Source organism: Ambystoma mexicanum, chromosome 4p, assembly GCF_040938575.1.
Source record: "Ambystoma mexicanum isolate Mex_15411 chromosome 4p, UKY_AmexF1_1, whole genome shotgun sequence".
NCBI classification, from domain to species: domain Eukaryota; kingdom Metazoa; phylum Chordata; class Amphibia; order Caudata; family Ambystomatidae; genus Ambystoma; species Ambystoma mexicanum.
The window spans coordinates 1,255,230,024-1,255,302,112 of record NC_090927.1 but is presented as its reverse complement, the minus strand read 5'-3'; positions in this window follow the sequence as shown (position 1 = coordinate 1,255,302,112).

Here is a 72,089-nt window from a genome sequence, read left to right as displayed (position 1 = left end):
GCTGTTCTTGTTGTGCATAAGGTCAGACCTGTGCCGTTAGCGATCAAAAAGGATGTAAAAGAAGAACTGGAAAAAATGGAACCACAAGGAGTTATTGAACGAGTTGAATCTTTTGAATGGGTGTCACCATTAGTTATAGTGAATAATCCCAATGGAAAACTCAGGTTGTGCATTGACCTCAGGTCCTTAAATAAATGTATAATTCCAGCTAGACATCCTCTGCCAAATATAACGGAAATGCTAGGGACTGTAAGAGATGGCAAGATAATGAGTACTTTAGACGTCAAATCAGCATACCATCAAATTATGTTACATCCCAAATCAAAAAAATGTTACAGCTTTTATTACTACTGAAGGTTTGTTCCAATGTAGAAGGATGCCTTTTGGTTTAATTTCTGCAGCAGCTTTATTTCAGCGTGTGATGTACAATTTATTCCATCATATGCAGGGTGTTCTTTGCTTTCAAGATGATGTTCTAGTCTATGGGAAAGATCTAAAAGAACATGATAGTAGAATGTGTAAGGTTTTAGACATTTTTCAAGATGCTGGTTAACCCTTAGTAAGGAGAAATGTAAATTCAATAGATCGAATATACAGTATTTAGGACATGAAATTTCTGACACAAGCATAAAACCCAAGGAAGAATTGGTAAACATCATTTTAAATTTCCCCAGTCCAGATACCAAAGATAAGGTTCTATCATTTTTGGGGATGGCAGAATATTACGCAAAATGTATTCCGGATTTGGCTAGTAAACGTTTTCATATGAGGAAGTTGCCAAAAAAAGAATGTGAAATTTGATTGGGATAGTGAGTGTGAAGATGAATTTAATAAGATAAAGAAAGATCTCAACTGTGCGCCTACTTTGAAGTCTTTCAATCACAACAAGAAGAGCATTCTTACCACTGATGCAAGCAATCATGGGTTGGGTGCTCTGTTATCCCAAACTGAAGGGGGGATTGAATACCCTATTGCTTTTGTTTCAAGTTTACTCAAAGTGGCAGAATATAATTACTCAACTATTGAAAAAGAGTTGTTAGCAGTGAAATGGTCTATTGAGAAGTTCAGTTCATTGCTGTTGTTGTGAGAATGGATCACAAACCCCTAAGGGAAATTTTGACTACCAAGGGTGTGGATAAGGTGTCAGCAAGAATCAGAAAATGGGTTGCAAATTTGCAGGAATACAATTGGGATATGGAGTTTGTTCCTGGAGTCAAGAACAAATGTGCTGACTATTTATCGAGGTTGACAAACTTTGAAGATAATGATGAAGATGATAATGATGATGAGGAAATATTGAATTTAAATCAGGGAGTGGTGTCTGAGAATGAATGGGCAAAGGCTATGTAGTTGGATGAAGTGTATTGAAGTGGGAGTACAAAGTAATGAAATCAGGAAAGGTGTTTTACCTGAGGCTGTTAGACAAGTATATGATGAGTTATATTTCAACAACAATTTAGTTTTGAGGGGTGACAAGTTATATCCCCCCACTGGAGTAAGGTGCAAGATTTTAGAAATAGCACATGAGGGACATCAAGGGATGACAAAGACAAAACAACTTGTCAGGCAGGATTATTGGTGGCCTGGCATGGATTTGGAAATAGAAAGATTAATTAGAGAATGTTGTAACTGTGATGATTCCGCCAAAGGATACATTGCAAGATAGGAGCCCATGACAGTTATGTTTATACCAAGCATACCCTGGGAAAGAGTAGGTTTAGATATTGTGGGACCAGTAAGATGTAATGGTGTGTTAAGATATTTTATGGTATTGATTGACATGTTGTCTAGATGGGTGGAAGTCAAATGGGTACAGAACATTTGCTCTAGAGATATTATTCTATTTTCGGATGACAGTTTCACGAGGGAAGGCTATCCCACCACCATCATCACTGACAATGGTGTGCAGCTGGTGTCACAGGAAATGATAAGTTGTCTGGGGGACAATGGAGTGGAACACAAAACTAGCTCTATATATCATCCCCAAACAAATGGAATTGTGGAAAGGTTCAATAAAGTCATTAAGAATTATATTAGAGGTGCTTTGGAGAATAAAGTAGACTGGGAAAAGGCTGTTGAAGATACCATTATAGCACACAGATTCACCCCATATACCACTACTTGTATTTCCCCATTTGAGATGCTCAGAAGAAGAAACCCCAACACAAGAGTGTGTCCATCCTGGTTGGGTAGAGCTTGCAGAAAGGAGATTGACTTCAAGCAGCTTGAGGAAAAGATTATGCTTAGACAGTTAATCAACAAAATGTGTTATGACATAAGGAAGGCGGTGAAAGAATGTGATATAAAAGTTGGTGATCGGGTAAGAATAAAACTACCTTCTACTACTACAAGTGATTGTGCAAAATGGTCAGCGGCCACACAGCTGGTGGAGAGGTTTCATGGTACTGTAAAAGTGTCTGATGGAAGAGTATGGAATGTGAATAGAGTATGTTGATGTTCAAAAGACAGACTCACAACTGCCAAAGCAGATAAAGGCAATAAGGAGGGTGCAATAGAGCAAGATGTGGGGTCAAGAGACAAAGTGGACAATGGAAGTGATCTAGGTAGGTACACCAAACGTGTTTGTAAGAGACCATCATATTTGAAGGATTATGTAAACTGAGCACTGTTATAGTTCAGCAGACCTTAGTTAAGGCTATAGTTCTCATAGTAATGTTCACATATGTTCATGTCATATAGTGTTTTTTATTGCAGTAAATATTATGTGTTTTTGTATAAAGAAGGGAGGTGTGTAACATCCTTACATATGTAATGTTCCATTTATTTCTACCCATTGTAGGAGTGGATGGAATATGGTCTTAGAATACAGAATACGGAACTTGGAGAGAAAGATGCAACTTTAGAATGTGTTAAGTCAGTTACTGCTGTGTAGTGTACTGAGCCAGTGGGCCTTTGATGGTACTTAAATAAATCTACTTTAAAATCAATTTCTGCTGTTGGCCAATACTTCAAGTACCAACAGCAAACCCAGACACGTGTTTCCGTCTGGCTGGGCCTTATCAGTGAGGTGGAGCTGTGCCTCTCTAAGAACAGTGAGCAAGGGGTCCACGTCTGGATTACCCTAGTAACTTAGGGTGAGACCCAAAGTTACTTTTTAGTATGCCAAACAGGGGGTTCTGGTAGTCTCTCTACCGGCCTCAGTCGCAGGGAGTCTCAGCCAGATTTTTTAGCTCACTATCCCTTTCACAGAAGAGAAATATCCACAACATATCAGTCTTTGTCCTGTCCAAGAGCAGTCCAGCTCAAAATTCTAGGTAATTCTCTTCTGGAACAAGAGTACCAACAGCAACCCCAGACATGTGTTTTGGCTTGGCTGGGCCTCATCAGTGAGGTGAAGCTGTGCCTCTCTAAGAACAGTGAGCAAGGGGCCCATGTCTGGATTACCTTAGTAATTTAGGGTGAGACACAAAGTTACTTTTCAATATGCAAAACAGGGGGTTCAGGGAGTTTCTCTACCAGCCTCAGTCGCGGGGAGTCTCAACTAGATTCTTTAGCTCACTATCTCTTTCACAGAAGATAAATATCCACAACATATCAGTTTTTGTCTGTCCAACAGCAGTCCAGCACCGAAATGCTAGGCAATTCTCTTCTGAACAAGACAACCAACAGCCACCCCAGACACGGGCCTCATCAGTGAGGTGGTGCTGTGCCTCTCTAAGAACAGTGAGCACGGGGTCCACATCTGGATTACCCTAGTAATTTATGGTGAGACCCAAAGTTACTTTTTAATATGCATAACACATGGTTCTGAGATTCTCTATACCGGTTCTGGGATTCTCTATACCAGCCTCAGTCACAGGGGAGTCTCAGCCAGATTTGTTAGCTCACTATCCCTTTCACAGAAAAAAATATCCACAACATATCAGTCTTTGTCCTGTCCAAGGGCAGTCCAGCACAGAAATACTTGGCAATTCTCTTCTGAACAAGAGTACCAACAGCCACCCCAGACACATGTTTCAGCCTGGCTGGGCCTCATCAGTGCGATGGAGCTGCGCCTCTCTAAGAACAGTGAGCAAGGGGTCCACGTCTGGATTACCCTTGTAATTTAGGGGGAGAACCAAAGTTACTTTGTAATATGCAAAACAGGTGGTTCTGGGAGTCCCTCTACCGGCCTCAGTCGCGGGGGAGTCTCAACCTGATTTTTTAGCTCATTGTCCCTTTCACAGAAGAGAAATATCCACAACATATCAGTCTTTTCCCTGTCCAAGGACCGAAATGCTAGGCAATTCTCTTCTGAACAAGAGTACTAACAGCAACCCCAGACGCATGTAATATTTGACACATTTCTGGATTTGTGTGAACCATAATTAAACACTAACATCAGTGATTTAGCTTTTTATATTGCGAAAGAAACCTTGGACAACCTCATATCATAATTTTCAATAAGGACAAGTATAATTAAAAATATAATATTCAGAGGATAGTTGGGGTTGTTATCACTGTCAAATGAAGTGACCCTCTCTACAAGTCACATAATGTATTTGGTGGAGACATTAAGCTATGATAGCTGTAGTTCATGTTTGGGGAAGTGAATAGATGAGTAGTGCCACTCCAGAGCTGCTGCCAACTATTACCGAATATGGGTTCAACTGACCACAAATTCTACTGTTTTAGGCTGTTTTTTTCCATTAAACAACCAAAGTAACAAATCATTGGTTGTTCAAAGAGGTCCACATTGATTTTAAAAATCTATATGAAGTTCAGATTATGATGCCCTCATGCAGGTAAAGTCACCTATCAGCACTGGCCGTCTAGAAAGGATTGAACTAGGGACAGATTTGAAACTATTGATGTCATTCTCGAGTCTCAAACAGTTCCCATAGGCCAACTGTATTCTGCCTGAATTTAGGAGCCAGGTAAAAAATGTTATAGGAGTTGTGCTAGGGATATTTCTCTTAGGCCTTATTTCTAGTGCCAAGATATATCAACCTAATTGGCTTAGAAAGCATTTCGTCTGAGTTAGCCTGACTTTCAAAGAGGTTTTATAGCTGAGCAGTAGGGGACCTCTTCGGAAGATGAGGATGGTTTCAATGTACAGTAAGTGGTGCTGATAAACAAACAATAAGAGGAACTTTGCATAATGTATTTGTAGCAATATCATTGTGCAAACTAATAACTGCCCAATTGTACAGGTATGTAAGAGTACATTTTCATAATGATAGAAAAAAATAGAAACATGTAACCATGAAGGTTTATGTAATGTTCCAAATGGTCCACAAAGTTCTACATGATTTTAATGGGGCTTACAGGCACCTAGAATGATTGCAACCCCAAAACTTAGCTGTAAGTGTCTGGACCACTAGAGGTCAATGGCCTACTGTCACTCAAGAGAGGTAAATTCAAGGGGCCTCATCACGACTTGGGCGGTAACCCTTAAAATCAGCGGTAATGCTCTTAGCGCCGATTTTAAGGGTCCTTCGGATCATCACTCCAAATACCGCCGGCGCCATTACAGCCGGCGCAAGGACAGCCGGCTGTACAAGCGCCGGCCATAACAGCGCCAGGAACCATTAGTGCTAAAACATCAGCAATCACAAGTCTGGCATAAGCGCTATTAGCGCCAGAAAAGCGGCGGATAATCTGCCGAAAATACCTCCAGCAAAAAGCTGGAGGTAACAGAACACAGGCCACAGCAATAAGGGCCCAGGTGGAACCAATGCAAATCAGAGGCCTACAAAGGACCCACCCATGCACAACACTCCCTCCCCAACACCATTACACCAGCAGGAGCAGGGAGCAGACAGCAATGAGTGCCCAGGTGGAACCAATGCAAATCAGAGGCCTACAAAGGACCCACCCATGCACAACACACCCTCCCCAACACCATTACACCAGCAAGAGCAGGGAGGAGACAGCAATGAGGGCCCAGGTGGAACCAATGCAAATCAGAGGCCTACAAAGGACCCACACATGCACAACACACCCTCCCTAACACCATTACACCAACAGGAGCAGGGAGGAGACAGCAATGAGGGCCCAGGTGGAACCAATGCAAATCAGAGGCCTACAAAGGACCCACCCATGCACAACACACCCACCCCAACACCACGCTGCCATTTGGAGCCGGGAGCCTTGATGTCGACTTCTACCTGCTGTGCCTGGAGCTACAGAGGCCAGTCAACCAGGCCAGGGCCTTGGGAGTGCAGGGGGCAGTGGGGATGAGGAGAAGGAGGAGCAGGACAGCACCAGCAAGGCGGCCAGCCATCCCCAGGGTCAGGCCAACACCTGATGGTCAGTTGTGATGGAATATCGGCTGGACAGGGCAACCATCACCCAGTTGCTGGACACAATCCAGGGTGACATATGCAGCCGCATAGCCACCAGCACGGCAGTACCTCCCCTAGTGAAGCTCGTGTCTGTGCTTCAATTTCTTGGGACTGGCAGCTACCAACATACCGTTGCCATGATGCATGGAATGGCCCAGTCCACATTCAGTGCCATGCTGGGACAGGTGCTTGATGCACTGTTGAATCATGTGAACTAACACATTGCATTGCCAGCCACACAGGCACAGGTGCACCAGCTTAAGGGTCAATTCTATGCCATTGCCCAAATCCCGAATGTAATAGCAGCCCTGGACTGCACACATTTGGCACTTGTACCACCCCAGGCACATGTGGCTGCCTACAGAAACCGTAAACAGTACCATTCCCTCAACGTGCAGATGACATGTGGTCCTGACCTCACCTTTAGCCACTGCTGTGCCCGCTACCCAGGATCCACCCACGACTCCATGGTCCTACACAACAGTACCCTGCCAGCGTACATGGAAAGGCACCGAGGCCAAAACACATGGCTACTGGGTGAGTACAAATGTATACCACAAAGCATGTCAATCCACAACTGATGGTGCCTGTCACAGAATCCATCATTCCCAATGATGTATGCACCAGAAAAAGTTGGGAAAATTGTACTGACATGTGCCATGCTGCACAACATCTGTTGTCGCAGAAATGTGCCACTGCCCCCTGATGCTCATGTGCAGCCACCTGAGGATGGTAGTGAGGGCAATGAAGTGCCAGAACGTGTTGCACATGCACAAAGGGTTGGGCTGAGGGAGGGGAGGTTGGCCAGACAGGGATTTATTGATGGATTCTTTTAGAAATGGGTAACGGGTAAATTGTAAATATGTCACTTCAACATTAAATTGCATTTGTAACAATCACTACTGTCCATGCATTGTGATTTTTGTAACGTGATTTATTTTCCGTCCAACGAACCCCCGTCCCCCAGTAAACACCCAGCACACAATCCCCCCTCCCCCCAGTGAACACCCAGCACACAATACTCCCTCCCCCCAGTGAACACCCAGCACACAATCCCCCCTCCCCCCAGTGAACACCCAACAATCATTCTCCCCCCAGTGAACACCCAACAATCCCCCCTCCCCCCAGTGTACAACCCCCAACTGTGCAGTTGCATCATCAGGCCAACAACAATGATGCCATGCACCACTAGGATGGCGCGGGCGCTTCCCTCTCCCAGGCCCCTCCGGTGTGCGTGCCCTCAGGTGGTGCATGGACCGGCGCCTCACAGATGGCTCTAGTGAACCCTCTGTGGGTGTGGTGGAAGTAGAGGGTACAGAAGCGCTGGCCATCATGTGCTGACACATGAGGTTATTGGCCTCGCGTTGCTGTTCTGCAAGTGCTGACACTGCCTCTGTAAACTCGCAGACTCGTTGCCCAAAGCCTGTCAGGGCAGCGGTGCATTATTGTACGACTTGCCGTGTATGCGCATTGTCCCCAGTGACAAAGGGCTCCCCTGGTGCATCACGTGGTGGACCGGGAATTGGGTGCTGTCGGGGGGGGCTGCATGACGAGAAGCCACCAGCCTGGACTGGGCTGCCTGGCTCAGATTGCTGGTCCTCTGACCTCCCATAGGACGGTGTGTTCACATCTGGCTGCGGTGTGCTGCAGCGACGCACAGGCACATGGCGAGTCCCTGACTGCTGTCTACCTGGGCTTGGGCTTCCCTGGGGTGTTGACACCCCTTCTCCATCACTGCTACTGTGAGAGTGTAGTGCGGCGGCATGATGCCCACGTGGAGGCGTTGCTCCCACGTCGGGCTCCAATTCAGACCTCTCTCTCTCGGCATCGGGGCTGTGGATGGTGGCTTGGGGTGAGCTGCCGGTCGCCTCCCTGCGGCCATGTGGCTGCTGCTGCTGTCTGGCGGGGCTGCATTGGGGTGAGGTGGGTGTTCCCTTGGGTGCAGCGTCTTTGTGGGGTGCTGGTAGAGGCACGGTGCTGTGGGTGCGTTGTCGGTGTGGCCTCATCCCCATCATCACCGGGCTGTTGGGATCGACGTGTGCCTGTGGGGTGCATAGAGGGTGGTTTGAGTACAATGCTACATACATTTGTATGATGCAGGTCATGCCAACAAGTGTGATTGAAAACAGTACCAATGACGCACTCAACTTGCATTCTGTTCAGTCACCATGTGGTGCTTGTTGTGGATGTGCATGGAGGTACACTGCATGGGAACGCGTGGTTGGGGTGGACTGCACTCAGGATTTTGTGGTTGTGTTGATGCACAGTACCACTCTACATAGCTGTCCTATGGCTATGGGAGTCTATCCCCTGCCCCTGTCATTCATGCACTGCACGTACGGGGTCGTCTAGGCAGCACTACCGTTCTAGGGATGTGGGCCTCACTTACGGGTGTATGCAGTGCCTCAGACACTCATTCAGGTGCATGTATTTGGGGATGGGACTCACCTGCCTTTGGGTCGATGCCAGTCCCTGCCTCCGCTCCACCAATGCCCTCGATGGTTCCGACGTCGATCCGGCCCGTCAATTTCTCCTCCCATGGTGTGAGGTCGGGTGGGGGCGGTGGTGGCCCTGCTTGCGCTCCTGTGCTGGGACAGGATGCCTCGCACTCGCACGTGCAGGTCATTCAGCCGATTGCGGCAGTCCTCCCCATCCCGGGGCACGCGCCCCACGGCACTGAACCTTTGGGCGACATATTTGGCCTCTACGATGGGCACTGGTTTTCCGCTGCTGCAGCTCATTATGGTATGTCAGTGCCTCCTCCACAAGTACCTCAAGCTCCTGGTCACTGAACTTGGGTTTCCTGACCCTGTCCAGTGCAGACTTGCCCCTAGTGCGCTCTTGACTCATTGTCCAGCCTTGGATTGCGTGGATGGCTTCCAGTAGCTGTGATATCCGACGGATTGTGATTTCCAAGATGGCCGCCGCTTTATCTCCTGTTCCGGCGGTGGCGCATTTCCCACGCGCTATAAGCGCGACGTGGCGGTAGCGCACGGAGCGCCGGATTTAAGGGTGCGCGCTAATCGCGCTAACGCCAGGGACCGGGGCGCATGCACTATGACTCGTGATCTGGCGGATTATCCGCTGGGTGCCTTGGCGTTAGCGCTATTTAGGTCCGGCGGATAATCCGCCACATTTACCGCCCAAGTAGTGATGAGGCCCAAGGTCTGCACATATCAAACCATGAGATGGAAGAGCCCAAAAGAAGACTCAGAGAAGGATGGTAAGAGCTGTAAAAGAGATTCCATTCTCAAGTACCACTCATCAGCAAACCATTTCGGAGATTGAGAAATTAATTCTGACATCAGTAGCCTGAGAGGTTAAGGTTTCTGCTTGGTTTGGCAAGGTGTACAAGGTAGGATCATGTACCCAAAGGAACAAACAAAAACCGCAGGTGAGCATTGGAACTCCCACAAATAGATTCAGTCAATGAAAACACCTTGGAGTACAGGGAAGTAATTTCACCAAAATGCCAGGGATAGCAGAAGTGACATCACATGACCCTTGACTGCTGATGGCATCACAGGAAGTGATGTCATTTGACCCCCACATGGCATCACAGGAAGTGATGGCACACGACCTTCAAATGTGTCTAACACCCGTGTTTCCAGGCGCTCTCGTTTCAGCCATCATTTCAGCCATCTTCACTCACCCCTAAACCTCTCACATCCACTTGCACTACATTCTCCACACAGGAACGCACCCACCCAGAACATTCATTCACACACTATCACATTCCTACTTATTCATCCATCACTCACTGACCCATACACCTTCTCTCGTGCCCACTCACGCTGCATGCTCCACACAGACACGTATCCATCCATCCGGGAGGATAGCTCAGCGGCAGCGTGCGCGTCTTGGAAGCAAGACGACACGAAGCAACAACAGGTTCCATCCCCGGGTCCGCGCTTAGAAACCTCTGGGTGTGTAAGCGCGTTATAAATACGTAACTAAGACAAAACAAACAACACAATTACACAACTAAGAAAAACAAACAATTCCTGTAACAGCGCCTCGATGCCTGTGGGCTGTGTGAGCGCTTTATAAATGTTAAATAAATAAATATTGAAACACACTATCACATAGATACTCATTCCCGCCAGTCACTCCCTCATATACCTTCTCTTACATCCACTCTCACTGCATTCTCTACATAGGCACACACCCACCCACCCAGAACATTCAAACATGCACACTATCACATTTATTCTCATTAACCCACCACTCACTGACCCATAGCGCATACATACAACTGACACGAACTTCACACATGCAAAATACACATCACATTTTAAAAATAAATAAAAGTCTCCTTACCTGTTTTTCCAGCTTTGGTCAGTCACTCCAGGCCACCCTCGACTTCTCTGTGCTGCTCACAAACAGGAACCAGGAAGCTGGGAGAGTTTCCTGGTTCCTGTATATGAGCCGCGAGTAAGCCGGAGGAGAAGTGGGTTGGAGCTGAACGTGGCATGTGGCACGTGCCACATGTCTTGGTCAGCTCCAAACACTACTGAGTGCTTCCTTTTCCAGCTGCAAGCCCTGGCCCAGCGTTCACCCTGATGGGTGAGGACTGAGCCGGGGCACCCAGACCTGGTGCCACCGTTACTCCGGTGCCCAGGAGCTTCTGTTTTTTTAAATTAAAAAATAATAATAATTATAATAAAGCGTTAGCAAGGGAGACTGCAGCGGTAATAGTAAGCAAGACACAGGGGTCGTGACTGCGACCCCCAAATGACGTCCGTGTTGGAGTACCATAGTTTCTATTATTGCTCAGAGTAGTCCCTGGACGAGCATCCTCAGAGGTTTAGCTTCTTCCATAGCTGGGCTAGGTCAGCAATGAACATCCCAGCATCCAGAAAAGACAAAGTAGTGCTGCAGTGCAGCTGAAGAAGATATGATGCAGCAGTTTTAGCCAGAGATTGTACAATTGTGACCCAAGTCAGAGGTCATCAGTCACGTCTGAAATTAAGTACAGTGGGACAAAGCACTGGACGTCTCCACAATAGGAGGATATTATCAGATACCTTCTACACATTATAATTATAAAATAAGAGGTTTGGCATTCATAGCGCCAACTCCAAGCAGACCCATGTTACATAATTCCTCCACCGACTCAAATGTACAAGAAGGTAATGCAAACTGTTTGACTGAGATAGCTCTAAAGTCAATGGGCCTCATTACGACTCAGGCGGTAAGGGTTTTAGGGCGGCGTAAACAGCGCCAACCCTTACCGCCTGATTCCGAGGTCCCTTAGCGCCATGGAGGTTTTAACACCTGCTTTTAGCAGGTGTTAAAATCCATGGCGCTAAGGGACCTTGATGTTAATTACGCCACCGTAATTTACGGTGGCGTAATTAACGCCTTCCCCACTCCCATTATGCCCTATGGGGCAAAATGGGAATGGGGAAGGGAAAATGGGAAAATGGGGATTTACCGCCCCGCCAAGGTTGGAATGGGGCGGTAAATCCGCCAACCACCATGGCGTAAACGTAGTTTACGCCATGGTGGTAAAGTCACGGCCCAGGCGGTAACTTACCGCCTGGGTCGTAATGAGGCCCAATGAATGCTGCCATTCACTCGCTAGCCAGACTATTTGAAACCTTGAACACCAAATCGGACAAACACTCACACCAGCTAGACCAAATTGTAGCTTGGCAGCAAGCAATGTTTAAAAAAGTGGACCCTAAGGGTGTTCCCTCTAATCCTTCTCTTGTTCAGTGCTCGATGAGTATGCAAACTGATATATATCCAAATGAAAGATCTGATTCCAAATCCCTTGAACATCGGATTCCATTTATTCTGGAGCCCATTATTGATTTAGTCTGCAGTGGTGCTAAAGTATCTAATCATCGCAATGAAGGAGGAAACATGAGTGGAACTGTGAAAAAAATAAACTATGCTCTTTTTGGGGGGAATAGCACAAATGCACCTGAATTGCCTTCCAAAAGTAAGCAAAACAAAGCTAACCCAGTCAAAAAGTCTAAAAATAAAACAAACGATAAACCAATATCTTCATCACAAACAAAACTCTTTGTCAAAAATTTGACGCATCCTAGGACAGCTGCTATCATAGTGTCCAAATCAATCACAAAAAAATATATGCTACAAACTCAGAGTAAGAAAAACCAGACGCTTCTAGACAAAAATAAGCAAATTGAATCTTACAGTCCTCTTAATGAGCTGGTAGAAGCCGCAACAAACCATTCGGAGAAACAAATTAATAATAATATTGGTAATCCCGCTCACCAGCCCAGTAAGTCTGAGTTAGAAAATCAAAATCTAACTGCTCGTCGTAAAGAAATTCGACATGCAATAGATGAATATATGTCTACTCTTCCTCCGCAGAAAAGCTTACAAACAGCAGCAATTGAGGAGAGGGTGCAAAAGGTAGATGTCAAGCTCCTCACTGCTAACACTTAATTGAACGCTGTAAAGCCTGTAGAAGCACACTCTAGGGAGGTCTGTGCCAATGTACATCCTGAAACTGAACAAGCTGCTTCAAATCATCACTGTCAAACATCCTCAGATAGTGAAATAAAGAACTTAATACAATCACTATTATTACAAATTCTAAAAGAAAAAGTACTTAAAATTGACACAGACACCAGAACTAGTCCAACTGGCAAGTCGATGCAAGTCCCACTTGATCAAGCTAAACAAGCTAAAATTGTGACTCGTCCAACAAAACGTCCTGCTCTTCACTCATTAACTTTAATTTGTCGCCCTCCCCCAGTCATTCAATACAATCTGAAGCGAGCATCAGTATTATTAATATTCAGTGAGATACCTGCGTCAGACGACATAGGTACCATCGACATAGAACAATTCGAATTTACTGATGCCTCAAACAGATCGGCAGTATCCTTATAGCTAAATTCCAGAGTAGTTGTCAATACTATCTGGGCGGTTAAATCAGAACTTTTTGACTTAGGTTTTGTACTTTTATCCGGGCCCAGCTCATCTGATCCGATTGATAATAACATGTCGACTAAACCGCCCATTAAATGGCAACATCAAAACAAATATCCTGTAATCAAGCATGTAACTGTAACCAACAATCTGCCCAATGTTAGCTATTCTTAGATGATCCCCAAAGGCTGTCGTTAATTAGCTGGAACTCAAGAGGATTTAAGCATCTAATGAATACAAGAGTTCTAACCTGCAATTGTACGATATTATCATGTTGCAAGAAACTTGGTTAATGACCCTTCCATTCTGGGATAAATATGACATCTTCTTGAATCCAGTTATTAAGGGAAGTGCTGGGAGACCTGTCTCTGGGCTATTAATTGCCATTAAGTAAAGTTCCTTTGCAAACTCACAATTATGGTACTCACCAAATCCTTTTGTTCAAATGCTCAAACTTTTCAGGGACAATGTACTGTATGTGCTTATTAATGTATACAGCAATCCTTAGGGATATCTGATGATGAGTTTGTGGAAAGCATGAATGAGGCACTGGACTTAATTCTCTATGAAAAACAAACCACCACATTAATAATAGCTGGCGATTTAAATTTGCATTGCTTAGAACCAGTGAAACAAAAAAACCAGAATAGATTATAGAAGTGGACAAATCTTGTAAAATCTAGAAATCTCTTCATGCTGAACGGATCCTGTTCGACAGATGTCCCGCCAAATCCAACCTGGCATAGAGGATTTAGCACTGGGATTATGGATTATATTTATGTGAACAAATAACTGCTGAATTTAATTAATTACTTTCAAGTACATCATTTTGTTACGAGTGATCACAATCAATTGAGTGCTGCCTGGGCAACCAAATCTGATAAGATAAGAAAGAATGAACATACTAATGGTCTTGTCACCATTAATACTGCCCGAAACAGACTAATTTGGACAGAAGGGTCCCTTAGAGCATTCAGAGATTGCTATGGCCCGCAGATGAATCATAAAGGAAAAAGTTTTCAGAATTCCTCAATACTATATCCTTAATTAATGCAATTGTTTCAACCAGATTCCATCAGGCATAGAACAAAACAAGTGCTGCATTTACATACCTACAATCATGATATCAGAACCATGAAAACACAAACTCGATTTGAAAAAAGAGAAACTCTCAAATTGTCTAAAGCTAAACAAATGATAGTTCTTACTCATATCAAAACTAGATATAAGAACTGGTTGACGGGAATGAAAGGCAAACTATACCAAAATGACGGGAGTCATATGCTAAAAATATTGTCCTCCAAAAATTCTGCTGAATCCTGGAGAATAACCAATCAGGCAACTGCTGGACACCAAATAGCAGGTCAATCAAATGCTGTAAAAGAGGAGTTGTGGACTAAATATTATTCCACCATATACTCTAAACCTACCTCCACCATGACCCCTCCCTCTATTGAGAGAGTTGATGAGATTCATTTAGATTTTGATAGATATGATATCCTACATTTCATTCACAAAGCCACTAGATCAAGGGCTCCTGGACCGGACGAATTATCAAATTTGAGAATGAAGCAATTTCCCAAGTTATGGGCCAATATATTGAAAATCATGTTCAGAAATATACTTTTTAGAAACAAAATTCCAATCTCCTGGAAACATTCGATCACCATTCCAGTTTATAAAAAGGGTGATCGAGCAAATCCCGGCGAGCTACAGACCAATTTCCTTGATAGATGCTCCTAGCAAGATATTCTGTTGCATAGTTCTAAGAGAACTGAATGAGTGGTCTAAATTAAATCTTAAGAGAGACCCCTTTCAGTCAGGCTTTGTACAGGGGCTCTCGACCCTACCTAACATGATTGCCATAAATTTGTTAAAATCACAATATTTCTCCCGAAAACAACCTCTTTATTTTGCCTTCATTGATTTCCGAATGGCTTTCGATTCTATACATCGAACCTTATTATTTGATAAGTTAAAATCGTTTGGCTGTCCATCGTCCATATTGACCCTGATAATACAATTACACTCTGGCACAACAATGCAAGTACGTCTATCAATGGAAGGTCTTCTAACAGCAACATTTAACACCTATTCCGGACTCAAACAGGGTTGTATTATTGTAACGCTCACCTGGTTCCCACGGGGGCGCTGGTCTAGTCTGGATTGCTGTGGCCTCTTCTAGCGTGATGCGCAGGACCCGGAACACCGGTTGGACAGGACCTCCAAATCGTGCTTGCCTGGCCCGTAGGGATATCCTTCTGCAGATGAGAAAGGGGATTAACAGTCTGCAGAATAGTGTGCTTCCCCCTACCCCCTTCGTTCCTCTCTAACTTCCTCCAAACCCCGGTTTAAGCTCACCTTATGGTTTGGAAGGACGAACTCTCCATCCTGCTTCTGGTGCAGGGGCACGTGTTCGTCCAGTTACTTCACTGGTATTCAGAATGGCACTGGCAAAATCCACTTGACTTTCCTGAGCGATGCGCCGTAAGTATGAAAGTTCTAACCTGTGATTTGTCCTTTATTTCAGGTGCAGAATGAAGGCGATGCGTCGAGGGGTTAAACTGCCGAGGTGAGTAGTGATGAGGGCGATCCCTCTAAATGTCCTTATCATTCCCCAGAAATGTCTCTTGTCCTTTCCCCATAGGGGCCGGGGTACGGTACCTGCCAACGGGGCGGCGCCGACCCGAAATGTGGAAGAAAAGCCGGTAAGTATTATGGCTGTTAATCAGGCTTTCCTTCTGTGTTCCTTCTGCTCACCTTTTGTTTCTTCCTCTCTCCCCTAGGTGCAGAGATGTGGCGTCTGATGCTGACAGCCGCGATGGAGCCGGGAGATGTCTCGAGGACAGGTGAGTAAAGCGTGGCGCTGCAGCGAGCAACGCAATGCTTTTAAATGGAAGTCTTTCTTCAAGGATGCTGGCGAGAAGATTCCGGATGCAGGTGAGAAGTTTGAAATAGTCCTTGGTTTTCACCTTTCTCTTCTCTTCCTTCCTTGCAGGTCTTCCAGGTTCGAGGCGGGCGTGGCTGGAGTCCAGGAGCAGGAGCAGACACGGTGATCGTTAAGCTGCAGGAAGCAGAACAACGCAAAGCTTGAGCTGATGTCTGGGCGTGGCTTAAATAGCCTCCAAAGAAGTCCCAGGTATGTATCCTTCCCCAACTAGGTATGTATCCTTCCCTGGCCACGCCCGAGTGAAAAAATAATCCCTATGAAAAAATAGTCCCTTTCAGGTCTCAGGGAGGCCTGAAGCGTGCAGCATGGTCTGCATCAGGTAAGTGCACAAAACACCTCCCTTTATGAGCCTGGCGCCTATGGCGCCAGGACTGATGTCCAACATGAGCTTGGCGCCAAAGGCGCCAGGACTGAGTCCAAAGAGCCCTTATACGGGGCCGCTGGGCTTTTACCCGAGGGCATGATGCCTGCTTCCGGGGGTGCTGGGCCTGCCCTGGTGCTCCGGGGGTAGGCATCATGACAATTATGGCGTCCATTCTGTTCAACCTTTTTGTTTTAGATATGGGAGCTTCCTTTTCAGATATTGGGCCTCATTACGACCCAGGCGGTAAGTTACCGCCTGGGTCGTACCTTTACCACCATGGCGTAAACTATGTTTACGCCATGGTGGTTGGCGGACTTACCGCCCCATTCCGAGGTCGGCGGGGCGGTAAGTCCCCAATCCCCATTTACCCTTCCCCATTCCCATTTTTGCCCCATAGGGCATAATGGGAGTGGGGAAGGCGTTAATTACGCCACCGTAAATTACGGTGGCGAAATTAACAACATGGTCCCTTAGCGCCATGGATTTTAACACCTGCTAAAAGCAGGTGTTAAATCTGCCATGGCGCTAAGGGACCTCGGAATCAGGCGGTAAGGGTCGGCGCTGTTTACGCTGCCGTAAACCCCTTACCGCCTGGGTCGTAATGAGGCTCATTGTTTCTGATGCCCCAAAGCTCAGCAACCAGCGTCTGGCTTGGTTGCTTTACGCTGATGACCTCGTGCTGATGTCTCAGACTCCACGGGGACTTCAAAACCTTTTATCAGCGTTATTGACCTATGTCACTAAGAATAACTTGGTTGTGAATCTGGAAAAATCTCAGATCGTGGTTTGTAAGAACTCAAGGAAAATTGAGAAATTCGAGTTGCAAAATTGGACCCTCCATGATAAAACTTTGAAAATTGTAAAAGAATATAAATATCTGGGAATTACAATCCAGAATACAATTACAAACTCTATATTCTTTATTAATATACAATCCAAATTGACATCTCTAATCTCCCAGGCAAAAATCTTGATCAATAAATTTAGGAAATGTACATATAAACTCGTACTTCTGTTTTATGAACAGAAAGTAATTCCCATATTAACATATGGCATTGAAACAATGACATGCTCCACAGATAGTGTATGGAATAAATTGGAAGCATGATTCTGGAGAAAGGTGCTACACCTCCCTGATAGCACCCCAATGTCAATTTTAAGATTTGAACTGGGTCTAGTTTCTTTGGCTGGTCGAGTCATGTGGAGATTGTGTACCTTCTTTAGAAAATGTCTTTTGGGTCTTGAAATGAGTAACATGCTTAGTGTGGTGGCTTGGCAATTAACTTCATCCAAACTTAACTTTCCTACTAAATGGTGCAATACTGTTTTGAATGCGCTGACTGAGGCGGACATCTCAATTACGCTTCTACTAGAAAATCAAACACGCGCTAAGGTCAAATTTTACTATTGGGATTGGATGAAAAACAGAGAATCCTGCCTAAGTACAAAGACTTTGAGACACATAGCTTTGGACACAAAAGGCTTCGTCACATGTCCACCTATTTACTGAAGTGCCCCTCATCAATAATAAGGAGGAAATATCTACGCTTTAGACAAAACTGGTGGCCCACTAGAGACATTCTTGTGAGGAGGAAAACTACATCTTCCGACATGAACTTCTGTCGGTTTTGTATGAATCGTTCAGAAAAAGAAACATTACTACATGTCATTGGGGGTCACTACGACCCAGGCGTTAACCATGGCGCCATTAGCGCCATGGTTGACGCCGGTATTTTAACGATTGCGCCATGGTGGATGGCGGAATTACCGCCCCATTCCAATGTTGGCAGGGCGGTAATTCCCCATTCACCATTGGCCCTTCCCCATTCCCATTTTTGCCCCCATAGGGCTCAATGGGAATGGGGAAGGCGGTAATTACGGTACCGCAAATTGCAGTACTGTAATTACCTCCAAGGTCCCTTTGCGGGTCCAATCCTTAACGGCTGGTCAAGACCAGTCGTTAAGGTAGGGACCCGCAAAGGGACCTCGTAATTAGGCAGTAAGGGGTTAACGGCGCCGCAACCTTTTATGGCGCCGTTAACCCCTTACCGCCTGGGTCGTAATGAGGCCCATAGTCTCATGCCCTCAATTGGATGTACAACGAAGGAAACATCTATCCAATAAGTTAAATCTGCATTACCCCGCAGAAGAAAGAGATATATGGCTCCAACTTTTTCAAAGTACCAAATTTACTGTAAGGAAGTCAATAGTACAATTCCTTGATGAAATATTTCCTGAAGAAAATGGAGTAATTATCTAAACCAGAATTTGTTTTTATAGCATACATAATGTAAAGTTTTGTTTTTACTAATGAAAGAGTTATGAAATCTCATGCTACAATATGTAACGTAATAGCTATGTAAGTTTTAATGTAAATTGAATGCAAAAAATGTTAATATGTTTGTATTTGAAAAGTTGATTTATCAGCTAAACCAAATAAAAAAAATTAAAAAAAGATACCTTCTACACATTATAATTATAAAATAAGAGGTTTGGCACCAGCACAATTAATGTTGGGATGTCTGGAGAATGTGGTGCTCCGATTGCAGATTCAAGAAGAACATATAAATCCTAGTTGTTCGAATGGCACAAAAAACCTTCAAAAGGACAGATCTAGGTTGTCCCGCTGGTTCAAGGTTAAGGAGCATGTCTCAAGGTTTGTTCAGGCCACAGAACACGCAGAGTTTCACTGTCAGAACTCATAGAATCCACGAGATGCTGCTGGAGCTATTTTGTCATTTTCTTTGGGCATGTCATTGTTCCTGGTGCTCCCGAAAGAAATGCTAGAAAATTGATAAAATATTAATGCAGAGTTCAGCTTATTGTCCTAAACCCGGTGTCAGGTTCAAACGTAACCCCCACTCACTAAATGTATGCACCATTCAAGGTGTTGGCAGCCAGCAGGTAAATGTTGGCCACCATATACAAAGATTCACCAAAATGTTTCTAGGAAAACCCAGGGCATGTGGATTCCGGAGGCATTCCAGAGCTCCCCAGCTACAGGCATGTCCATTCAAGACCTTAGGTGAGCTCTGGGTTGGAGTCCAAGTCAGAAATAACCCTACATGGTCATCCCCATTAACACCTAGAGGAATTGGCATCTGACAAGAGTGTAGAAGCCCTCTTTGTATTAAATAATAAAATAATAAAGTTACTGCTAACCAGATCCACCGCTCAGCAAATTCTGTGCCAAAAGCACAGTACACTTCTGTGCATGGCTGCATCCGTATTGTAATCTGCAGTGCCTGCTCTCCGGTAGCATAGAGCAGATTCAGAGGTCACAGGTGCCCTCTTGACAGCTGCAGTGACAGCCAAGTCACTTCAGACCAGGGGCTGTATTTAAAATATGCATTGCTGTTCCCAAACTACATAATTATAAAATAATCACCATCCTGGTGGCGGTTATGATCTTTAAACATAAGCCATACCTGAGTTACGGTTTAATGGATTGTACTTCTCTTAATTATTAAAGCCCTTAGCCTCGCACCAGGGTGCTGCATACCAAAGGGCCTTTGCTGCTATGAGTCTGAGAAGGGGGTGCAGTTAGTGTAGACAGACGAAGCGCTATGCAGTTGGGGAAGGGTTGCACCATCTTGTTTCTCTCTGTACCTCTATGTTCATCTTGTCCCCTCCACTTACTTTAGCACAAAACACTTTGTGTATGATGCAAGTAGGCAAGAATGTCTTGCCACAACACCAGGGACTGAACTTCTTCAATTACATGTGGACATTTGGATATAACACAGGGGGCCTCCCACTCCTTCTTTGATACACTTTTGGGCCATTCAGGACATGGGAAAGAATTCATCTGGGCTTTTTTGGAATGGGTTGACCTTTACAAAGCCCCCAGCCATTGAGGTGAGGAGGAAGGGGTACTTCAGGGCATAGGCAAGTTCTGCTCTCTATCCGCTTCCTGGGCATATTGGGGGTGACTAATGCTGAGGAACAGCCCTGCCACCCTGCTGCAAACATCCCTATGCTGGGAGAACAGAGACTGAAAGGACTCACCTTGTACATTTGTCATGCAGTGTGGTTTACAGACTCTTGAGAGCCAGGGAAGGCAGCATCCCTGTCCAGTACTTCCTTTGGTACTCATTCAACTTAGAACCACTGTGCTTGCATCATCAATTCGGATCAACACTGTATCCACCAAGCAGAGTCTTGTCACCTGTCTGGCTCAAGCAGCAGCACACTGTGCACTCGACTTCAAATCGCTGAAGCAGACACATCAAACCACCAAGACTTTGCATTGCAGCTTGACTTGGGGTGCTCGATCATTGCGTCACTTATCGAACCTCACCAGTGTAATCATCATCTCATGCTTGATCATCGAAACGCTCCTGGTGATCCCTTCAACTGCGCTGCTCGTCATTGCTTCAAAACCACATACAGCAACAGCTCAAACCTGACTCAATGCCAATTCACAGCCTGGATTTACACGACTCAATGCTTCCTGTCCAGATTCAACTGATTGAAGCACAGCTTGATGATGTCTAACTGCCAAGAGTTGGAATAGGGTACTTTTGAGAGGCCATGTCCCCCTGGTCCATATTTGGGACCCTACAGTCTAGCTAAGTCGCTTTAGCACGTTTTTCATCCAAGAACATATCCTTTTAAACTCCTACGGTTTAGGATCTCTTTTTCCAAACTCCTCCACTAGTCGGGTGCTGTACTACTCAATGAGACGTTTCCTAACAATATTTGCTCCAATTATTAGAAACTTCATTGGATATTCTTTTAATTTCCCAGATGAGCAGTGATTTCAGTGCCATTGTGACATTTAGTGATTTGGCCCCATTGAAAGAAGTCCTTAGTTCATCCTATCAAAAGGCTCAACACAATTCCACCACAGCACGCCAGTCGCTAAGGGACCTGCACAGGTTGGCACTGAATGCTTGAACTACCTTGTGAGATATGGATGTTCAATTTAGAGATAAGTTTAAGACCATTTTATTATGACTTGCTGTTCATGCTGTGATTGAAATTGATTGCTTCATGTGTACCTGGATGTTGAATGAATATATTTCTTGTTCCTCGCCTTTGGAGTATATGATAATGTCCCGCCACTGTTAAAGAGCTTTTGTCAAAGTATTTTTCATCGTGGGACTTTTCATCGCCGACCCTTCCATCGCCAACATTTTTATTTTTAGCAGTGTCTACACACTACCCTATAATGCCTAGTGGAACGACCTGCGAGCAATCTCACAACTGCACACAGTGCTTTTCGGAGTCTCTACTCTTCTATATTCATTAATGTTACAATGATAGACTCCACACCATGCATCCGCTTGCATGTTATCCGCATCTACCTTAGCCTAGCTAGTTGCTAAAATGCCTCAAGGGCACATCATGTACACCCTACCTCTAACACTACTACTACTACTAGTGTCAGGTCTCCTTGGGGCCACCAACAGGCATCCTCCACCACCACGTCCCGCTAATGAGTACCTCCTGGCCTTAAATACGATCTTGACCAAAGTCCTGCCCTCTAGGATCAAAGCCACCTCCTTCCTGCACTCACTGAATCTCGATATACCCAGCGCCTCAATCAAGCCTACCACATTTTTGCCGAGACTATATTTTAAAAAGGCACAAATAAGACTGCAGCCTCCAACATCACAGTCTTAAACCCACCTACAGACAAATGTACTCCTATAGCAGTAACACTTACTAACCGCCCATGCCTACTCAAGGACAGAAACTACAGACTGTTCTAGACCCCATCACCCAACCAGCCACTTCCCAAAAACTATCTGAAAACCCACTCTAACCACTAAGAAAAACCCTGTGATGGGACTCCCAGCCTCAAACATAAACCCAACTAGACAAAATGAGAACCCTAAACAGCCAAACACTATTACCACTACCCCTAACGAGGCCAAATCCATCATCTTGGGAGCTCTAATAAATGCTAGGTCTTTTATAGCTCTTGCAACTGACATAGCAGACATCATCCCAGACAATAACTTGGACTTCTTAGCAGTAACAGAATCCTGACGCAGCGGGCCCCTCACTTCTACTAGCGATACAAGATAACTACTCTATCATCAGAGTGGACAGACCAGACTCCAGAGGAGGGGGCATTGCCATCATCTTTAAAAATGCCTTAGATATGAGAATAGTCAATACTTCCTCACTCTCCTCATGCAAACTATGCACAGCCAAGCTGCAAACATTGCATAAAAGCAACATCACAATTCACTTAATTTATCGACCCCCAGGACCCTTAGGCTCTTTCGAGGAAGATTTGATGACCCTACTTTCAGACAACATCAAAACTGCCTCCCAAATTCTAATACTAGGGGATTTCAACGTAGGCATCATTGACCCTAACGACATCCATGCATTATCAATAGCCGACACCCTGACTGAGCAAGGATTCAGCCAAAAAATTACCCATCCCACCCATGAGAAAGGGAGGACCCTTGATTGGGTAGTAGACCTAAACTGTAATATCACAATGAATAATATCCACCCTCAACCATGGACTGACCACCACCTGGTCTCGTTCGAGTTCAGCATCACTAAACCACTGAAAAATACTAGTCCCATAGTACCGCCATGCCCAACTAGAAATAAACGAAATATCACGGCGGAGGCCATTATGCCTCTGGTAATCCCAACCTTAAACTCTCTCCCAAACACTATGGACCCCAACCTATTGGTAGATACTTACAACTCTACTATGATTAAAGCATTAGACATAGTTTCACCCCTCAAAATGCGCAAAAGTAAACCAAGAGCCCACTTAAACTCCTGGTTTACCCCTGAGTTAAAAAATCTACGCACTGAAAAAAGAAAACTTGAATCACTATGGAAACATACCCCCACCTTAGAGAACAAAACCAACCTGGCCACCCTCTCCGCTAAATACAAAGAAGAGATTATCTGCACCAAACGTGATACCTACAATAACAGAATCAATCAAGCGGGGTCCAGTACTCTTCATGCCTTAAAGATAAACTCTGGTGTACGAACATTCAGAATGCTCTCCCCAATAAAATTGCCACCCTGCAGACTAAAATGGCAGACAAACGTTGTAACCTAACCAAACTAGCCTCTACTCAGCCATTGCATGAGCCTCTCAGCCAACAACACCTAGGCTATGAATTTTCCAAAATAACTGTACCAGAAGTATAAAAAATGATAACCTCTCTGAAACCTTCAAAATGCCAAGGTGATAGATGCCCAGCACATATCATCAAAGATGCCGCCAGAGACTTGGCCCCCTTTATAACCAAACTAATTAATGTCCCATTCTCAATGGGCATTGTACTCAGTAACCTGAAGAAATCATGGGTACTCCCACTACTCAAAAAACAATCCCTAGACCCATTTATACCTACAAATGTTAAAGATTCTGGATAGGGCAACATACCTGCAAATCCAAGAACACTTAGAAACAAATCAGCTTCTGGGAACCCGACAATCTGGCTTTAGACCCCAACACAGGACTGAAATGGCCCTCATTGACCTCAAAAGCCAGATTGACGGACTCAAAGACAAAGGAAAGACGGCAATCCTGCTCCTCCTGGACCTAAAAGCAGCCTTTGATTTGGTTAACCATAGAGTACTCTGCGATCACCTTGCCACTGCAACCCACTTTTCCCAGTCAGCAATCACCTGGATTCAGTCATTCCTAAACAATAGGACCATGCAAGTTTTCTCACCGTCTGCATCAGCTGAACCCATACCGATCACGTGCGGAGTTCCTCAGGGCTCGTGTGTATCCCCGACACTATATAATATCTTTACAAAGCCAGTGTTTGATGAACTAGACCATCTAGGTGTCACCTACACAAATTACGCAGATGACACTCAGATCCTCCTTCCTCTAACAGGTACCTACGACTCAGAGGCACGGCTTGTAAACAAAATCTACCAAGTCATTCAGGCATGGATGACCACTCATGGCCTCTGCCTGAATGACAACAACACAGAACTCCTACTGGTGGGTTCTCCAGCCAACATAAACAAAATGAGTATGAGGTATGCCTCCTGTAACATAGATGGGAATAGCGTCCCAGTGGCCAAATATGTAAAAACACTAGGCTTCTATCTGAACCCCACCTCCAACCTAAACAAACAAGTCAACATGACTGCCTCAGCTACTGCTTACACGGGCAAGCTAATATGGGCCTGTAGACCACTGCTCTCAACAGAAAGCTGCCTCACCTGGCTAGAGCACTTATATTGTCTAATGTGGACTATTGCAACCGCCTATACTTGGGTGCTCGCAAATCTGTGCTCAACAAATTACAAATATTGCAGAATAATGCACTCCGAGCCGCATTAAATATACTTGGAAGAGAGCACATCTTAGCAACAAGAAAACAGTTCAAATGGCTCTCTATAAAGGAGAAGATTGAGCTGAAAACACCGTGTCTCACCTTTAAAGCATTGAACCACACTGCCACACCTTACCTCACAGAAGAATTCACTATCAGATCATCAACACAGGTCACCAGGTCGTCCAACATCTCAGCCTAGAGGTCCCAAGGTACAAATCAAAAAGAGAAGGAGGGAGCAGCTTCCCTGTCATGGCGGCCCAGCTGTGGAATACCCTCCCACTTGCACTCAAGACCACCCAACTGTTCACCAACTTCCGGAGAAATGTCATCTCCTGGCTACTTAATAAGGAATAACTGAGCCCAATCGATTAAGAGTCTGACCTCATTACACCAACTTAAGTAAACCCTCCCCTCCACTTGCACATATTGGCTCATTCAGCAATCCCTGCCTGCTTCTTCTGCATGTTCACCCTATGAATATGTTCTGTATGTTCATGAAGTGATTTTGAAACTGCTATTGTTAGTGTGCATCTTTCTAGGTCGACACTATCATTGTGAGCTATTGCAAATACTGTTGTGCATTACTGCGATTAGGCACACTTGACAGGAACTACAGTTCCCAGTGTGCCCACTTGTCACCTTAAGGAAACGTCAGGCACTTCATTGCTGGTGCTTCCGCGACGAAGCCGGTCTACGCCGGTCCACGGCGTCCCACAGCACACGGCACAAAACTCTGCCAGATTTACTTCTAGCAACCTAGGCACCTAAAATACAGGTATGGTGTTCATTAAACTCTGCCAATTGATGAACCAGGCCACCAAATGACAGCAACTAGGACTAGTCCAGGACTACATAAGCTCTAGACTAGATCCCCTTGATACTGGCTCAGTACCGTGCGACCGCACACCTCCAACATCAGTTCACCAGGCAAAGCAAACCTCAGAAACCACCGAACCAAAAGCCCCAGAATCTCCAAAACTCGAGATTGCCTTACTCAAAACCAGGTCACTACCCAAGCACGCTCAGGAGATCCATGATTACATCATAGATGATAAACTGGACATCTTATGTCTGACCGAGACATGGTTACAAGACCCAATAGGTCCAACCATAGATATTGCAGTGCCACCCAATTACAACATAACATACATTACTGCAATAACAGAGAAAATGGAAAAGGTGGAGGAGTGGCAATAATTGCCAGACAAAACCTCAAATTTTTTGCTGCACCAATACAGTGTACGGGCTGCGAGATTATACATCTCAAACTAACACCTACCAATAATAACTGCTTGAACATAATAGTTATCTACAGGCCACCGTCTCTAACTTCAGAATTCAATGACGAAGTTGTTACCATCCTTAATAACCTCACATCACCTAATACAGAAACTATTTTACTTGGCGACATCAACAGATGGAGGGGTAACCATAAAGATCCTGAGGCCATCAGCTTAGATGAAGAACTAGAGAACTGTGCCTATACAATAGCTAATAAAGGACCCACGGCGACCACAGGGAACCAACTTGACTGGATAATCACAAACACATCCAACATCACACTATTAGGCACCTACCCATGTATCTGGACAGATCATCACAAAATTGAAGCCCTACTCACCCTGAAACAAGAAAGGACCAAAACAATCAACCCACCCAAAACTGTACTTGATAGGAACCTGAAATAAATTACTAGCATTATGCTATCAGAAGGAGTAAATAAAATCATGTCAAACACCATTGATGATGACACATGCGAAAAAAATCATCCTTGCCTACAACCAACACCTAAAAAGCATGCTAGACCTTCACGCCCCTTTAAAAAACAAAAAAGTCAGGGACAAATTAAACCACCAAAAATGGTTCAATTCGGAAGCCATTGAACTAAAAAGGAGAACCGAAACATAGAAAGGAAATGGTTAAAAGACCCCTCAGAAATAAATAAAACAAATTGGAAAAACGCTGATTGTAGATACAAAACTAAACTCATAGAAATCAAGAAAAACCATTACAATGAACTCATAAGCAAGGCATCCAACTCTACAGGCAAGCTTTTCCAGATCCTTAAAGTGACCGATAAACCCAAAGCACTCAACCCGCCATTCCAACCCAATGAATCAATAATTACAATCAAGCCTGAACCCACTATTCCTAAATTTCATTTCACACCAATAACACTTGATGAAATGAAGAAAACACTCTCCAATACAAGATGCACCTCATGCACAGAGAACGTGTTACCACCAAAGCTCATACTTGAAAACCTCGACATATTCTCTCCCTTCTTTAGAAGAATGGTAAATGTGTCATTCAGGGATCAGACAGTACCCTTCCTAATCAAAATAGTCACAGTTACACCACTACCCAAAAAACCAGACCTAGACCAACAGGACCCCGCAAACCTTAGACCAATAACTAACTGCAACTTTTTGTTGAAAATATTGGATAAGGTTGCTACTGAACAACTCCAGAACTACGTGGATACAAACAACCTTCTGCACCCCCCAACAATCAGGTTTCAGAACAGCCCACAGTACTAAATCGGCACTGCTAGATCTGCAAAACGAGATGTTAGGCATATTGGACAGGAACAAATCGGGTCTACTGATTTTGTTAGACCACTCGGCAGCTTTCGATCTGCTGGATCACATGAAGCTCCGAGAGGCCTTAGAAACCTCAGGAAATTGCTCACAAGAAGCAACAGAATGGATATCATCATTCTTACAAGACAGACAATCTAGGGTAGTCTGGGGAAACCAGGCCTCTAAAACCAAACCAGTAGACTGTGGAGTTCCACATGGAGCCAGCTTCTCGCCCCTGTTGTTCAACCTACATATGCGCTGCCTTTGCACTATGTTGACACAACTAGGCATATTCTTCACTAACTTCTCTGACGATACCCAACTGGTTTTCGAACTAAGCGGCGACTACAAACAAGATAGTAAAAAATTGACATCCATTTATAATATCATCGAAGGATGGATGAAGGAAAACTGGATGTGCTTAAATGGTACCAAAACGGAACTCATGATTTTTGGATCAGCACATGCCAGAAAAAAGCTTAATCCATCATATTCCACCTTCAGTATTAAAAACACCCAAATACCAATATCAGAAAAGTGAAAACAATAGGGCCCTCATTACGAGTTCGGCCAGTAGCCATGCCGCCGAAATCGCATCCGTGTCCGGGTCCTCGAAATGAGGACTTACCAGGCCATTCCGAGTTCGGATGGCCCGGTAATTCCTCCCTCAAGGACCCGGACACGGTCCTTCCCCATTCCCATTTCAGCCCCCATAGGGCTGAATGGGAATGGGAGAGGGAGCAAACAACGGGCCATAACGAGATGGCCCGTTGTTTGCTCCCTCTTCCCCTCGCGGGACCCGGTAAGCACGCCTGGTTTTCCCAGGCGTGCTTAACGTGTCCCGCGAGGGGACCTCGTAATGTGGCGGAACGGGTTGAACGGCGCCGTCACCTTTTACGGCGTCGTTTAACCCGTTCCGCCAGGGTCGTAATGAGGCCCTAGGAGTCTACTTACAGGCCTCACTAGGAGCTGAGGCCCATACAAACTACTTGAAAAGAAATTGTCAGTACTACCAAAAACTACTTTAAAAAATCAGACCCCTACTCAATAAGAAAAATAGCGCCACCATAGCCAGAGCTTCAATACTCTCCAGACTTGACTATGGCAACTGCCTACTCTTAGGAGCAAGTAGCAGATGCCTGAAGAAATGTCAAGTGATACAAAACAACGCCATCAGAGCCATCACTGGAAAATCAAGAAGAGAGCACATTATGAGCGACGGGATAGATCTACACTGGCTAGAAGTTGAGGAGAGAATCACATTTAAGTCCCTCACCATGGTCCATCGATGCTTATATGGCAAAGCCCCAGATTATCTAAAGAAACAGTTCAACTGGCATGATCCAATTAGAAACCTAAGATCATCTAATAAAGGCCTTCTCCAAGCTACTCCAGCTAAAAAACAGAATGGTCTTCGCAAGGCCTTTCCGGGCAGTAGTATTCTCAAATGGAACAAACTACCTGCGACACTGAAACTAGAATCTAACTATATACAATTCAGAAAGAAACTAAAGACCCTGCTATTCAAATAAACCCGACCAGCCCTCTAAACTAGCCTTAGAACTGACTGCTCTATGTTCTTTGTTTGTCTCGTTCTATGTCCGTTTGTGTCCTGTCTCATTGGAATGTGCTCTGATGCCTGCAGGCTTTAGCGCTATATAAATAAATAAATAAATAAATAAATAAATAAATAAATGAATGTAACTTCACCTATGTAATTGTATACTGACCACACTGTATCAGTAACGTGACTATACAACCTATTTCTGTAACTGTATTTTGATTACACTGTCTATAACAACCTACCTGTAACCACAAGCGTCCAAACACCTCTGGGTCAGGTGCGCTATAGAAATCAAATCAACAAACAAACAAACAAAACAAAACAAACACTGGTTGGCACTGTATTGCTTTGTGGTAAAGCACTCCCTACCTGGCTGGGAAACTCTCAATTTCTGGAGCCCAGCTGAAGGTCCCATGCCTCAATGAGCATCCTGTCTGCTCCTAATCACTGAGCACCGGTAAGGCCCTCCTTGTCCCATCCTAACACTTCCCTCAGACCATGCTTTATTGTAGCCTCTATGGCTTGTACAGAGCTCTGTTGCTTTCCAGCTAGGTGTGTACTATGGAAAACCCGACCTGTAGGACTTCACACCAAACCTGGTTAAACTCCAATCCCCTCTGTGCTGGACTTTCTCTTCCCTCCACCTGTTGTTGAGAAGTAGTGGCGCCTCCTGCCATGCAACAGTTTGGCCTTGGGAGGCTGGCACAGGGACGCTGTAGTAGCACTCAGTGAAACCATCTTGAACCCTTTATGCAGCATGCCAAGTGGAAATGGGCTCCTCTTCATAATATGTTCCCAAAAGCCCCCTGTTTTCTCATGGCTCATATTTAAGGAGATCTCTGGGTCTGAAAAAACAGATCCGCCAGTGCCCTACCATGTCTCTCATCAGCATATCCACCCCCGAAATTGCAGCCCATGCCAGAGCTCTCAGAGAACCCATCTTACTCCGAGACCAGTTGGCTCCACCCTCTCACTGCCCTTTATTATATTTCTCAAATCTTTGTTATTTTCTAAACCCACAGGGTGTATTCCTAATGCTAGGAACATGATAAATATACCCACGATAAATAAACAAAACCCTTATTTCTTCCATGTGTGTTTATTGTGGCCTCCACTCTTAGTACGCATTTAAATTGCGAGATTGCTCAGATCTCCTTGATCTATCCTTACCTGCTCTGCTGATATGTAGGCAAATTAACTGGTATTTGGGGGTAAGAATAAGTCATTCAACTGAGTAACAAAAGTACTCTTATTCCTTCGTCTGCCTTCTTCATATCAACGACCCATTGTCCGGTCTATTGTATTTCTGTGTGTACATCATCCAAGTAGAACAAATAAAAGAAACACAGGAGGCGGAGTGGGCATGTTGGTTGTGGGCTCTGGGCACAGTGGCATGTGGATGTACATATTCCTGGGCCTCCTCTGTTATTATTGCCACATGTGCCACCAGTCATGGAGATTAGAAATCAATGTTTAGGAGTCGAGCAGCCCTGAAAGCCTGCTTAATATACATGCTCAGGTGAAGTAGACTCCACGATAAGGTGTGCATTATTTTGTAGGCTCTCCTTGTACCACCTGGGAATGGATCAGCAGCTTTTGAGACGCTGCCTGCTGGTTGGAAGCCACTTGTGTGCCAACGTGACTATAACATACCCTGCAGGATGAAAACAGATACAAAGGTGAATACTCATATATATATTCACTTCTCTCTTCTTTCTTTTATTATTAATCTTGTCATGGCCATTTATATTCACCTACAATAAATGCCAACCTGCCAGACACCTGTTTGTTAATGTCACCCCTTTGCAGGACAACTTCCCTCTACCCTTCTATCGACTCCCCAAATTCCCATCCTCCATCCCACACACATTCCTCACCTCTTTGATCTTCACATCCCTGGCCCCTTTGCCTCCCCTCTCAACCTCAACCAGCCCATCCTGTACAACTTCTAAACCCCACATATCCACGCTCTCGCTCGGCAACTCACAGGACTCCCTCCCCACTGCCCTACCACGACAAGCCTTATCTGCCACGTCATCAACCCTCCCTCACCTCCCCATCCATAAATCCCTCCCTCGTCCACCTCATCCGTCCTCACCCACACAATCCTGCATCCTTTATATGTGCATGGACCATGACTACACACGCCTCACCTACCCATACTTACTTCTAAACAGCCAGCGGTCCTGCAGCAAGCGCCTCACCATGATCGATTGTATTATAAACATTGTGTATATTTATATGTATTTATAACATAACGTTCCTGCACCCAGAGTATCTGCACCATGCCTGTCTGACGAGACTGCAGTCGACTGGCAACAGTCATACACTTTTAAAGTTTTAGAACAGGATCCGCTATGTGTGGTATATGCTGAACTATGGTTCAATCTTAGTGTGCTCAGATTTATATGTATATCTTTGTAAAGTTCAAAGCGCCTTCATTAGTGTGCATGTGATAGCTCATTGACTTCTAACAACATCAATCCGTCAGTCAGCCATCAGGTGTTTGGCAAAGGTAACATTTTCTTCCGGTTAACTAAAAGTATGCATTTATTCACATGTGTATTCTTATCTGTATTTATTAACTGTGGATAGCAGGTGTTTCTCCCAGAAACATTTTCAAAGTGATCAACAGTTAAAGAGGCAATGCTCAGTGAGATGCCATAGATTCGGGAAGCGGAGAGGGTGAAGGGAAGTGAAGGGCCTGGTACATTAACAGGGGACAGAACAGACTATGCAGGCAGTATTCTGAGGGGACGGGCTATGCACAGGTTACAGTGCACCACAGCGTTAGGTTCCCATTGGTCAGAGAAGGGAAGTAATGTGGGAGTAGACAGAGGATGCTGCTTCTTGACGGAGCAGGTGAAGCTTTAGTCGAGATTTGAAGGAGTGGTTAATAGACGTGTTTTACTCTTAGGATGTAATGGTGTTCCAGTGATGCACGGCCGCAAGGGAGAAGGGTATCAAATGGCAGGCATACCTTATTTCGAGCATGCTCCCAAGTACCTTAGTGCACCGATGCATGCTATTCAAGTGACTACCAATTGTTTCTGCAATGTGATGTAGTGTCACAGTGTAGTGTGATGCAATGTGACACATTTTGACATAGTAAGATGCTGTGTGATTTGATGTTGCACAATGTGGCTCACTGTGGCACAATGTAATGAAGTGTGGCTCAAAGAGATAGACTGCCTTGCAATGTGATGCACGTTCAGCTAGGCAAGGCTATGTGTGATATAAGTCACCTTTACATGCAAATACTGTTCAAGCGATTTGGAGCAAATTGGCAGGAGTCTTCCTCCCTACTGCCCACCGACATCTCATAAGCACCACACCAGCAACTGACATGGGCAACCACACACAATATCCCAACTGCGGCATTGCCATACTGACAGGTACCAGAAAGGCCATGGGCCAATAAGCATGTTGATATTGTGTGCTGTTCTACATGCAATGTTATATTAATGCCTACATGAGTCTGCAACATCTTGTATACAGTATTGGACTACAGTGCTCCATTTCTATACAGGAATCTCTGTTTGTAGTGAATCTTAAACTAAAGGTGACTATTAGGTAGTTCAAATGTGCAGGTATTTCTCAATATAGTACAGTCGGATTACGTTAATTAGTATGATTGTCATAGTGTGTTGCCATTGATCACTTTGCTACTGACTGCCATTGAACAACTTTAATGTATGAGAAAGCCAACACATGGCTTCCGAATTGGATACTTTGCTTCCTGAGAACTTTAAAATTAGGCATTTATGGACATTATAATGTATGTGAAGATGCCAAATGACGGCCTTACGTTATTTTAAACATGCACTTTAGCGGAACTATTCACGCGGTGCAAGTGGCTAACTACCCTGTAGCATTCATTTGTTTCTGCAATGTGCTGCACTGTAAAGAAGTGCAACAGAAAGTGATACAGTGTGATGCAGTGTGATGCATTGGGCCTAATTCCGAGTTTGGAGGTAGCCGTGGCGCTATTTGCCCACACGTCCTTTATGGTTCCCGCTAAGGGACCTCGGAATTGGGCGGAAAGGGATTACCGGCACCGGTCTCCTTAATCGTGCCCGGTATCCCTTACCGGCCAACTCAGAATGACCCCCGTTGTCACTGAAAGCGGTGCAATGTGATGCACTATGGAACCATTTAATAAAGTGTGACTGAATGCGATACATTGGTCTGCAGTGTGATGCAGTGTTTTGCAATGTTGTGCAATATGAGTTGCAAACTCAGAGGCGGCCCTGTCGCTGCACCCGTGACTGGGGGCAAGGAGGTGGGTGTGATTAGTACAAGGCGGTACCCTTTCTTTCAATGTTACATTTTGACAAGTGGCCCATTCCCCATTCCTGGTCTTAGCCTCAACCCTTTTCGCCCGCCCACCCCTTTGATATCAAGTTGATATAAAGTGATAAGACCCCCAAACATTTTTTTTAAAATCAATTTTATTAACCAAAACAATTAATTGTATATACATTTCATAAGAATGCCAATAATTGTATATACATTGGATAAGACCCCCGATAATGTTGCTATCAATTTTAAATAAAAACTTTATACATTTTAATATACATTTTGTATCATTTTGATGTAAATTTATATCAATTTTACATACATTGGATATAAATTGATCGAACTATAAATAGGTATGGGGCAGTTCTAAGGCTATGACAGCACTGGGACAGGGGCTTATGATGCTGCTATATAGCTTTTGTGGTAAACCAGGGAAACATGCACGCTCTTCCAGCTTCCTAGGGGCTAATAAGCATGGTGTACAGGAAGCAACAATTATGAAATGCTACAGTTATGACAAGAGGGAAAAACCCCTGAAAGCTGTGGGGATTACAACAATAGTTATACCCCTTATTGTCTAATTGTGAATGATGAGCTGGGGGACGATCAGGATTTTATGGCAGATCGCGAGGCCAGGGAACTCTGCGCGAACATGGCTACACTCTCTGTTGACAGTGAGCCGCTGCTCACTGTCACAGTTATTGGACAGTCTGTTGGCAATTTCATTCGAAACATTAATTAGCATGTGTCCATAACCATTGCTATTCTGGAAAGGGGTACCTGGGGCGATGACAATGTGGTTCTGCAGCAGCCGTAGGCTGTGGTACCTGGACGACCATCCAACGGCAACGTGAACTCTGATTATGAATCTATGGTTTTGCAGGAGGATGCCGCTATGATGACACCGAGTGACCCCGCCCTGATAGGTCCTTGGGAAAATGGGGGTCCATGAGGCCAGGATATCGGACAGCCTGTTATCCGGTGGATATAATTTAAAGAAGCATTTGTATATTGGAGGGCTTAAGAATGAGCCATAGATAAAATCATGTGTCTTTGTTTTGTTTACAGCTTCTAACTGATAAAGTGCACGGCGGTGAGGAGAGCCAAGCTGTAGCAGAGACTATCCATTTTTATTGTGTTTGCTGTTCAAATAAAATTGGGAACCAGGGGATCGCGATAATAGCCTATGTAAGGCCTGTGTTTCGCTATGGAGAATGATAGCATTAAAGATGATACAGCCATATCGGCTGTGACCTGGATTGATATCCTGGCTATCCAGGGTTTTACCGCCATAGTAGGGGAAATATGTTTAAAACAACACTTTCACAGATGGTGCTCCGGACATAAAATATATGATCCCCGACAGGATGCTCACGAGTGTTTGGAAATATCTTCCACGGATAATTTGCTACGTAAAATAAATCACATGTTGAGCTCTAAACGCCTTGTAGAAACAATGCGACTGATACAGCCGCTAACACAGGTAAGGGTTGGGAATGGGCCATACAATTGGCAAATAACCCCCTTTTGAAAATGAAGCAGTTTAAACGTTGGGTGTCGGATGTGTGTTAGAAGTATCATTGCGAAAACAGTTTGCAAGTGGGGGGATAGAGTATATCAAAGACAGTATGGTAGACAACGTGTTTGGGGCCCTGTAAACTGACCTACGAGGATTGAGAATGTAGTTGTTTTCAAATGTATTTGGGCTTATTTTCAGGAAATAAAAAATTAACACCTGCTGGAAAGCAACTAATTTAATGAAAAACCCACCATTGAATGTGTACAACAATTAATGCTGGATTTACTTAAAGAGCATCTGAGCACTATATGTCCAAGGAGGTTGTGTTATCTGGAAACACCACAGGAGCTATGCAGACATGAATGTAACAATCTTTTATGCATCACAAACATATGTTCCAACAACAGCCACCCACTAATGGACAACTATTGGCAAAAGGATCATAAAGGTTTTTTTGGCAATTTAAGGTCACCTGTGGGCCCCTCATTACGACTGATGGCAGCCAACATGAAGCAGATATTCCAATGTGTTAAAGGACAGTGGCTGTTTGACAGGGAGCTTTTTGAATTTCTGTCAACCTTCTCTCTATTATGCAGGTTTGCTTATCAACACAATGAAAGACAGTTTGCCTCATTACAACCTTGGTGCTAAGTGCACCAACTTTACCACCATGGTGTAAACTCTGTTTACACCATGGTGGATGGCGGATTTACCGCCCCATTCCAAGGTGAGTGGGGCGGTAAATCCCCATTTCCTATTTTCCCTTCCCCATTCCCATTTTTGCCCCATAGGGCATAATGGGAGTGGGGAAGGCGCTAATTACGCCGCCGTAAATTACGGCGGCGTAATTAGCACCATGGCAGTTTAGCGCCATGGATTTTAACGCCTGCTAAAAGCAGGCGTTAAAATCAGAATCAGGTGTTAAGGGTTAACGGTGGCGTTAACCCTTAACGCCTGAGTTGTAATGAGGCCCAGTCTGTGTATGAAGTAATTGCTGATACTGCAGAATTTGTAGCCAAAATGATCATTGTGCAGTATCTGATAATCCAAACTATTTAATGTGACTAGAATCTGAATAAAAATTGCTGTTTTAAATGTTAATAAAAACCTATTGTTTATAATACCTGGTTATGTCTCTAACGTCCGGCGGTTAAGGGGTGTACATGTCAGGTCATGAATCTGTCAAAAATATAGCATGACAAAGGGGTGTTGGTAGGTATAGAGGGTGTTAAGAACTTGTAGCATAAACTGCGAAATTAAAAAAGCCAACATTTGAAATAACAGAGTGATAGTTCTACTTTGTGTCTTAACTTACGCACTGTGATTAAAAACATAGTAACTGTTCCTGTACCCCATATCGAGTTGTTGACCTCAACACAGCCAAGAGTTACACGTCTGAATAAAACATATATTTTTTTAAATCAAAAAGTGATGTGTGTTATTATAAATTATAAATAGGACAATGAATTAAAGAACAAAGCCGTTTTATGAATTTGAAAAAATATTTATTTATTAAAAAAACATATCTTAATACAGAAAGGAAAAACGTTATACTTGCACAAACAGTTAAATGCAGAATGGAAAAAAAGACATATTTAATACATAAGGGTTATACCATGAGCAATTTAATGTAAAAGGAAAAATAAACATATACATTCAAACACCCAACTCTCAGACAGTTAGCTAGGAGGGACGTGTCCCATGTGGGGCCTAGATGATCCAACCGTAGAGTCAGCCGGGGCAGCATAGCATAGTGAGGGCGGGGTGGGTGAAGACTAACACCAAAATACTTAATAGCCATAGGGGTGCGTCAATCTCTTACCAAACACAACGATGAGTGTGTTCTGTAGAGTCGCAGTACTAATTTCCCATTGTTTTTTATTGCACCCTATATCCGGCTGTGTAACAATGATACACAGTGGGTTATTACATGCATCTCCCTGTACAAAGGACTGTACCAGATATTTTAAACATTCAACATTTATTTTAGCTGTGTTGTTAACATTTAAGGTTATACCCTTCACTTTCATAATGACGGTTCCTAACAATGTGCATTAAGCGTATGCTTTGGGACCCATGGATGATACAAACTCCACAATGCACTGAAGTTAGATCCCCTGGATAATCGCTGGTGGGCGAGTTGACATCCCTGGGACGGCTGATAAACATAACGCTGTTGGTGTCATGATACTGAACCCGCTCTTGCAATTGCTCCATCACAGCGTACAACTTCAACGCGAGCATGAGCGTTTGTGAACTCGGCTATGAATATGTTGGTGTTGTCTGAAGTTGTTGGATATTCCATGGCGTAGCACCAGCATAGGAAGGACGTTTAATCGCCTGTGAAGATGCAGCAGCTCACATCATAAGAATGATCAAATAGATAAGTGTGGAGCGCATCAGGGTCTGTGATGATGGTTGTGTTTGGCAAATTAACCCTTTGCACATACCCCACAATGAACTAAGGCATAGTTCTGCCAACAACTACCAAGCGTATGCCCTGATGTTTATAATAATCATCTATTTAGGCCTGTCTAGAGGCATCGTCCACACACCATGCCGTGAAGCCAGACTTTTGTTTCTGTTGTAGGGACATCCCGATATAGCTACATAAGAGCTTGATGGTGATTGTTTTAAAATGCAATTTTTCGTGTATTCACCGCAGGCGATAGCCCTGTTTCAAAGCTGCCTGTAATTCGATCGTACAAGTGACAGGGCAGCCCATCACAAAGAACCACGCAGACTCCTAGAGTCACATTCAAGGGTGTTTATTGAAGTCTTTTGATGGTCAGCTTGGCTGATTTGCAAGGTTCTTTCTGGCCTAATAGGGCACTAGGGCTGGCCCTTTCCTCTCTCAACTTCCCCGGGCATGATTTGCACCTGCCTTGTCCAGGCGTCCCTTGAGGGCTGTTAGTAATTCTATGATCGGTATCCCCTAGCTGCCTTTCTTTTCTTAGCACTTTAGGTGTTTGCCCTAAGACGCTAGCTAACTGACTCCATAGGAATCTTCTAACTTTCCCTCTCCTGTCATTGGTTAGTAATCAGGGAATAGGGAATGGCGTCTGGCTCACACTTTTCACACCCTCTCAGACCTGACCCTTTGCCGCACTGTTCTTGTAAGCTGTTCTCCTCCCACCACGTCACTGTCCCTCCAATCTCTCACTCGCCTTTTCCGCCTCCACCCTTTGATATTACTTCCTTTCCTACTCCTATTCTTATTGCCATTCTTACTCCCACTTGTAACTCCATCTGTACCTCTACCTCTGTTGTCCCCTTTTCCCTCCTTCCTCTTGTTAGGGAGAATTCGCCAAATGTGCTAATTTCCCTTAGCTTTTTGAGACCCCCAGAAACTTTGCTGGATTTTTGGGATTTGATTTTTTTACCTGGAAAGAGTGTGAGCCTTTTTTCCCACTCTTTCATGTATTTTGATTTGTGCTGTACTTGTGTGTTCTTTGGATATGGTGTTTTAAACAAACTCCAATCTTTTACTGTGTGTCACACAGCACCTTCAGTGCAGTGTCGCAGGGGTGTCTTTCAGACTCCCCAAGGTTTAAATACCTTCTCTGGGACTGACTACTGTCTCCCAGAGTATGTAAAGTTAAATTGACTTTTAAATTAAATTTACTGACGCAGCACACACTATCTTCCTATAAAGTGCTGGAGGGGTTGTTAGCTTCCCCTGAGTCAAAACACTCATGTAACAGTAAAATGTCACCTTTTCCTACTTTAAATGGCTTGTTACGGTGGTTTAGATCAACTACTGTGATTATCCCGACCGCCCAAGACCTATCTGTAAAAACAGACTCTGGTCAACTTTTTTCACCATTTCTTTTAGGAAAAGTCCTTCTTGTGTTTGTCTCTGCGCGCCAAACCAGGTTTGGTCCCTTTGTTTGCGCCCTTTGGCGGGCTTCTGTGCTGAAGCCCTCCTCTGGTGCCAGAGTGTCTGGGGTTGACAGGATGTGAGGGAGGTGCCCGAAACTCCCTGTGCTTAGTATCCTAGGAGACCTGAATGCACTCTGGCGTGATTGGTCGGCTGGCTGTCCGGCAACGACAGCCACCCTGCTGGGCGAGTGACAGCCAGGCTGAATGAATGGGGGGAAAACTATTTAAAGGCAGGTCTCTGGGACTTGGAAAGCAGAGTCGACCACTGGAACGAAAGAACCGAAGACGAGCTGAAGGAAGACGACTGCTGCAACTCCTGGTCGACCGGTGAAGCCCTGCTGTAGTCTGAATTGCTTGAAACTCCGACAACAGAGAAGCCCTTCAAGGTTAACTTCTTCCCTTGCGTTTGGTGGGAACAACCAACTCGCAAGCCACCTGGACACCGTCCTATTCTGGTCGAAGTTTCTTCAGAGTGCTGTTGAAAACCGAATAGCCAGAGGGAAGGAAACCAGAGGGACTTTAAGGCACTCACACCTTAAACCGAGGTCTTGCTACAGCTTTTGGCCTCTTCCCTGGGCAGTGCAGGAAGCTCTCAACGTCCTCCTTCTTGTCCCCACGACTGAAGCTCAGGAACAGCGAGATCTGCAGGAACTGCCAGGAACAACTGCCTCAGGTACAGCTTTCTTCATTTAAAAGGTACTGTGCAAACGTGGTCCGGAAATCTTTTCGGCAATCGAGAAAGTGCGTGAAACTTTCCTCAACTACGAAGGCTTGTCCTTCCCTAAACATTCGTCAAACTTTTTGCCTAGCCAAATCCTTTAAAAATCTGTGGCAAAGACTTAACCGTTACATACCAGAACTGTGCTATCCTATACAAAAGACTCTGAACCATTGACTTTGGCCCAGGCCTATTGAGAGGAATTGCTGGTTGTAATTAACTTGAACCCTTTTCCCTACCTATGATTGTATTTGGGCTGTCTATTCTTATAACCTTGTCTTTTCCCTCCCTTTCTAAGTATCTAAATTTTGCTCACACTTAATTTTGGAGCTAAACTTGTTTAGTTACTTACCAGTTGGATTTTTGTGGTGTATTAGTGTGTGATATTGAGTTGCTTGGGCTAGTGAAATGTTTTATAAATGATTGAGTAAATAAATGTATATTCTTTTACTGAGAAACCTTGAGTAAGTGTTTGCTTGAATCACTGTATTGGTTGGTCCTTTGTGTAGCTTGTTCTACTGCTCACTTAAACTCTTGAGATAAGTCTGTCTGCTCAGCCATCGCTACCACTTTACTGTGTAGTACAGGCTTGTACCAAAGGTGAAATTGTGCTTACACTTGTAGTCCTAATTGCCTGTAGTGTTCCCAAAGGGTACTGCACGTGATTCTGCCTAACGCCTCTCACTCTACTTCTCCACCTGTTGCTATTCCTCTCGTTATAATTTCTATATCACTTAATGCCAATAGCTACTCCTCCTCTCCCACGCACAGTCGCTTTTCCCGCTCTACCTCTACTACTATTCCTATTCCACTACTACCACCACCTCTCTACTACTTCTGTCTTCCTCTCACTGAACCTGATCACCTCACTCGCTAGCCCCTGGTCAGACCCCCAAGGACACCCAGAGAGAAGATGCCCTGCACACCCCTCTACTACCCACTACCACCTATCTCCTTCACTCACTACTCCCATCACATTCTTTACTTAATTTGAGTTGCTACCACCACCACCTCCTACCCACTACCACCTCTAACACTACCACTAGTACAGTCTGACACCACTCCTACTCTACCTCTAATACTCACACTCTTCCTCTCTCACGCAAACACTCCACAGAACCCCTCCTTAACAGTAGCCTGGGCACTCCAACCACTGGTCTCTAAGACACCCTCTGAAATTTGGAACTTCCCCACAGGGCCTTTCCTTGGCCCTCCAAGTGTAGATGAGGGGCCACATCTGACCTTCATGTTCCCTGCAAAACTCTCGGCACGAAGACAGAGAAACGATAGATGCGCCTCACTCTCAGGTCCATCACCAAAATCATTGATGTATTGCAGGTGTGAAAAGTGATATTCCCTTAGACAACCATTCAGACCATATCCAATTGATGATCTGGACGACATGGAACTGACATCACTCGATCAGGTCGTCTGACTGGGAAATCAGAAACCAATGACATCATTGCTGACATCACGACGTAGACGTAGCCGTGCTTATACATGAAGTACATAGTCATCCATTCATTAAGCTACACACACCTGCAATAGTTTATTGCATATAGGCATGAAGCACATTCTTATGACCCCCTTAGGCAGAGGAGGAACACACATACATATCTCGATATTATTATCCTTCGCCAAAGCTGGAACCGCGAAATGCAAAGAATCCATACATTTAGCTTGCACATGCTTGACTGCCACTAACATGAAGAAGCCATAACGAACACAATAGAAGTTATAGGCCCCTGAAACAAGAAAGAAAGGAAAGGAACATTCAGGAAACACAGACAAGCTGACATGATCGCCGCAGCTCGGGGCGAGCAGAAACAGGACACCCAGCCAAGGACAAAGTGTAAGCAGAAAAATTCCAGCTACCGAGTTAGGGAGCCGCCTGCAGAAATTCAGCCTAAAATCCTTATCATTATATACGCTAGGGCTTCATTTCATATGCTTAACACATGTGACCCAGACAGAGAAAACTGTTCCCAGAGAACCAGAGGGAAGAAGATGCAAGTGGGGCACACAATTTGTTAACATTAGAGAACACTTCGTACCTCCATGTTCTTTCACATTACCTTGAAGAGGTACATTTAGTCTGAGAACTGTCTAGGGTCCCAGGGCTGAGAGGACACATTCTGCCCAATCCAAAATCACCTTTCACGTAGGGCTAAAATTTGTTGCAAGGGCCAATGGTCTTGGCGACCCTGCAACATTGTAGACAGGTGCTAGTGGAGGTGGTCATAGGAGGACCCACTGGATATGGCTAACCAATTACAAAACTAACCTATACAGTCTATATATAACTTACCCAAACTGACCAATGCAAATGTCTGATAAGTTTCGAGCAGGGAACCTGGATTTGTGGCGTCACACTGGGATAAAAGCGGGTGACACATGCTTAGAATCTGAGAGCTCTAGATGAAACTTGTTTTCCTGGTGTGAACCCTGTTATATGTATTAGCTAATAAACAACAGTAGCATTTCCCCATGGCTGAGTCTTCCATTCTTGTGGCTGGGAGGTTTTGAGTGGCCAAGTGTACTCTGCCAATAATTGAGGTGACTGCTAGAGGACTACTACCATGCTATACAAAGTTGGAGCGGAGGAGGTTGCTAGGTTCTTTCAGCAAGAAAGCGTCTCGCCCCTACGCATGTCCGAGGGGCTGTGTAGTGACCCACGTAAAACGACACCTATAATCATGCATGTATGTAAAGAGGTCGACAGGAGCAGCTTTTGGAGAGAAATTCCGGCCTGCTTCCCATAGGACACCTATCAGACTGAACGGCAGAGTGGCAGGTTGTGGGAGAGCCGGTGCCTGGAGACCTAAACGGATTACGGAATGTAAGTATAGACTCAGCTATACGGAAAATGTGGGGAGAACAGATCTGTTCAGTGGTTTGGGTGAAGTTTTTTTCTGGGGTGATGTAAGGATACCTGTTTGGTGGGCGGTCAGTTTGGGTGGTACACTTTGGGCCTCATTACACGGATGGCGGTAATGGTTAACGGTCACTGTTAATGGTAACGGTGACCGTTAACCATTACCGCCTTACTACGAGGTCCCTTAGCGGGTTGGTGCTTTAGCGCCTGCTTTTTGCAGGCGTTAAAAACCAACCCGCTAAGGGACCTTGGTGCTAATTACGGCACCGCAAAATTGCGGTGCCGTAATTAGCACCTTCCCCATTCCCATTATGCCCTATGGGGCAAAAATGGGAATGGGGAAGGGCAGTGGTGGAAGGGGGAATTACCACCCCGCCAACCTTGGAATGGGGCGGTAATTCCCCCTTCCACCAAGGCGGTGCCGGTATTTTACCGGCATGGACCAAGGTGCTAATACCGCCATCCGTGTAATAGACATTCAGCTTAGCTTGCGGAAGAAGAAAACTTTGGGGGAATAAAGTATATGGTGGTTTACCTGGGTATATTAGTGGGCGGAAACGGCTACCTTATATTACGAATGTGGTTTCCTAAGTTTCTCTCTGAGATGTAATCCTGTAAGGCGACGCTACAGAAGAGGGACCACAAGATTGGTTGGATTAGCCTGTTAGAAGAGCAGGAAGGCGGCCGTATATATGTTATGTTATGTCATGTTGTTGCGTTTTGACTATGCTTCCTCTATGGTAATGGTGACGTCACTGATGAGGTTGTTTAATAGGATTTGAAGTGTATAGAAAGTGAAGAAATTTGGTAGGCGGTTTGCCGATTGTGGTCGAGAACAAGGGTTATGCCATTGGGGCAGAGTGTGAGAAGCACGCAAGTGGAATTGTGAATTAAGCTTTCAGAGTGGAGAGTCGCAAAGGGGCGGTGCACAGAGCATGACTGTGTTTATGGTGTTGAGCAGGAGAGGCTGGGAAAATATATGTTATATTGTATTGATTAAAATCAGACGTGTCGAAAACCTCCATTTGAGGTCAAGTAAGTGTTGACAAAAGTATTGTTTAAAGAAACGCAATGGGGGATACACCTCTTCAACACTTATGAAAGTTCCTTCCGTGATATCAAGACAAAATACACAAGTATAGCACGGAATGGACTCGCGTCACAGAGGGCAAGTTGGCAAAGCCATGGCCCAAAGACGGAAGCTTTTTCAAATGTATTCAGCAGCAAATGGTCACTTATCTACAGGCACCATATAAGGGGAGTAAATTAAGCAACTGAGTGGCCACACTAGAAATGTGGAAAATGTTTCGGGATGAGAAAGGGCATTTGACACAACAAAATTGGATGCTAAGCCAACAGGATGTGGGGACAAACAGCCCTTGACTCCCCCTCCTCCTCCTCAAACAGAAGATGCAGCCGCAGCGACAGAAAGCAAGGGATTTTACCCCATGAAAGAATTAAAAGCAGCACATGATACACAAATCTCACTTTCGTGCCACCAGCGTATAGTACCAGGGACATGTTTGATAGCGCAAAGCAAGCAAATAAAGCAACATGGGACATTAACAGTGAATGCAGGGAGCACAGCGAGATAAAAGCAAAGCTACAGGAGCGTGACACAGGAAAGACCGGACTTGCTATGGGCCAAGAGTTAGTAGCATCGCACAAATGGATAGGTGGACAGATATTGCTGAAAATTGGACAGAAAGCCAGCAAACGAAACAGAGAATGTGGAAAAGGAAATATTGCACAGTAAAGACAAGCAGGAGAAAGCTAAACAATGGGCGGAGACAATAAGGAAGTGCATAGGAGAGAAAAGGAAGAAAAAGAGGAAAATCAGAGATTACAAAAGGAAAGAGAACAAGCAGAAGCGTGAGAGAAGGAAACAGAGAGAGCTAGAAGACATAGCAAACAGAAAAGCAGAAGAAGAGCGGGAAATTCAAGTGCAGCTAAAGAAGTAAAAAAGGAGGTTAGAAGTCAAGTGGATCGTTAAAGAACGCTGATACAAGCAAGAGGAAGAGCGTAGAAATGAGTGAGACAGGGACGCGAACAGAGAGAGGCTCTCAACTAAAGTAGTAGCGATTAAGATTGATGTGGCACATTTAAATGATGATGGGGACGGTTTACGGAGAAGGATAGGGGAACTTTAGTGAGCAGGAGAAGCAGCACGGCTGCCCCGTGTGCAAACAGGAGTGCTGAACCCTCAGTGAGGGGGGGAACAGGAAGTTACAGATTGGACGAAAGGAAAGCAGCAGGTCGGCATAATGTTAAGGAGACTAAGTTTCAGCGACGATAGAAAGGAGAGCAGTGACAGTAGCATCGGAAGCATGGGTCAGAGGAAGACTCACAGGGGAGTGAGGACGATGAGGAGGGAAACCACTTTTGCCGCTCCAGGGAAGTAAGCCCAGACAGAGACACTGTATGGAGAGATGAGGAAGGCATGGACAGAGAAGAGGGAGACATCAAGGGGCAAATGTCACATCCCACCGAGGAGGCCGCGAGATACAGACGATATCACTCTGTATGTGCAGAGGCTTAGGACCAGGATGGAAAAGCACAGGGATTGCAAGGGCATTTACAGCCACCAAAGACATAGGAGGACAGGACCGAGGAGTGAGACTAACACAGTTCCCATTGTTAGAGAAGGGAGATGGGCAACCTCAATATATTCAATTATTCTGATTAATGTATTTTTTATTGAACTTTGTAACTAATATCCTTTGTAATGTATCTGTTGGCAGGACATTTTATCTCACGTTGTTGTATTTTATATGTACTTTTATGTTTTTTTCTCGACGAAATAAAGTTTTATGAATTAATTTTATTTATTTATTTATTTATTTGTTATTTACATAGCGCTCAAAGCCCAAAGGCATCTAGGCACATTACTTGACAAATAACCCACAGAGCGAGTTGCATAGGTTACATAATTGCATTTGACATAGTTGTAGTATTGACATTACATTGTTGATATAATACACAGAAAACTCAAGGTGATAACATGCTTTAATATGGCAGAGGTTACAAACTTGGCAGTAATAACAGCGATACAAAATGTAAGAGATAGGTCAAACAATAAAAAACGGTCTGTTATCTAACAAGTTCTTGGGTGAACAGCCAGGTTTTGAGGTGTTTGCGGAATTCCCAATAGGAGCTTCCAGATCTTAATGTAGCCGGTAGACTATTCCAATGTTTGCTCGCTATCAGTGGGAACCTGCATGCCCTGCCTTCTAGCGCTTAAACCTAGTTATGGCAAGGCAGTGCGTGTATGCAACTCGTGTAGGTCTGGATGATTGGTTGGGAGTGAATTTGTCTGTGAGGTATTTCAGTGCTTGCTTGTGTATGCATTTGTGTGTCAGGGCAAGTGTTTTGAATTGGATACGCTCTGAGATGGGGAGCCAGTGATGGTTTCTTCTGGTTTCTGAAATGTGTTAACTCTTAGGAATGCTTAATGCAGCTCTAAGAGCCTTGTTTTGTACCACTTGGAGCATGTTAATATTTTGGGTTGTGGTGCCTGAATAAAGTGCATTGCAATAGTCTAGTCTAGACAGTATTAGGGCTCTAGCTAGGGTGATGCAACTGTCAAGTGATAAGAATGATCTGCAGGCGGTAATGGGCTTGGATGTGTAGGCGGCCGCAGAGGCAATGGCATTGACTTGTCGTGTCAGAGTTAAGGAAGAGTCGAGATAGAAGCCTAAGGTTTTCACTTCGCTGGAAACATTGATGATGTTTCCGTCTATGTTGAATGATTTGAAGGAGTTAGGTAGTTTGTGGAGAGGATGGTTGGTGCCAATGACGAGGAGTTCCGTCTTGTCATCATTAAGGCATAGCCCATGTGAAGCCATCCAGGCTTGGATTGTCTGGTAAATTCTATTTAAATCCTCAGAGTTTGTGTCATGGTCGCTGGTGATAGATATGAGGATCTGGGTGTCATCTGCATAGTTGAAGAAGATTAAGTGATGATCCGACCAAAGACAATGGGAGTTGGAGGTGATAGCGGTGTTGCAGTTAAGGTTGATAAGCCAATCTAGTGCAGCCTTTGTTATGTGCCGGGTTAAGTATGCGTTGCGTGAATCCTAGTGAAGTGATGTTATTGGCTAAGTTCAATGCGTGGTGGTCTTTAGGGTCATTGAATCCCAAGTTGAAGTCCCCTAATATGCTGGTGTGGGTATTAGCCTTGGTATTAGTGGACATGAGTTGAGCTAAGTCATCCTGTAAGGAAGAGATAAGGCCAGACCGCATGTAGATCAGGTGTAAGTTTAGTGTACGTGTGGGTGAGGTGGTCATTTTGATTTACAATAGATCCCACGTGGGGAAAATTGAGTTGGGATATTCCAGGATTTTGATACTCTTCTTAACTATAAAGGCTACTGCGCCCCTTTTATTTGTGAGCCTGTCGGTCCTATATATGGAGTAGTTGTTGGGGACAGCCAGCGAAAGGGCTGGGCCAGCAGCTACATGGAGCCAAGTTTCCGTGATTGCTAGGAAGTTGAGGTCCTTCGATGTGATGAGGTCTGCGATGTCAAGTGCCTGGGCTGGTAGTGATCTAGCATTGATGAGTGCACCCTGTCTAGTTGTCTCTTTCATATATGTGTGTTGTCAATGAGTGGTAGTATAGTGTCCAAGTTTAGTAGTTGGGCAGGGTATGTGACTTGTTAGAGTTCAAGTCAGTCTGGTGTCTACCAGGTGCTATTCGAATGCCTAATTTATCGTCCGGAGTATTGTAGCCTCTGGGGTGGTTGTTGGCTACATCACGTACAAAGTGTGGGAGTTTAGACCTCAATTGAAGGTTCCTGCATGGAATAGGTGGAATGGTAGTTGTAGCCTGGAGGTTAGGGATCTTACCCTGGGCCCAAGGTTGTCTGTTGTATAAAACGGCTGGAGCGGTGTGTGGCGTTAGGCTAGACATAGGAAGGAGATGCTTACATCCATTGGTCTCAAACCGGTGTGCATAGGTGCTGGGTCGCTGAGATTTAAGCTTGGCACAGAGCGATTTAGCAGGAAGGGTGAGTGGCGGTAGGCAGTAAGTCGATGATATGGAGGAGAGTCTGGGAGCTTGGGCATCATAGTGAGTGCTGAGGTGGTTGCCTAGGTAGTTATATAGAGCTCAAGTTGAAGAGTACCTAAGTCAGAGGGGTTGGTGGTTATACTAGCAATCAGCAGTGCCGGTAATTACGCAGTTTGCAGGCAGTGCTCCTCATTCACACACAGTTACTGCACATCTGTTGATCATTCAGGTTGTCAGGTGTTTGGTGAGTGTGAGGTTACTGGCGACAATTTGCAGTGTAATGTGCAATTTGTGTCTCAGCTCACGAGTGACAGTCTCTGGAGTGCTAGGGTACTGCTGACCATGATTGCGATTTGAAATGTGGTTTAGGTAGAACTAGTATGCCAGGCGAGGTGATCTAGTGCTAGGGTACGTCATGCTAGTTGCTATGTGCTATCGGTTGAGGTGTGTAGAACCTGGTGGATTGAAGGTCGCAGTTTCAGGTTGTCATGCACTTTTGGGCGCAGGTATGCAGGGCAGGGTGTCTACCAGGTGCTATTCGAATGCCTAATTTATCGTCCGGAGTATTGTAGCCTCTGGGGTGGTTGTTGGCTACATCACGTACAAAGTGTGGGAGTTTAGACCTCAATTGAAGGTTCCTGCATGGAATAGGTGGAATGGTAGTTGTAGCCTGGAGGTTAGGGATCTTACCCTGGGCCCAAGGTTGTCTGTTGTATAAAACGGCTGGAGCGGTGTGTGGCGTTAGGCTAGACATAGGAAGGAGATGCTTACATCCATTGGTCTCAAACCGGTGTGCATAGGTGCTGGGTCGCTGAGATTTAAGCTTGGCACAGAGCGATTTAGCGGGAAGGGTGAGCGGCGGTAGGCAGTAAGTCGATGATATGGAGGAGAGTCTGGGAGCTTGGGCATCATAGTGAGTGCTGAGGTGGTTGCCTAGGTAGTTATATAGAGCTCAAGTTGAAGAGTACCTAAGTCAGAGGGGTTGGTGGTTATACTAGCAATCAGCAGTGCCGGTAATTACGCAGTTTGCAGGCAGTGCTCCTCATTCACACACAATTACTGCACAGCTGTTGATCATTCAGGTTGTAAGGTGTTTGGTGAGTGTGAGGTTACTGGCGACAATTTTCAGTGTAATGTGCAATTTGTGTCTCAGCTCACGAGTGACAGTCTCTGGAGTGCTAGGGTACTGCTGACCATGATTGCGATTTGAAATGTGGTTTAGGTAGAACTAGTATGCCAGGCGAGGTGATCTAGTGCTAGGGTACGTCATGCTAGTTGCTATGTGCTATCGGTTGAGGTGTGTAGAACCTGGTGGATTGAAGGTCGCAGTTTCAGGTTGTCATGCACTTTTGGGCGCAGGTATGCAGGGCAGGGTAATCTGGCATTCGGATAAAGGTTGCACAAGGGAGGTTAGAGCGCAGTTACAAGTTGCAGTACAGTTACAGGCAATACATTTCACGAAATGGGCATGGGCAGGTTGCACCACGTGGGAGAATATGAATCTTAGTTACAGGTTGCCGTAGAATTTAGGGCAAAGGCATGCTTGGCGAGATATATGGGGCGCAAGGATGCAATCTTCCCATATAGGACAGCCTATCACAATTACGAAATAGAGTACAGTTTTAAAGGCAGAAACGCATTATAGATACAACTTGCAAGACGGTTAAGGCAGGAGCATGCTGGACAGAGTGTACAGGACGTTGAGATGCCGATTGCACGCTATGGACTGCGGATCGCAGTTTAAAAAGCAGTTTTTGTGGAAGGACATATAGGCGAGGTAATAAGATGCTGGGGTGCGTGTTTCGCATAGCCGATTGCAATCATCACAATAACACAATTTCAATAAGCAGTATAATTTAAGGCGGTATCAAAGTACGAAATTAATTTGCAGGCAATTTCGCTAGGAGCATGCCAGGCCAGGTATGCAGGGTAATAAGCAACAGTTAGCGCAATCGCTACTGTGGATCCCGGTTACAAATTATGGGCAGAGACACACACAGCAAGGTAGTCAGGTGCTATAATGCGGGAATCGCGCAGTGGTGTGCTAGACACAATTTAAAATTAAAAGAGGCAATTTTTGACAAAGGTTAGTGTAGAGGCAATCTCTCGCACAGGTCCAAGTTGCTCGTAGTTGGGGGCGAGGATGGCTGAGCACAACAATTACACTATAAGTCCACAATATAGTCAGCACTCGCCGAAGAGAACTCGGCCAACAATGTGGGTAGCGAACAGCACTTGTGGTAAAAGAGCTGTATGTTTCGCAAGGGTTGCGTTATGAAACGTTACGGGCTTACTGTCGCCTGTTTGGGGGGCGATGTCAGTGTTAAGGTATATGGCGGATAGATGTAAAAGCAGGGTGGCGACTCCAGACTCCTTAAACACTGTTGCAGGGTTGCAGGATTAGCATTGGCCTATGCAACATTTTGTTCTATCTCACAAAGGGAGCTTCTGGATTGTCTGGGCGTGTCCTTTGAGGCCTGGGACCTGGTCTGTTCACAGAGCAGAGCGCACCTTTTCAGGGTGATGGGAAGGAACCTGGAGGGCTGTGTTTTCTGTATTGTAGCCACTGTCTGATCATGTAAGCCTGAGAGAGTGCGAACAGATTGCAATTCAGTTGGCAACAGCCTTTCCTCTGTTTTGCTGGGACCGGCTCCTCTTCCTACCAAGAGTAACCGGGCATTGTCCCATTCTGCTAGATCACGTGTGAGAGGACCGCAAACTGCAGCTGTTCTGCTTGTAATTATGAGGATCTTTAGCTTGAATTCCTGCAGGTGGATTGACGCCCTGGGAATCGGGAACTTTCCATCTGCCAGTGTCCTTGGTTGGGCGCCCGATTCTCCTCATCTCTGGCTGCAGGGATCATGTCTCCCCTTCCATGCCTTATGAGGCCTGCTCCGCTTCATCATTAACTCCAGTGGCCCATAGTCTCCCTATGTGCACTAATGGCCTCTAATGGTCAGTTGCAGTAAAGCTTGTGCAAGCTTGGTCCACGTATACCTGTTGCCTCTTGCGGGTTTCTTGCAGTCTCGCCTTGGTAAAGAATGTAATGGTATTAAACGTTATGTAAGTGTAAGTGTAGAAGTCCTCTGGCCTTTATGAGTCATAAGCATGTCCTTCATGCCTATATGTAATAAACTAGTGCATGTTTATGTATCTTCATGAGTAATAATAATAATTTAGCAATATAGCGCTACGAACCCTCAGGTATCTGAGCGCTTCTTATTATTACCCATAGTGTGTGGTGCTCATTTAAGCACTCTACTAGTTGTGCTATGGATGCATATTTGCTTCATGTCTAAACGCTCTTTTCATTTCACCCTCTGGTCGACCTGTCACCCAAAACCCCAGCTTTATTCACCTTTGGGAGCCAGATCTTGGTATAAGGCAGCTCTTTTCATAGGCAGTATGGGCATTGATCCAGCTTCTTATTCCACCCACATGAGTTGTTTTGCACTTGCATCCCATTCCATTTTCTTCTTGCACTAGTTGAACTGGAGCTGTCAGGAATTTGCAGGGAGTGGGATTTGAAGCTGTGTTTTGTATTCAAGACAGAAGCATTGCAAGTGAGCTATCCTGGCAGCTCTATGAACGAGTTGTATTTAATGACTTAAATGATTATGCACCATTGCCACCTAGTGCCTAAATGTGGAATTGAGTGCACTGCAAGCTGTTTTTTTTCCTGGTCGATTCTTGCAGGTTTTGTCTATTTATCTGTGGCAGAGGAGCGGGACATGCGCAGGACTGTTACTTCCTCTGGTGCCCCTAGAAGGGGGCACCAGAAGCAGTTACAGGCCTCCGCCACATCCCTGTTTATTTATTTATTTGGTCAATGTCTGTCGGGTCTGTGGACCCGATTACTTTATCTAATTCTGCAATGAAGAAATAAATAAAGTAATCGGGTCCACGGACCCGACAAACATTGGACAAATAAATAAATAAACAGGGCCGTAGATGAGGAGGAGCGGGACATGGGGAGGACTGTTACTGCCTCTGGTGCCCCCTGCAAGGGGGCATCAGAGGCAGTTACAGGCCTCCTTCCCAGCCCTGTTTATTTATTTATTTGTCCAATGTTTGTCGGGTCCACAGACCTGACAAAACATTGGACAAATAAATAAATAAACAGGGCCGAGGCAGAGGAACGGGACGTGTGGAGTACTGTTACTGCCTCTGGTGCCCCGCCACGGCCATGTTTATTTATTTTAGGAGACAGGAGAGCTGTTTAAATTAGTGGCAGATGCCACAGTGTCATCTTAGAAAATCATGGTGGTAACAATGGAATTTCTATCAATGCAGGATAGTACCGTTTGCATAAGATTTTAACCCAGAAAATCTCCTTTCAAATCCTCCGACCTGGTAAGAGGCAGAATGTCAAAGTCCTTGAGGAAATGGAAGAAGAACACAACAAGAATATTATTTCTTCAAAACCTACTGCTATTTTTTTGAATTTGAAGCTGTGTTGTCTTGTATTCAAAACAGAAGCATTGTCAGTGAGCTATCCTGGCAGCTCTATGAAAGAGTTGTATTTAATGACTTAAATGATTATGCACCATTGCCACCTAATGGCTGAATATGGAATTGAGTGCATTGCAAACTGTTTTTTTTTTTTTTTCCTGGTCGATTCTCGCAGGTTTTGTCTACTTATCTGTGGCAGAGGAGCGGGACTTGGGCAGGACTGTTACTGCCTCTGGTGCCCCCTGCAAAGGGGCACCAGAGACAGTTACAGGCCTCTGTCACAGCCCTGTTTATTTGTTTATTTGGCCAATGTTTGTCGGGTCCGTGGACCTGATTACCTTATTTATTTCTGCATTGCAGAAATACAAGGACTCACTTGATACAAGGACTCACTTGATCATCCTCGTCGACCACTTACGTCCTGCTGGAGAAAGTCAAGGCCGCCGACGACCGAGGAGAATCCGCCGGTGGGTTTCCCACCACCCGAAGACCTCAGAGACGCTGATGAAGCTACTGAAGCCAGCTGGGGTCCCGTCCCATTCGCCAATGCCAGGAGCCGATGACCCAACACCCTTGCTGGGCCAAAGTTCTTAATTTACTCTTTGCAGACACGAACACTCAACGTCGAGGTGCACCGCATGCCTCTACTTCACAGGACGTTCACAAGCTTACGTCAACGAGCACCGCGAAGATCAAAGCTGCTGCCTCCACGACAACGTTCGCCTCTTTCTTGACCGAATCTCGATGACCCACGGCTCCTGCCTTAAAGGGAGTGCACTCAAGAAGGACCTGTCAACGACTCCCCAAAGAACTCTACGAAACCAGGTACTTTGGGGCAGTAGAACTTTTATAGAAGGAGATAAGACTCTAATAGACAATATCTGTACTGAGCTTGTAGTGCATCTTCATTTACAGGTTGCCCAGGTGGGGGGATCCTCATACAGAACTGTGCCTAGTGGTAGTGACCCAGTATTCTGCCAATTGTCTAACCAACTTGTTTTCCTCCTACATGTATGGTTGATATCGTTTTGCTGTTGATTCGTATGCTATTTGAACCGAGTACAGTTGATGCATTTTAATGGAATCAGAGTAATCGTGGTACCACCTAGAACTGTATAGATTTACCATTTTAGAATTGTCGGAGCACAAAGTGTGTTATTGTGATTGTGTATATAACGTGTACCTTATTTATAAACAGAACTGTGTTTTCACTAATACAGTGTGTGGACATTCCTTTGTGGGTGCTGGGGGACTACACTGTTATTAAGAACCAGCCCGCATCACCTCCTGAGAGTTAGGCCTTGATTGCTCGCCCACGTTTTACAAAATAGAGAATCTTGACTGGGGTCCTCTGTGCCTCTCCTCTGCCATATAGAGAGCAGGAGTCCAGACACCCCCGTCCGGTGCTTTGCACTGGTGGCAGTGGTGGGATGCTTATGATTTTAAGAATCAGTGTGTAACCTTGCCACTTACAAAATATCCACACTTTGTTAAACTGAGGTTTAGCTGTGTACAAGATAACTACATTACAAGAAATGAAATCTATTGCAAATGGTAAATTGACTTGGATGAGCTTAGAGGCTCTCCAGATTGCTTATGAAGCCAGGGAGTTAGACTTTGAGGATAAGTCTAGGGCTGAGCTGATAGCTGCCCTTGTGGACTACCAGAGTGATTGTGAAGCTCTTGAAGGGGGGATGTAACCAATGAGGGCCCTACCCCTGGGGGTGTTACTGAATCTGATTCTGGGAATCCCACCATTCCTGCTGCCTCTGTGTCATGCTTTGGCCCTGGAAGATGTGGCAACAATGGAGGCTCGGTGGAGGGCCATTTCATCATTGCCGTTGACGGTCCAGCCTTTCCAGACATCAGCTGGTTAAAACATGGACACCCCCTCCCCCGCAACTCGGAGCGTTGCAACTTTCACAGTTATCGACGTGCAAGTTTCTAGTGGTAACCTTGGTCCTTCCTTCTTCAGCTTCCTTGTTAGGGTTTGGCTCTCTGCCTGCCCTCCTTTCCCTAGACTCTTTCGGAAGTCTCTCCTGGCTGATTTTCTTTACTTTTCTCGCTGTTTCCTGCTATGCCGACCATTGTGCCCGTCTCCTTGCCTCTCGGAGCCGGCACAGTTGGAGTGTTCTTTCAGCCCTACGGTGCTCTTAGCCTGCTCTTGCGACTCCGCTCTTTCCTCCCCTTGTATGCAGAGTTGGCACTGTCAGCTCTGTTCTTTCCTCACTTTGGGTTGCACTGAACCTTTTCACCTGCTCCCGATTCAACTCTGTGTTTCCTCTTCATTCGCGGAGCAGGCTTTGCTCTCTCTCTCTCTCTCTCTCTCTCTCTCTCTCTCTCTCTATCTCTCTCTCTCTCTCTCTCTCTCTTCTCTCTCACTCTCTCTCTCACACTCTCTTCTCTCTCGCTTCTCTCTCGCTTGCACCTCTCTCTCCATGTGGTATTCTTTATTGTACACACTTACATGTCTCCGCTGCCGACCTCACAACAGCCCAGGGCTCATGGCTGCTTCATCCCTCAATCTCCACCTTCAGGTTCTATACTGCCCTCCTGTCTGTTAGTAGGGTCTTACATACTCCTTGGTTTTCCTTAAGATCTGCACCTCTGTCTTATACCGTGCTTACCCTACATACCTCTGCCACCGACTGACACCTGCAGACGCTGTCTCCTTGAGTTCAGCTCCCTTCACTTTGACAGCTGTCGTACCCCCCATCCGCACAGGGTTTTTTCTGCCTGTAAAGGCTTTTTCCCTGTTAGGGGGCTGGCTCCGCTGTTGTTCCTATTACAGTCAATGTGGCCTCTGGGGAAGCTTGCCCCTACTTGCACGAACGGAAGAATAAAAAGAAGGCAAAGAAGAAAGAAGAAGACGAGGAGGATCCTAAGAAGATCAGAAGAAAGACGCAGGCAGCACAACCAGACGGCTCGCCTGAAGATCCAGGTGAGGAGAGCCCCGGGTGAGAATACTTAGAGACTGACACTCTGTTCCGAACCCCAGCACTGCTCTTCAGCAGGAAGCCCTGAAGATTGAACTTTTAAAATTGGAGGTACAACGGGAACAGTTAGCCTTTCAATACAAAAGGTTGTTGGCAACAGAAACTGAATTGAAGAAAGAGGAGTTGGCACAACAAGTGATGCTCAAAGATAGGGACACTGAGCACAAGAACATTCAGCTGGAGAGAGCTATAGTGCGGACCTCAGCGAAACCAGTTGAGAGTGTCAGGTCCCCAGCCACCAAGTTTATGAAAGATTTGGTTGGTGTGTATGTGGAGGATTCTGATATCCTCCAACGAATTGAAGCATTTGAGATGGCTTGTGGAATCCATGATGTTGATAAAAAGAGATTGGGCCAAGTGTTTGCTAAGGATAGTGCCTCAGACTGGATATGACTGTATTCTGAAACTGAGTGTGGAAGGGGTCAGTATGAGTGCATGAAGTCTGCTTTGATTGCCAGGTTTGGCAAGACACCTACCCAATACCTTAAAAGGTTCAGGGAATTTAAGAAAAGAGAGAATGTCTCTTGGGTTGACTGGGTGAGTGCTACCCATATGAACACGATGTGATGGATTGATGGTTACAAAGTGAAAACGTTTGTGGAATTGTCCCACCTTTTGTTTTTTGAGCATTTTTCTGAAGCCTGTTCACCAGAGCTCCGTCAGTATGTTGCTGACCAGAACATTTGAGATCTCTTTAAACTGGCCAGGCTGGCTGGCAAGGCGATCTCCCACCGGGTGTCCCCTGAGGACTCCAGTGGGAAGGACAAGGACAAAGAGAAGGGGACCTCTCAGAAGTCTGAGGAGTCCCAAAAGCAGTCACAGTCGGGTAAACTAAAACCTTCCTCTCCTAAGACCCAAAAATCTAGTTGGGATAAGTCCTATGTGGGTGTGAGTAAGAGTAGTGGTCCACCTGCTGCAAAGCAGGCTCCCAGTGGTTCCAGTACTGTACCCCACATTCCTGGCACTTGTTGGAACTGTGGGGCTCTGGATCACAAAAAGGGTGACCCCAATTGTAAAGGTAAGCCACTTGGAGTCCAGGCTGTCAGCCTGACCTACCCTCACCCCATGCTTGAGGTGGAGGCCACTGTCCTCCCCTCCTCTACAGGGATCACATTTGGTGCCCGTGTAGAGAATTCCCTAGTGTCCTTTGGGGCCAGGGACCAGTACACAGAAGTACTGGTGACAATCCCACACCCGTTGGTTTTTGAGAAGTGTCCTCTTAAATGGCCAGCCTTCTACTGGCTTGAGAGACACTGGGGCGAGCATGACAGTGGTGGACAGGACCCTGCTCAAGCCAGAGGACTATGTAGGTGTTCCTCTGTGAACTACCAGGTTAGCTGGTGGGCCTCCCAAATTATCACCTGTTGCCTTAGTCAACATTACGATTGCAAACAAGGTAGCAAAGCTTCCTGTACTGGTTCAGAACAACATGCTTGCTAACATTTTGTTAGGAAATGATTTGGTGGAAAAGGGGATGATCTCAGATGGTCTACCTGTAATGCTCACCTGACTCCCACGGAGGCGCTGGCCTGGTTCGCGCTGCTGTGACCTCTTCTAAGGTGATGCGCAGGGTTCGGAAGATGGACTGGACCGGGCCCCCAAATCTGGCTTGTCTGGCTCGCAGAAGTATCCTTCTGTAGGCGAAAATAGGGGATTAACTGTCTGCGGGGTAATGCAATCGGCCTCCCACTTTCCCCTCTCACCCTCCTCGAAACCCTTCTGTGATTCCTCGTAGCGTCTCACCTTAGGGTCTGGAAGGAGGAGCTCTCCATCCTGCTTCTGATGCAGGGGCGTGCTGGTATCCAGTTACTTCACTGGATTTTCGGATTGGTGAGAACCAAACTTGCTTGGCTTCCAGGTAAGTTTTTTGATAAGAGGTTCCCCTTGTGTCCATGCATTAATGTACTAATGCTAGTGTCTTTTTCCCCATAGGGGCCGGGGTACGGAATGCCGGGGAACAGGCACCGACCCGAGATGAGAGGTGAAATCCTTGTAGAAATCAGGTAAGTCTTTAATGAGCGTTTTTTGGTAATGTCTTTTCATTCGCTCATTAACGCTAAAGTCTCTTTTTCCCCTTAGGGGCCGGGGTCCGGAAATGCCAGGATGCGGCGCGGACCCGAAATGAAGAGGGAATGAATCAACAGGTAAGTCTTAACATGGAGATTTAGCTTTCCTTATTCCCTTCTCTCTCTCACCTTTTGTTCTGGTCTTTTTCTCCCTAGGCGCTGGGGCGTGACTGCGAATCCGGATGATCGCTGCTGAACATGGAGGCGCCCTGTAAAGGTGAGTGGAATGCGGCGCTGCATCGAACGACGCGATGAGCTTTTAAATAAAAGTTTTCCTTTTCAGGATTGTCGGCGAGATGTCTCCGGGATGCGGATTTAGCAAGTAAGGACTTTTCCTTCTTCTGTTCTCTTCTTCTCTTCCTTTGCAGGTGATCCAGGATGCTGGCAGGCGTGGCAGAAGTCAGGATGCAGGAGCAGACATGGTGAGCGCCCAGCTGCTAGATGCAGAACAACGCGAAGCACGTGTGGATGTTCGGGTGGGGTTTAAATAGCCTTGGAAGAAGTTCCAGGTATGTATCCTTCCTCCAATCAGGTATGTATCCTTCCCCGACCAAGCCCGGATGGTAAATTAGTCCCACAGGTAAAGTAGTTCCTTTCAGGCCTCAAGGAGGCCGGGATCCTGCAGCATGGTCTGCATCAGGTAAGTGCACGCAAGCACTCCCATAATGAGCCTGGCGCCTATGGCGCGAGGACTGATGTCTTTTATGAGCCTGGCGCCATAGGCGCCAGGACACTGTCCTAAGGGCCCCTATATGGGGTTGCTGGGTCCTTCCTTGGGGACTGGATGTCCGCTTTCGGGGACGCAGGGCTTGAACCGGCTCCCCGGGAGTGGGCATCATGACAGCACTCCCCCCAAGGCCCCTCCCAAGGTTGTTCCCTCCGGGGGTTTTGGTTTGTCTGGGAAGAGTCGGTGGAATTTCCTGACTAATCGAGGTGCATGCACATGGTCGCTGTGTTCCCACGACCTCTCCTGAGGTTCCAATCAATTAGGTAGAACAGTTTTGACCTAAACATTTTTGAGTCTAAAATGTTCTTCACTTCGAATTCGGGCTCCCCATCTATTAGAATAGGTTCTGGAGGTTTGAGTAGTCGGGTTCCGGGTACCACTGGTTTCAGAAGTGACACATGAAAAACAGGGTGAATTCGCATACTAGCTGGTAAATCAAGTTTAACAGCCACTGGGTTAATTATTGCCGTAATAGTATAAGGTCCCAGATATTTTGGGTTAAAAGTTCGAGGTCCTTTGAGTGGTAAATGTCTGGTAGCTAACCACACTTGATCCCCAATCTGATACGGAGGTGCTTCACTCCGATGTAGATCAGCATTCTCCTTGTATTTTCTCTTGGCTTGTTGTAAATGCGTAGTTGCCTCTTTGAAGGCTTGGGTAATTGTAGAATGCAGATGTTCTACTGCAGGAATTCCGAGGTTCTGAGGTGAGTCAAGGTTTGAGGTTCGAGGGTGATGCCCAAACAAAGTATAAAAAGGACTGTGGCCAGTTCCAGAGTGTACCGAATGATTATATGCGTATTCGGCTATCCACAGAATGTCTTTCCAGTTGCTTTCAGATTGCTGTAACATACACCGTAAGTACTGCTCAAGGGTCTGATTTGTCCTCTCGGTCTGACCATCGGTCTGAGGGTGGTGACTGGTCGATAATCTTACGTCAATCTGCGCCATTTGACAACATTTGCGCCAGAAGTGGGAAATGAATTGGCTTCCCCGGTCAGAGATTAGTATAGATGGGAATCCATGTAGCCGAACAATATTTTCGAGGAATTCTTTGGCTAGGACAGAAGCTGAAGGTAAACCTTTCAAAGGAATAAAGTGGGCCATTTTGGAAAACAAATCCACAATTACCAGAATAGTATTGTACCCCGAACAATGAGGCAGGTCCGTAATAAAACCCATTGATAGGGTATGCCAGGGTGCTGGCGGTATGTCTAGAGGTTGAAGGAAACCGGCTGGTCTTTTCTTTTGACTTTTATTTTGGGCGCAAACACCACAGGACATCACAAAAGATTTAACATCTTTTCGCCAAGAGGGCCACCAAAATTGTCGTTTCACCTTTTCCTCTGTCTTGGCAATACCGGGGTGTCCCTCTATTAATGTATCATGATAACCGGAAATAACTAGTTCGTGTAATTCCTTATGTGGCAGGAATAAGCGTCCTTGGAAATAAGGTAAACCATTATCTATGGTAAAGTCTGATCCCTTTTGTATCCATTCCTGTAAGGTTGTAGGGTCCAGGAGTTGTTTCACTCTGGCTTGAATGTCTTCAAGCATCTGTAACGAAGTCATGCCTAGAATCCTCTGTTCGGGAATTATTGGTACTGGTTCTGAGTTTGTATCAGATTCTCCCATTCCAATTCGGGATAAGGCGTCTGCTTTGCCATTCTTGCAGCCAGGTCGATAGGTAATCACGAAATCAAATTCAGCGAAAAACAAAGCCCATCGGAGCTGCCACGATGACTGAGCCTTGGCGGTTTTCAAATACTGTAAATTCCAGTGATCAGTGATCACTGTGATGGTATGTCAAGCGCCAAGCAGATAATGCCGCCAGGCTTTAAAAGCGGACTTAATGGCTAACAGTTCTTTGTCCGTGATTGCATAATTAACCTCGGGTGCCGAGAATTTTCTGGACCAAAATGCTACGGGATGCAGTTGGTTGGTTTCGGGATCTCTTTGAGACAGGACAGCTCCCATGGCTAGGCTGGATGCATCAGTCTCGACGACATAAGGGAGATCTGGACGCGGGTGTTTCAATATAGGTGCGGAGGTAAACTTAGCTTTTAAATCCTGAAAGGCCTGCTTGGCTTCTTCAGACCATTCAAAACGTTTATTTTTCCTCAAGGGTGCAGTAATGGGTTGTACCACGCGTGAAAATTCCGGGATAAACCTGCGATAGAAATTGGCAAAGCCGAGCATGATTTTAATCCCTTTTACAGAGCTAGGTGACGGCCATTTGAGGATGGCATCCACTTTTCTTGAGTCCATTCGGACTCCTTTGGGTGTCAGGATGAAACCTAGAAACTCGACTTCTGTGGTATGGAAAACACATTTCTCCAATTTAGCAAATAGTTTGTGTTGGCGCAGTTTTTCAAGTACTGCCCTGACGTGTTTTCTGTGATCAGATTTCGAAGAGGAGTACACCAGAATGTCATCGATATATACGACAACACAAACATCGATGAGTTCCCGAAGGACATCATTCATGAAGTATTGGAAGGCAGCCGGCGCGTTACACAATCCGAAAGGCATCACCTGGTACTCGAATAATCCGTATTTAGTACGGAAGGCAGTTTTCCATTCATCGCCTTCTTTAACTCGTACCAGATGATAAGCCCCCCGGAGATCTAACTTGGTGTATATGCAAGGTACTTCACCTGGTCAAGGAGTTCAGGGATCAGAGGCAGAGGATAACGGTTTTTAACCGTTATCTGGTTCAATGCGCGGTAATCGATACAAGTTCTAAGGTCGCCTTCTTTTTTGGGCACGAAGAACAAAGCCGAGGATGCCGGGGATTTTGACAGGCAAATAAAACCATTAGCTAGGTATTGATCCAAATATTGTCTCAAATGCAGATTCTCAGGTTCGGTAAGGGCATAAATTCTGCTACAAGGGGGTTGTGCACCAGGCACCAGATCGATTTGGCAATCGTACGATCTGTGAGGAGGTAACATGTTGGCCTGTTCCTTTTGGAAGACGTCCTGAAAGTCTTGGTATTCCGGAGGTAGTTGCATGGAGGCAGAGGTTACAGATGCTAGATTAATCTTCTGGTTTTCTGGGTAGCAGGTTTGTGTACAATCCGGGAAGGTTATTCTCTTAGCTCGCCAATCAATTCGAGGATTATGTGTCTCTAACCAAGGGATTCCAAGAATAACCTGAAATTGTGGAGCCTTGATTACATCAAACACAACACCCTCCCGATGGCCGTCGGGACCAATAAGAGTCACCTCAGTAGTGGAATGTATTACCGGTCCAGAGGCAATTTCAGTTCCATCGACTGTGGTGATGACATCTTTGCTGGTTTTAGGACGGAGAGGGAGGTTAATCCTAGAGACCAATTCACGATCCACATAGTTTCCAATAGCCCCACTATCGATGTATGCCTTTATTGCATGCAACCGCTTAGGCTGTTCTGGATCTACGAGAACCATTGGCATAATGAAATGCGAGGTCTGAGAGTTAGTTTTCAAGCTCGGCAAGCGGACCCCTACACTTGTCGGGCGGAGTCGTTTCCCGAAACAGAGTCTTCATGGTTTTTATCAGCGGCTCCTACTGCCTTTCGGGCGGTTTTGCCGGGAAATCTCGTAGAAAGTGTCCAGAATTCCCACAATAAAGACATAATTTTAACTGCCGCCTCCTTTCACGTTCCTTTTGAGTTAAGGGTCCTTTAACCCCTCCAATTTGCATAGGCTCAGAGACATCAACTCCCTTGGGATTAGCATGGGTCTTGACCAACACCCGGGTCTCAAACCTGGACCGATCTGCTTTTCTGTTTTGAAGTCTGTGATCCAATTGGACCACTAAGTCTATATACTCTGTGCATTCTTGGGGCGGATTTACAACTTGGGCCAAGACATCTTTAAGATCTCCGCGTAGGCCTCGATAAAACAACGTGACTCTTTTATCCTCTGGCCATCCCATTTCCACAATTAGTCTATTAAAGGTTGCAATATAGGATAGGAGGTCCTGATTGCCCTGTCGCAGGGATAGAAGTTCGTCATCCAGAGCCTGCCCCTGAGAGTGTCGAGCAAATAACCTTTCCATGCTTGCTTGAAACCTTTGAAAATCACGGAGAATCGGGTCATCTTGAGTAACCAGTGGAACTGACCAATCGGCAGCGCAGCCGCTGAGATATGACAATACAAAGGCTACCTTGGTATGATCATTAGGGAAGGCCCCAGGTCTGCATAGGAAGTGCAAACGACACTGATTCATGAATACGGCGAATCGTTTGGGGTCCCCAGCAAAGCGTTCGGGTGGGGCCAGCGGCATGTTTCCAGGTAGATTAATCTGCATAGGGTTACTGGAAACCACAGGAGCGGGGTTCCCTCCGGAACCGGGTAGAGGAGTTTGCCCAGCTTGACCTTGCAAAAGCTGTCTGGCCAGGTCATCAGTTCTTTCCTTTGATATTATTAATTCCCTCCTGAGGGCATTAGTCTCTTGACGAGTGGCATGTACTTCGGCCCGTAATTCCCCCAGTAATTGGGCCAACTGATCAGTCTCAGAACTTTCCATAGCGCCTGGGTGGGAATTTGTAGGAAGGCTTTGCGTTCTGTAATGCTCACCTGACTCCCACGGAGGCGCTGGCCTGGTTCGCGCTGCTGTGACCTCTTCTAAGGTGATGCGCAGGGTTCGGAAGATGGACTGGACCGGGCCCCCAAATCTGGCTTGTCTGGCTCGCAGAAGTATCCTTCTGTAGGCGAAAATAGGGGATTAACTGTCTGCAGGGTAATGCAATCGGCCTCCCACTTTCCCCTCTCACCCTCCTCGAAACCCTTCTGTCATTCCTCGTAGCGCCTCACCTTAGGGTCTGGAAGGACGAGCTCTCCATCCTGATGCAGGGGCGCGTTGGTATCCATTTACTTCACTGGATTTTCGGATTGGTGAGAACCAAACTTGCTTGGCTTCCAGGTAAGTTTTTTGAAAAGAGGTTCCCCTTGTGTCCATGCATTAATGTACTAATGCTAGTGTCTTTTTCCCCATAGGGGCCGGGTACGGAATGCCGGGGAACAGGCACCGACCCGAGATGAGAGGTGAAATCCTTGTAAAAATCAGGTAAGTCTTTAATGAGCGTTTTTTGGTAATGTCTTTTCATTCGCTCATTAACGCTGAAGTCTCTTTTTCCCCTTAGGGGCCGGGGTCCGGAAATGCCAGGATGCGGCGCGGACCCGAAATGAAGAGGGAATGAATCAACAGGTAAGTCTTAACATGGAGATTTAGCTTTCCTTATTCCCTTCTCTCTCTCACCTTTTGTTCTGGTCTTTTTCTCCCTAGGCGCTGGGGCGTGACTGCGAATCCGGATGATCGCTGCTGAACATGGAGGCGCCCTGTAAAGGTGAGTGGAATGCGGCGCTGCAGCGATCGACGCGATGAGCTTTTAAATAAAAGTTTTCCTTTTCTGGATTGTCGGCGAGATGTCTCCGGGATGCGGATTTAGCAGGTAAGGACTTTTCCTTCTTCTGTTCTCTTCTTCTCTTCCTTTGCAGGTGATCCAGGATGCTGGCAGGCGTGGCAGAAGTCAGGATGCAGGAGCAGATATGGTGAGCGTCCAGCTGCTAGATGCAGAACAATGCGAAGCACGTGTGGCTGTTCGGGTGGGGTTTAAATAGCCTTGGAAGAAGTTCCAGGTATGTATCCTTTTTCCAATCAGGTATGTATCCTTCCCCGACCACGCCCGGATGGTAAATTAGTCCCACAGGTAAAGTAGTTCCTTTCAGGCCTCAAGGAGCCCGGGATCCTGCAGCATGGTCTGCATCAGGTAAGTGCACCCAAGCACTCCCATAATGAGCCTGGCGCCTATGGCGCCAGGACTGATGTCTTTTATGAGCCTGGCCCATAGGCGCCAGGACACTGTCCAAAGGGCCCCTATATGGGGTTGCTGGGTCCTTCCTTGGGGACTGGATGTCCGCTTTCGGGGACGCAGGGCTTGAACCGGCTCCCCGGGAGCGGGCATCATGACACTACCCATGGCTGCTGCGGCAGTCACCCGATCACAGGTCACACCGGGTCCGGCTGCGAGTATGGTACCCTCGCCGATGGGGAAACCCAAGACACGACGAAGAAGGAAGAGCAAGAAGGCCACCTCTGCTAAAGGGACCCCTTCTCTGCCTGCTGCTCCTGCAGCATTCATTGGGATTCATGATTCAGACGGGCTGGGTCCAGTGGTAAACCCAACCTCAACTCCTGGGGGAGACGAGGCAGAAGACCCTCCTGCGGGAGAGGTGCTCAACCCGGAGGACCACCCTGACCTTCAATGCCTGTTGGCTAAAGGGGGACCATCCGGGCGGACTTCTGCAGGGGTCAGAGAGAGTGCCACTCTCTTGGGGGTCTGAGGAAACAGTCCCTGTCCCAGGCACAGGGAGAAGTGCCTAGGACATTCCGGATCTATTGGGAGGGTGAGCTCCTTGTTATTGAGCCCACTAAGTTTGAACCTAGTGCCCTGAAGAGGTTGGTGGTACCCCAGGTTTACAGGCCCTTCCTGCTGCAGTTGGCGCATGAGGTGCCCTTGGCTGGTCATCTTGGGACCAAGAAGACAAAGCAAAGGCTCTCTGCCCATTTCTACTGGCCCCGGATGGGAGTAGAAGTGGAGTCCCACTGCAGGACCTACTCAAGTTGTCAGTTGTCTGGCAAGACTGGAGGCCGTGTCATTTCACACTGCCAGTGGTTGGCACACCATTTGAGAGGGTGGGCATTGACATTGTCGGTCCCCTTGACCCTCCCACTTCAGGTGGATATAAATTCATCCTGGTCTTGGTTGATCATGCCACCAGGTACCCTGAGGCTATACCCCTTCGAACTATTACTGCCAAGGTGGTTGCCAGGGCTTTCCTGGGCATTTTCACCCATGTTGGATTTCCTAAGGAGGTTGTCGCTGACAGAGGATCCAACTTCATGTCGAGTTACATGAAAATCATTTGGAAAGAGTGTGGGGTAACCTACAAGTTCTCCACCTATTACCATCCCCAGACCAATAGTCTGGCCGAGAGATTTAAAAAAAACTCTCAAGGGCATGCTAGGTGCTTTGGAAGAGACCCTAAGGAGGAAATGGGATCTCCTGCTGCCATGCCTGCTGTTTGCTTAAAGAGAGGTACCTCAGAGGGTGTTGGTTTCAGCCCCTTTGGGTTACTCTTCGACCATCCGGTGAGGGAGCCCCTTGCCTTGATCAGAGAAGGTTTGAAAGCCACCCCTTCAGGTCCTGCCAAGCAAGTGGGGGTCTATGTGTTAGGCCTCAGACAGAGGATGACACAGATGATGGGTCAGGTGACAGCGAACCTTAAAGCAAGCCAGGAATTGAACAAGTACTGGCATGACCTTAAAGCATCACAAGTGGATTGGACTCCAGGACAGGAGATCCTTGTGATGTAGCCTACCAAGCATCAAGCTTTGGCAGGTAAGTGGACTGGACCCTTCAAGATAATCTCCAAGATGGGCGAAGTCAATTATCTGGTTGACATGGAAGTCCCTGGGGTGGACCCTCAGGTATTCTATGTTAAGAGGCTCGCCTTTCCATAGGCGAGCCGAAATCTCATGTCTCTTGCTGGCTTCGGAGCAAGAAGAGGATGAGAGTGAGCCCCTTCCTGATTTGCTGCATAGCAACACCTAGGATGGCTCAGTGGAGGGAGTGCATCCCTCTCCAGATCTGACGACAGAGCAGCAGAGGGCCTGCAGGACTTTGCTCCAGCAGTATGCTTCTCTGTTCTCACTGACACCAGGCCTTACACTGTGGTGTAGGCACGAAATTGACACTGGTGACAGTGTACCTGTCAAAAGCAGGTGCTACCATGTGTCAGATACCGTTAAGAACCACATCCAGGCTGAGGTTGCTAAGATGTTGGATCTGGGTATTATTGAACCCTCAACTAGTCCCTGGTCCAGTACAGTGGTCTTTGTCCCCAAGGCAAGTTCCCGGGCAGGTACCAAGGTAGTATGTTCTGTGAGACTACAGAGGGGTCAATGCCGTCACCAAAACTGACACGCACCCATTGCCCAGGGCTGATGAGCTCGTGGACACCATAGGTGCTGCCAAATTTGTGAGCACGTTTGGCCTTACCTCAGACTATTGGCAAAAAGCTCTGACAGAACATGCCAAGGAAAAGACTCTATTCTCAACACCCGAGGAGCTCTACCAGTTTAGAGTCTTGCCTTTTGGGTTGAAAAACACACCTGCCACTTTGCAACGTTTAGTCAATCATGCACTCAGTGGGCTGGAGGTCTTTTGTGTGGGCTACTTAGACAACATCGCCGTCTACAGTTCCACTTGGGAGGAGCATTTGACTCACCTGTATAAAGCGTTGCAGGCCTTGAAAAGGGATAACCTCACTATCAAGGCCAGATAGCTCAGGGGAAAGTCACATATCTTGGTCATGAGGTAAGAGGGGGTCAAATCCAACCTCTCCCCAGTAAGGTACAGGATGTACATGACTGGGAGACTCCCTCTACTCAAACCCAGGTGAGAGCCTTTTTGGGCCTCACTGGGTGTTATCGCAACTTCGTGGTGGACTATGGAACCATAGCTGCATCTCTGACAGCTCTGGCTTTGCCCAAACAACCAAGGACGGTTAATTGGACAGAAGACTGTCAGAGGGCCCTTATTGGCTTGAAGGAAAGTCCGTGTAGAGCGCCTGATTTCAGCAACCCCTTTATCGTCCAGACGGATGCCTGCGACACCGGAATTGGAGCTGTCTTGCCCAAGTTAGATGACAAAGGGAGGGAACATCCGATCATATTCATCAGTAGACAACTCAAGGGTAGAGAATTTAGATGGGCTACTGTTGAAAAGGAATGTTTCAGTATAGTTTGGAGCTTTAGGTGTTTTAGGCCCTACCTTACAGTGTCTATCTTCAAGGTCCAAACAGACCATAAGCCCTGAAGTGGCTTATGCAGATGAAGGGTGAAAACCCCGAAACTGCTCAGGTGGTCCATTAGCCTACAAGAGCTAAACTTCACCATAGAGCAGGGAAGAGTCATGAGGATGCAGATGGCCTTTCCAGAAGGTATGTTGACCGTCTGGATGAGGGTGTCAATCTCAGCCTTCAAACGATTGGCTAGTGAGGTGGGCTGGCTGGAGATGGTTCAGTTCACTGTGTTTCGGAGGGGTCTTCATGGGGATCTCAAAGATGAACTGGCTTGCATCCCGCGTCCAGCCACTTTTGAGGAACTATGTTCAGCGTCACTTCAGATCGACTACTGTAGTGTCCTCACTGTACAGCACATGGCACGTGAGAGGACAGTGTGCACTTGCACGAGAGACTGGAGCGAGACTGGAGAAGGAAGGGTTCCAGTTTGGAACACAGGAGGGAAGATGACGGTTGGAAGAAAGAAGGAGAGAGAAGACGCGCGTAGTTCATGTCCCCTTTTACTTATACTTCTTATCTTGAGAAACAGTTATTGTTATTATTAATTATACTTCAATACACATATTATATTATCCCTCAATAATTGCCCCGTTACTTTAACTACCGACTTTCCGAAAGACATAAGGGAAGAACACCTGCTCCTTCTCAATCTGGTCCACAGACACCCATGAATCCCTCCACAACCTGCTCCAACGAACAGCCAATGCAGATTGGGGCAGTGCGAGGACCTTTGAAACCAACTGAAAGGAACCAACACCGTGACAAGGGACTTTACATTTACTGCGCATCGGACGTCCATCTACTAAGGTATTGCTCTGAGGTTCCCCCAAGGACACAGGGAAACGACAAACCCCGGTTTTAGGAGGAACCGCCATCTGAAAGTTTGAAGTTTACGGCCAAGGAAGAAGGAGATTCCTGCTTGATGGGGGTAAGCGTCAGTTTGAAATGGAACAACTCCGTAGAGACTAAAGTACTCGCCTTAGTTGATAGCGGGGCAGCAGGTAATTTTGTGGACATCCAATGGGCTAAACAAGAAAACATCACCCTAGTCCACAAAGGCGAAGAGCAAAAAATAGAAGGAGTTGACGGACGACCCCTTTGCTCTGGTCCCATTATTCAGATCACCACTCCTATACACATCATCATCCTTAAACATCATGAGAAGATTGTTTTCGATGTCATCCGGGCAGCACATGTTCCCATCATTCTGGGGATCCCATGGCGGCGCAAGCATAACCCTTGTATAGACTGGACACTCAACACCCTGCACTTTGGATCTGAATACTGCCAGAAGGAATGTATTCCGCATAATGCAGCAGACGGTGTGTCAGTATCTTCCTCTTCCCTACTGTCCTTGGCGGTACACGGTTTGTCCTCCATTTTTCAGTCATATGGTGACGTTTTGGAAGATCACATTCCCAATGAACTTCCCGCCAACCAGAAGACTGCGGCATTGAGATAACACCTGATGCATAGTTTCTTTTGGACGCATGTTCTCTCTCACCATTCCGGAACGCAAACCCCTCCGTGAGTACCTGGATCAGAATCTTAAGAAATCTTAAGGTCTCATCCGTCCTGCCAAATCCCCAGCTGGAGCATCTTTATTCTTTATCGCCAAGAAGGACTCACAAGAACTCAGGCCATGCAAGGACTTCCGAGGGCTCAATAAGGTCACAATAAGGGACAGATACCCCATGCCTTTAATTAAAGACATATTGGAAGCAGTCAAAGGAGCTGTGGTCTTCAGCAAATTAGACTTGAGGGGTGCATACCATTTGCTAAGAGTAAAGAAAGGGGACGAATGGAAGACTGCATTACACACCCCATTCGGCCTCTTTGAGTAGTGTATGATGCCATTCGGTCTTGTTAATGCACCAGGCATATTTCAGCATTTCATGGACGCCTGTTTACTGATCTACTGTTTGTCAGTATCATTGTCTACTTGGACGACATATTGGTGTACTCTACCAATCACAAACTCCACAGCCAACATCTTACTGAAGTCCTGGAACGACTGAGAAGACACAGCCTTTATGCCAAACCTGAAAAATGCCTCATAGCAGTACCCACTGTTCCGTATCTGGGCTTAATTCTATCTGAAAAAGGGGTAGCCATGGACCCCAAGAAGGTTTTGTCCATCCTTGTCTGGCCAGATCCTACCTCTTGTGAAAGAGGTCCAAGCATTCCTTAGACTCACTAACTTCTATCAGAAATTCATTGCCATCTTCTCAGAGCTGGTTCTTCCTATCATGGCATTATTAAAGAAGGATGTTCCCTTCGAGTGGAATCCTCGAGCCGAAGAGGCCTTTCAGAAACTAAAGGCCGCCTTTTGTTTCACTCCTATATTCAAGCAGCCAGATCAAAGGAAACCCTTCATAGTGGAAACCGACGCTTCGGCTGGGGTGATGGGAGCCATCTTGAAACAAGCCCATGGAGGTTTGGAACATCCGTTGGCTTACCTCTCCCGTACTTTGACCACAAGCGAGAACCACTATTCAGTCATCGAAAATGAGTTGTTGGCCATAAAAAAAGCCTGTGTAGAATGGAGACACTTGCTGCAGGGTTCCTTACACCCCTTTGAGATCTGCACGTATCACAGCAACCTTAAATTGCTGCAGCAAATGGACTGTAAGAACACGCGTCAAGCCAGATGGGCCTATTATTTTGCACAGTACGATTTCTACATCACGTACCTCCCTGGCAGCAAGAATATCATCGCTGACAGCTTATCAAGGAACCCGCTAGTCTATCACAGCCCTCCATTCCAAGGAGATCGTTTACTGAAATATGCATCATTTGTGGGTGTGGTCTCCAATTTCCTTCAGGAGGTTAAGGCAGCCTCTGTACCTGCACTTACCTCGCTCCCTCAAGACCAGTTGAAAAGGTTATCCGAAAAAGAAGACCTTTGGTTCCATCAGAACAGACTGTTCCTGCCGGAAGTCAAAAACAGCTGTTGGTGATGCCGTGGGACATGATTCCAAACTCGCTGGTCATAAAGTGGTGGCTGCTACCTCTGATCTCATCTCGTAGACCTTTTGGTGGCCCTCTATGGTTAAGGACATCAGGCAATACGTCCTGTTGCGTCCTGTATGTGCCACAAGCAAGAGCCCCACAACTGAACCCATTGGATTACTTGAACAACCCGTACTTCTTGCTGAACCTTGGATTCACGTATTCACAGATTTTGTGGTGGACCTTCCTCCATCCCAAGACCATACGGCCATCATGGTCACAGTAGACAGCTTCAGCAAATTGGCTAATTTTTCTCCTCTAAAAGGAACCGCTTCTGCTCCTGAAATGGCACAAGTGTTCCTCAGAGACGTGGTAAGACTACACAGCATACCAGAGATTATCCTTTCGGACCGAGGAATGCAGTACACCTCCAGGTTCTGGAAGACGTTATGTGGCCTGATAGGTGTTAAGAGAGCTATTACATCTGGTTATCACCCACAATCAAACGGGCAAACAGAACATTTGAACGCAACCATGCAGCATTACCTCCAGTGCTTTACCAACATGGAACAAAACAACTTGTACTCACTCCTGCCGATGGCCGAATTCGCGTACAATAACGCCACTCTTTCAGCCATCCGGAAGTCTCCGTTCTTTGGTACCTACGGATGTCACCCCACAACATTTCCTGCAGGATCCTTTTAGAAATCCAACCTACCCTCAGTAGACTCACTCCTGGAATCCATTGCTGATGCTCAAAGCTCAGCCATCACGAATTTGGAAGAAAGCCGTGGCAGGTATAAAAGACTAGCAGACACTCATCACCGCCAGGTTCCAGAATGGAAAGAGTGAGATCTAGTCTGGCTCTCCACCAAGTACCTGCCACGCTGGACACATCCTTCCAAATTAGCACCCAAATATCTTGTCCCTTTTCCCTTTTTGTCTTGCATCAATCCAGTACCCTTCAAACTTAGACTACCTAAGAATTTACAGCGAATCCAACCAGTTTTTCACTCTTCTTTGTTGAAAACCTATGTGCCTGACACACACCAAAGAAAGAGAACGCACAGAGCAAACATCATCGATCCCTCTCCTGATGTTTATGAAGTTGAAAGTATCATGGACTCATGCTACCAAAGAGGAAGACTCCAATACCTCATAAGGTGGAAGGGCTATTCTCACAAGGAAGACTCCTGGGAACCAGTGGCTAACATTTCTGCTCTGGTGTGCCTTCGACGGTTTCATCGCCTCCACCCGTGCAAACCCGGAGTGGACCTCCTGCGAGGAAGGCATACTGTCGTGAGGGAAGGCTCTTGGAAGCTCTGGTCGAAGTGGAAGAGCTGCCATTAATGTGCCGCGGGAGCTTTGAGTACCATTCTAGTTGTTTGCTCTTACTTCCTATATCAATCCTGTGGCCCCACCCCCTGCGTGTTGCAACTCTAGGAGGACTCTTCCTCTGTTCCTTCTCGCTTGACTTTGCATGCCGGTAAAGTTATTTCGGACCAAGTTTCAGACCCGCTCCTTTGGTCTTTTTCACCTCTCGTGCATACATTTGTTTGAGTTCCTCCTTGATGTCGGTCGCGATTCGTTCTCGCTTCCTCCCCCCACGACCGGCTCTCACTCTCTTTCTTTCACTATCCTTCCGATTCGGGCTATTCATTTTTCATCCTCACTTGGGCTACGCAACTTCTCCGGTGTCTTTTTCCATTTGAGCGGAATAGTTGCATTTCTCTGTATTCTTTCAAGGCATTTGGGTTTGTGCTGTCCTCTCCCAACTCGTCTGCTAGCAAACCGGCTGAAGTGATTTCTCCCACTTACCATTGCGCTCCAGCGGTTCGCAGCGTCCTACTTAAACGTACTCCTTTTCTGGTTCTGGTGGCTTACCTTTCCCGTACTTTGACCACATGCGAGAACCACTATTCAGTCATCGAAAAGGAGTTGTTGGCCATAAAAAAAGCCTGTGTAGAATGGAGACACTTGCTGCAGGGTTCCTTACACCCCTTTGAGATCTGCACGGATCACAGCAACCTTAAACTGTTGCAGCAAATGGACTGGAAGAACACGCGTCAAGCCAGATGGGCCTACTTTTTTGTACAGTACGATTTCTACATCACGTACCTCCCTGGCAGCAAGAATATCTTTGCCGACAGGTTATCAAGGAACCCGCTAGTCTACCACAGCCCTCCATTCCAAGGAGATCGTCTACTGCAAGACATATCATTTGTGGGTGTGGTCTTCAGTTTCCTTCCGGAGGTCAAGGCAGCCTCTGTACCTGCACTTACCTCGCTCCCTCAAGACCAGTTGAAAAGGTTATCCGCAAAAAAGAAGGCTTTTGGTTCCATCAGAACAGACTGTTCCTGCCGGAAGTCACACAACAGCTGTTGGTGATGTTGTGGGACATGATTCCAAACTCGCTGCTCATAAAGTGGTGGCTGCTACCTCTGATCTCATCTCGCAGACCTTTTTGTGGCCCTCTATGGTTAAGGACATCAGGAAATACGCCCTGTCGTGTCCTGTATGTGCCAGAAGGATGAGCCATTTGGGTTTGTGCTGTTTGCTCCCTACTCGTCTACTTGCAAACCAGCTGGAGTGATTTCTCCTGCTTACCATCACGGTCCAGCGGTTTGCAGCGTCCTACTTAAACGTACTCTTTTTTCTGGTTCGCTCGTTTTGTGTCCCTTACTATTACTTCTTCCTGTCTTTGCTTTTTCTTCCGTGTTCTTATCTGCCCGCTGGGTACTTCATCCATTTTGGACCTGCTGCTCACCATCTAAAGTCTTCATACTGCTGA